The sequence below is a fragment of the Hibiscus syriacus genome, unplaced genomic scaffold (assembly GCF_006381635.1).
Source record: "Hibiscus syriacus cultivar Baekdansim isolate YM2019G1 unplaced genomic scaffold, ASM638163v2 tig00110387_pilon, whole genome shotgun sequence".
In the NCBI taxonomy this organism is placed as follows: Eukaryota; Viridiplantae; Streptophyta; class Magnoliopsida; order Malvales; family Malvaceae; genus Hibiscus; species Hibiscus syriacus.
The window spans coordinates 2,754,000-2,826,088 of NW_024062717.1; the positions used below are offsets into that span (position 1 = coordinate 2,754,000).

At 33.1% G+C, this 72,089-nt stretch overlaps 3 protein-coding genes and 1 pseudogene across 4 annotated transcripts; 2 read left to right on the top strand and 2 right to left on the bottom strand.

Annotated features, from left to right (window-relative positions):
• Positions 1–14,415: 14,415 nt before the first annotated feature.
• LOC120122674 (zinc-finger homeodomain protein 2-like) lies at positions 14,416–15,905 on the bottom strand. 2 transcript variants are annotated; one of them, XM_039141795.1, is made up of 2 exons: positions 15,112–15,905; positions 14,416–14,829 (listed from the first exon to the last, which is right to left on the bottom strand). In XM_039141795.1, exons 1-2 carry the CDS (start codon positions 15,779–15,781, stop codon positions 14,759–14,761), a joined length of 741 nt encoding a protein of 246 aa, XP_038997726.1. In that variant the 5' UTR covers positions 15,782–15,905; the 3' UTR covers positions 14,416–14,758. The 2 variants fall into 2 exon arrangements, with proteins under 2 accessions (XP_038997726.1, XP_038997727.1); XM_039141796.1 differs by having other exon boundaries at positions 14,716–14,857.
• Positions 15,906–24,372: 8,467 nt separating this feature from the next.
• Positions 24,373–27,444, bottom strand: LOC120122614 (annotated as a pseudogene).
• A 30,594-nt stretch (positions 27,445–58,038) lies between these two features.
• LOC120122644 (histone H3.2) lies at positions 58,039–58,613 on the top strand. Its single transcript, XM_039141766.1, has one exon. The coding sequence runs from the start codon at positions 58,085–58,087 to the stop codon at positions 58,493–58,495; it is 411 nt and encodes a 136-aa protein (XP_038997697.1). The 5' UTR covers positions 58,039–58,084; the 3' UTR covers positions 58,496–58,613.
• Positions 58,614–66,231: 7,618 nt separating this feature from the next.
• Positions 66,232–67,225, top strand: LOC120122590. The gene is made up of 2 exons (XM_039141719.1): positions 66,232–66,957; positions 67,081–67,225. Exons 1-2 carry the CDS (start codon positions 66,404–66,406, stop codon positions 67,208–67,210), a joined length of 684 nt encoding a protein of 227 aa, XP_038997650.1. The 5' UTR covers positions 66,232–66,403; the 3' UTR covers positions 67,211–67,225.
• Positions 67,226–72,089: the final 4,864 nt, after the last annotated feature.

A 72,089-nucleotide genomic window follows, 5' to 3' on the forward strand; every position in this document is an offset into this window, starting at 1 on the left:
CTAAGAGGCCTACTATCCCTCTGTCTTCGGGCGCTGTTAGTCGTTCCAAGGCAAAAATGAGGAGGTGAGTCAAATCAGTCTTAAAGCATCGTTGAGGATAATTTTTTGGAGGATGAATTTCCATGTCTGAATAGAGCGGGTTCGTGGGCCAAAGAATAGTAGTAGTCGTAATCTTTTTGGAGACAGAGATTGAGTGCTATATGAGGGAGTTTAAGGTGATTCTATTGAAGAGGATATGGCTTTAGCGGCTGCCGTTGCTTTGGGGTAGAGTTTGCAATGCTGAAAAACGATCCGTTGCATAGGTTGTAATCCGTTGTTGTATCCATTGTAGGCGGGAGGTTGGGCAAATTTTTTGGTTGCTGTTATTTTCAGTTTGGTTTCATTTTGTGGTTACTTTGTAGTTCTTGTTCTTCCTTGGTGTTAGTGGATATGTTCCTATAAGGGTTTCTCAGTCCTTTGCTCTGGAGCTTAGTTTAATCGGGTTAGTTGAATAGTCTTCAGAATTTTTTATTCTATGGTAGAATGTGTTGATTCTTGGCAGAAGTTTTTGTCAACCTGTGGAATCTGAGACTTGTGTTTGGTTTATTTGTGCTGTTGGGGGGATTGTTGTAGGGCTGAATTGGTTTGTGTGTTGTAAGCTTTTTGTGTATACAGTTTCTTACCATTTTAAGGTACACTCTTTTTCCTCCAATTAGGATTAGGGAGTTTTTTTAATGAGGTCCTTGATGTGGTTACTTTGTTAATCTTAATACAAAGTATCATCTTTAAAAAAAAGTTAAAGTCATTAGATGATAATGAGTTGAAAGAATGTTGTGCTCATTTTCATTCTACCTTTTCTCATGGCAATTCATTGGATGTTGACTTAGATGATCTTTTCTCTGAATTGAAAGTCTTACAACTTTGCCGACAGAATCGTTATCCGCCACTGAAATTCTTAAGTTTGTCAAATTTGCAGATTGTTATCCGAATGCTTCAATAGCTTATAGGATTTTATTAACTGTGCATGTGACCGTAGCTTCAGTCGAAAGAAGTTTCTCAAAGCTTAAATTAATAAAAACGTACTTGAGGTCATCAATGTTACAAGAAAGGTTGAATGGTTCAACAACATTAGTTATTGAGAAGGAGATGATAGGAAACATTGATGTTGATGTTATTATCAATGACTTTGCATCTCAAAATACTAGAAGAAACCGTTTCTTATGAGAATTTGTGTATGCTGTTTTGTAGGTGAGAGGCGTCAATTTTCGATTGAGAGAAACGATTCTAAGAGATGATTGAAGACATAATAGGAGTAAATTGAGTGAAAAATTGTGATGTCTCTTTATATATTTGGTAAAATAATGTTGGTTAATGTAATAGAATCTACTCGTATAATTTTTAATGAAAAATTTTGTTTGACGTTTACCGAAATTTATTCTTGAATTTTAATTTATTTTTAAGGGCGCTTATCTCTTATTTTGTCTAGGGCCCTTAAAATGTCAGGATCGGCCCTGTCTAAGATCAGATTTTATCATATCCAACTAACATGTTAACATCCAGCTCAAACGACCATTTGTGTAGTACCCATTTTATAAATGTATGATTCCCGAAAAGAAAAAGAAATATTTCATGAATCAATTGTTAGTGTGATGATATAGAATAATTGAAGGACATATATGGCTTTCCTTATGTTGGGTGGAATTTGACGTATGTGAACCAACCATTTCGGTGCCTAGTGTGGTAAAAAGCACATGCCGATCAAGTTTGGCGAAGAAAATGATAGAAAAATCGGTTAAACATTTAATGTTTTCGAGTAAACTACACGTTTAGTATTCTGACTATCATTTTTGTTCTTTTTTGTCACCATTTTTTTGTTTCAAAATCATGCCTAATGTTACGTTTTGGTTTCATTTTGGTCACCACCGTTAAAAACTAAACGATGATGTTGATGTGTCACCATAATGTAATGTCATGTCATCATCGAATTTTTTTTAAAAAATATCACGTCAACAATTATGTTACTTTCTTAACATATCAGGTGACTAAAATGAGACCAAAACATAACGTTAAGTGTGATTTTGAAACTAAAAATAGTTAGGTGAATAAAACAGAGTAAAAGTGATAATTTAGGTACTAAAAAAATGTACTTTACCCAAATCTTTTTTTATTAATGTAATGTATTTTTTTTAAAATCAATTAAATTTTTTATAGATAATTAATTAATAGTTGTATAATTAAGAAATAAGAGAAAAAAACGTTGATGGCTTGTTTTAATTGTATGCTTCTTTATTAATATAAATTATTTTTTTTAAAATCAATTAGATTTTTTATATATAATTAATTAATAGTTGTATAATTAAGAAATAAGAGAAAAAAACGTTGATGGCTTGTTTTAATTGTATGCTTTTTTTAATCTTAATTTATAATTTTATTTTGGGGTGCTAGTTTACTCAATAATATTATTTATTTATATAATTTTTTTAAATATTTGCAAAATGTGAAAAATGTTATTAAAATAAAATTTAAATTGAAAGTTGTATGGCATTATAAATAAGAAGATTATGAATCACAATTTAAAATTCTTTTATTTTATTTATATTGATAATATAAAAATGTTATTTTATATACATTGATAAAAATTCATTCAGTGAATGATATTTATATATTCACTAATGGTGTGATCCATCGGTAAATAATGAAAAAAAAAAATAGTAAAAAATGTCTTAATATTTATTTTTATTTTTTATTTTTTTAAAGATTATCATGTCACGTCAATAAAAATATTAGTTGTTAATTAACTAATAATTAATTATCTTAAAAATTATTTAAAAAATTATTGAAAATTATATAAATTAAACTTACAAATCAAAAAGTACAATTGAAAAATGAAAAAAAATAAAGATATTTTTGCCATTATGCCAATGATAAACAACACCATATGAGTCACCATTCCATGATATAATATAATCAATTATCAAATATACCACGCCTCTTTGTTTTATTCTTTTGATTGCAATTGATGTAGCCTCTCATTTAGCAATAATCAAATCCACCATGTCATTGTATAGTTGTTGATTTCTTTTATTAAAAATCATGCTCGGATTCGAATTGAATCATTACTAGATTCATAGGAAAGCTCATTTCATTGTTCAAAATAAATTTAAAATTTGTTACTTTCATTTCATGTACAGTTGTTGATTTCATTGTTCCATAATATAATATAACCAATTGGACATATGTTTTTGAAGATTATGTCACATAATTTTAGGGGTGATAAAAACTCGACTCGACTCGAAAAATTAATTTTTTGAGTCGATTCAACTAAAAAAACTCGACTCGAATTGACTTCGAGTTCAAATTTCATAAACTCGACTCGACTCGAAAGAGTTTCAAATTCAAATTGAGTTGTAAAATACAACTTGAATAACTCAAATTTTTTAGTAATTAGTAGATTGATTTTCAAGTTTGAGTCAAGTCCCTCAGCTCTGTATGATATATATATATATATATATATATATGGGAAAAATGTGAAAAGATGTATATGTATTATATACGATTATAAAAAATATTTAAATTTAAATAAAATAATATCATAATTTTATAAATATTTACAATTAAATTTAAACAGAAACTAAAAAAACCGACTCAAATTTTATAAAATCGACTCGAAAAAATTTCAAGTCAAATTCAAGTTATTAAATAAGACTCGTCAACTCGAATAATTCAAAAAAAATTATTCAGCTTGACTCGATTAGAGAATAACCTAGACACAATTTTCAAAATTAGATGCATCAGACACTAGTGGACTGTTAGCTGCAATGACTGATGATGTACATCATTTCATTGGCGTCTATACATTTGATAACTTTGATGTAACGGGGAGTAGTCCAAGGAAACACAAGATTTTGATCGAAAATCAAACTTGTGTTTATTGGAAACATTTTGCAGCCAAATACACGGAGGAACTTGTAGTTAGGGGCATGTCCAGTGACCATTACATTTGAAAAGGAGGAACCTGTTAATAAGAATCACAAAGCTCAACACAACATAAGAGCAATATTTTAGAGGCATGCTCGCCTGAGCGGGGAGGAGCGGTCATGAAAATCTGAAGAATAACAAGTATTTATACGAGGCTCAACATCGTCTCGTGAGTGATTAGATGATACTCCTTTGAATGTTTCATCAAACAGAAACCAACACATGTCTACCACATGCCCAACTCGTCCACATAACTAGCATTGAGGCTGATTCCTACCCCTGTTTCCAGTTGAAACTTGTCTTTATTTGGATCATGTTCTGGCGGCTGAAGCTGCTTGCAACCTTGTTTGATCCTCGCCAGAGGCTTCCTCACTGGACTTTGAGTTGTAGCGTGTAACATTGACCCTAACAGGTAGTCACATTTGGTCTGTGATGCGAGATTCTACATCGATTGGATATCTGTGACAGATTTGTTGCTGCTATCAAGTTAGTTTTGGTTGTTGAGATTAGTAGCTTTCCTCACTGGTAAATCGGTTTTATATTGGTATCTTATTAATTTTCTGCAGATCATACCATACAGTTTTTTTTTATATATCTGAATTCCCAACTTTGATTAACATTTACTGGTGTCATGGCAGACATATCTGTTATTTATAAAAGGTAAATATGTATTGCAAAGGTTTAACCATATTTGAGTATTTGGTGCCCCAACAGAGGGCACGTGGCATCCCACTTTGCCAAAATACTGATTGGACAAGGAAATATTGCAGTGGGGAGGTTGGAGAGAGATGGGTTTGTGACAGACCATTTAAACTATAAAAAGCTTCTAAAAGAAAAAGGGGATCTCTCACATGTCCATGTTAAGGTGAAAAAGCCAAAACTTCTTCCTTTAACTTTTTTGACCTTTCGGATTCTCTATTTATCTCTCTGTGTTTTTACTTTGAAAACAATCCAAACGAATCCTAAGAGGACCCTCTCCCTCTTTCTCTCCCTCTCCCTCTCCCTCTCTCTCTCCCTCTCCCTCTCCCTCCCTCTCTCTCTCCCTCTCCCTCTCTCTCTCTCTCCCTCTCTTCTCTTGTTGTGTCTCACATATATGGAATCATCTAGGAACCTATCTTGGTCAAGTTTTACACTTGAGATTTTGAGTTCGAGTACTATAAATATTAAGAGTATGAGCAGTTAATATTAAATGATTAAGAGTTATTTTTAAACATATATTACCTTCTATTTATCTTAAATTAACAAAAAAATAATCATAAAATCTAACCATAAACGATAAATAAATATATTATTATTTCATAGTTTAAAATAATTTCAAAATAAAATATGTTTTAAAAGTTTTTTAACCTATTAATATACACATACCCTACATATATAATTACATGAACTCAAATCTTCCTTAAATAATAATATTCTCTTATATAACTAAAAACATTCATTTCATATAATAATTATATTTAATATTTAATTTCTTCCCACTAAAATGTAGCCTGCAGATTAATACCAGAAAGCCAGCAGTCTTTCACGGAGTAGGGTTCCATTAAATGTAACATACTAAATAAATAAAATTACAACTTACCTTATTGATTAAAAGAATTGTTTTTATTCCTAGAGATCATAGGTTTAAGTACTTGCAACTGTAAAAATGATTGAACATTCATTGTAATCACTTTTTTAGCTTAGTCAAAAACAATTACCAAGTATAATAATATGTCATCTTAAATGTGGTACTGCTTAATATATTAAATGTTTGTTGAGTTTTTAAATTAAGAGTTAACTACATGAAATAAATGTTAAAGATATAAACGTTAAATATCAAATAATTGAAAATTATTTTTGAACCTATATTATTGTATACTTATTTCAGATTAATAAAAAAATTAAGAGTTGACTATAACCATATGAGATATCCCCAAACAATATCTAAATTTTATATTAGTCCCTAAATTTTAATATATTTTAAATTAGTCGCCAAACTATCGACACTATTTTAAACATTTCCTTTTGTTAGTTTAACAAACTATTTGAGTATTAAATGACAACTCCGATCTAACATGGACAAAATTTAAAAATTTTGGATTAGAATTTATACACATATGTACATGTTGAATGGACAGTTTAAATTTGTTACGTAAAAAATTGATTCATTAAAATTTAATAGGTTATATTTATAGCACATCAGATCTAAATTGTCCATAAAATGATGCACAATGGTTAAAATTTGATACACATTTTTTTTAATATCTAAATTGTCTATAAAGTGATACACGTATTTTAAATATGCTTCGTTGTGTATCTAAGTTCGTATTTAATGTTCAAATAGTTTGCTAAATTAATATAGAATGTGAGTGGTTGGCGTTCGTCCCCAATTTGGTGATCGTTTTATTCGGGTTCTCTTCTTAGTTGGTGAGATCGTTTCGTTCTCTTTAGATGTGCTATTCCTTTCTGCTATTGTTTGTTGCTGTTTTGTGCCGGATTCTTCTTTTGAAAGTCGTTTCAAATTTGCGAGTCACACTGCTCCCTTTTGTTGATATCCTTGATGAATTAGTTTGGTTCTGAAGTCAAACTGTGATATCCATTAATGCATGCTAGATGTTTGTGAAATTTCCTTAGTCAACCTGGTTTTATCGGGGGTTGATGATGAAAGGCGAGGTTTGGTTCAGAGCCTGATTGTATTGTACGTGACTCAAAAGTCTTGAAATAAATTTTTCAAAAAAAAAAACAAAAGAGGAAGAATTTGTACGCAGTTTGAAGTATGGCAGGGAGGTGAGGCGGGGAAAGCAGTTCAGTCGTCTAAGTTCTACACTGTCTTTGTCAATAATGTGAGTAAAAGGATTCATCCGCTAACGCTAAAGGAAACATTCTAGGAGTATGGAACAGTTAATGATATATTCATTGCGCTCAGAAGCAGAAAGAGACTTTCAGCTGGGTCTACATTTGCCTTTGTCAGGTTCAGTAGTAAGAATGAAGCCATCTCAGCAGTTCGGAGGGCCGATGGGAGGCTAATGGATGGATACAGGATCAGAGTTTTTCATAATAGAGCATTGGAAATTAATAACAAGAGGTCTGAGCCTGGAAAATTAGTCAAAAAGGTGTGGAAACCTTCCTTAAGGGATACAAGGTCTTTCAAGGACGTGTTGAGTGTTCGGAATAAAGAGGACGGGTTGTCACATGGAAACGTTCTAGAGAATCAGGCGTATAGAAGAGTGGAGTCAGATGTTGTTGTTCATGTTAGCTTTTCAGAGGATTGTTCTCCAAATCGAGTTCCGAATAGTCATATAGGGAGCACGAGCATTGTTGTTCCTAAAAATGAGGTTCGGTGGAGAGAGAAATGCTTGGTTGGTAAAATCAAAAGAATGTACAACAAAGACATTATTCAAACAGCCTTTGTAGCAGAAGGGCTCGATGTGAGGGTCAACTTATGGCACGAGCTGCTGGTGGTCATCCAATTCAAGGGGGAAACGGAGCGCCAGGCATATTGGAATAGAAGAAATGAATGGATCCGAAAATGGTTTGATGAACTGGAATTTTTATAAGGATATGAACAGAAAATTAAAGTTAAAACTTGTGTTGTTCTGAAAGATGTTCTATTGCTAGTATGGAGTAAGAAGTTTTTTCCAGGATTTAAGGAGCTTGTGGGGTTCAGTAGTTTTGATACATGAAGAAACCAGAAAGAGAGAGATTCGATGAAGCTAGGATCCTTCTTGAAGTTCAGTATGTTTCTGATATTCCTAAGAAATGTCGTATTATTATTAATGGTCGGGTTTACACTATCAAAATTCTAACAGAGACTCATGAAGAGCAAAGATTGTTTATCGATGGATCTTTGGCCTGAGGAGGAGCGCGACTAACAGACATTGTAGGAGAGGAGATAGTTCCAAGGTTGCAGGAGGATTGTGTCGGTGGTGATGGTTTCGTTGAAGGCATTAATGTAGATAGGTCTTATGAATCGCTAAGCCAGAGGAGTGAGAATGGATTTCTGACAGATAGAAATCTGCATGCAGTCCCTAACATGGAAAATTTGTCTGGTGTTGGCAATGGTTTACACGAAGTTCCCATACGTTCTATTGATGGGCCTGTTATTATGGTGGAAGATCAAAGTATTGTCTTTGTGGATATTAACAGAGAATCAACGCATTTGGGATTGACCCAATCTATTTCTAATAGCTTCAAATTATTAGAAGTGCCTATTGAAGAAATCTCTTCATTTTAATTTAGAGAAGTGGGTGTTCGTTAGCAGCATCTGTGGCTAACAATGGAAATATTTTAGTTGATTTTGAAGGTAATCCTAATGCAGTTGAGGGAAATCTGGTCTTTAGTGATAATAAGGGTACCAATTTGGTGAATGGTAGGAAATCTCAGTCAAAAAGTATTTCTTTAAGGAAGAAGAAGAGTGTGAAAAGGAACAGTGTGAGGTTTCAAGCTGAAAAAGATCAATTTGGGGGCGTTTTGTCCAGTGGGGTCAATTTCGGGAAGTCGTTGGGGGAAGGTAATGACGTGGCGGATACATTAGCGGTGGCAGATTCTTTGGGTGTGCAGTTTGCAGCCTCAAGAGAGAAGGTTCTTGATCAATTGGAGTATCTTCAGTCATTAGGTAAGACTTAAACTGCTTTTGTGTTAAGGGTGTGGGTCGTGTGTGGGTTCTAGTATTTCTTTATGGAATTCGGATTTTCTATATTGACATAGAACATTAGAGGGCTGGGCAAAAAGGAAAAAGTAAAAGCGGTTAGTCGGTTAATTGAGTCAAATAGAGCCAGCATGGTTTTGTTACAGGAATCTAAAACTGTGGTTATTCCTGTTTCTGTTGAGAGAATGATAAAGAGCATATTAGATAGGGAGATAGTTGTTGCTCCCGCTGAAGGTTTTTCAGGAGGCTTAATTTCTTTGTGGGATCGAAACATTTTCATTGCTAATAGCCATACTGTTTCCAGGAGATTTATAATGCTAGAAGGCTTGCTTGTTTTGCATAAGGTGAAAATAGGCATCATAAATGTCTATGGGCCGAATTTTTATGGAGAACGTGTCAGCTTCTTCGATCAGTTGAACAACATTATCGATTCTCTGAAGCTGCCGGTTGTAGTGGGAGGGGACTTTAACATTGTTAGGAAGAATTCTGAAAGAACTGGAAATCACGACAATTTGGCTTCAATGTTGTTTGAAAACTTTATTTCTAAATGGGATTTGGTAGATGTTCCTATCTCTGGTAGTGTGTTTATATGGTTTAGGGGTGGATTGAGTTTAGCAGCTAGTAGGCACGATCAGTTCTTAATTTCACCCGATATTGTGTGTTTATAGTCGAATCTGTTGCAAACTACTTTACTTAGAAGTTTATCCGATCACAATCCAATTTTGTTACGTGAAAAGAAATTAAAAAAGTCGTGTAGGCCGTTCAACTGGTTCAACCATTGGGCAGAAGATCCAATTGTTGCCGATAAAATTAGGGTAGTTTGTCGAGTTAACAAAGGCAGAGGAATTAGCGATGTGCTGCTGTCAGCGAAGTCAATGATTAAGGAATGAGACAAGTTAAGAAAGGAGTTGAAGATCGATTCGATTGAGGACTTGGAGTTAAAAATCGACGCTTTAGAAAAATTGTATCTCTCGAATCAAAGTAACTCGGGATCTTACTCCGAACTTTCGTTTGCGAAGGTTAAATTATGGGCAGCGTATAGAAAGGAAGAAAGAGATTGGCTGCAAAAATCGAGATTAAGGTGGTTCAAAGAAGGCGATAAGAATACTAAATTTTTTTCACCTTATTGCTGCGATTAGAGGTAGTACGAACTAGATTTCGAAACTGAAGGTTCAAAATTCGGTTTATAAAAATCAGTCATGGATTCATCAAGCGATTCGATATACCGATGAAGAGAATCAGTGCTGCCACTAGAAGGATGATTGAAAGCCCGTTTTCATATGAGTAGATATAGCTAACAATTAATTCTTCGGACGGTTCAAGAGTGCTAGTCCGGATGGATTTAGTTTGGACTTTTTCAAGAAATTTGGAAGGATATTAAAGCTGATGTGTTGAAGTTTATGGACGATTTCTATTGAAATATAATTACTGATTTTTCATTCAATAAATCTTTTATCACTCTCATTCCGAAGAAAAATCTAGTTGTTTATCCTGAAGACTTTAGACCTATTTCTCTTATGGGCAGTATGTATAAAATTATGGCGAGCGTCTTGGCGAAAAGAATGGCTTCCTGCATTAATGAAGTAATTGGCAAGAATCATTTTGCGTTTATGGCTAGCAAATAGATTTTAGATTGTTCCCTGATTACGAATGAAGTTATTGACGACCTGAATAAAAGCAAGAGTGAAGCAATACTGGTCAAGGCATATTTCAGCAAAGCATACAACACAGTCGACTGTGGGTTTTTGAATCTGATATTAAGAAAAATGGGATTTGGTAAAAGATGGAGGACTTGGATCAATATGTGTATTTCGAGTCCCATGATTGTGGTTCTAGTCAATGGATGTCCTTCCAAATGGTTTTCTATAAAAAGGGGTCTTCGACAAGGCTGCATGTTGTCGTCGTTTTTATTTAATGTAGTGGGAGAGGCGCTTAGTGGAATGCTAAAGAAAGCGGCTGCATATGGTTTGTGTGGAGGGGTTAACATTGGGTTAAGAAGAACGAGTGTTCTTCATATCCAATTTGCTGACGATATAATCTTATTTTCGACGGCAAAGGAATATATGATCAAAAACCTATTTTGGGTCCTCAAAATTTTTTAAACTTGCGGAAGACTAAACTATATGGCATCAGTGTGGTGGACAGCAGAGTGCAGGAGTGGGCAGATATGGTTTTTTGTGACTGGGCTAAACTTCCTTCGACGTATTTGGGGCTAGCGTTAGGTTACAAAAAAATAATAAAACGATGTGGCAACCGATCGTGGATAAAGTCAGATCGCGACTTTAAAGTTGGAAAGGTAAACTTCTATCTTTTGGGGGCGTATTACTTTGATTAAATCTGTTTTGGTGAACCTTCTGGTGTATTACATGTCCCTTTTCTCTATTCCTAACGCCATAGCAAAGATTTTAAACAAATGTATAGCTAGTTTTCTTTGGAACGTTAAGGATGGTAGAGGTATTCATTGGATTAAGTGGGATATGGTGTGTGGTATGAAATCTCATGGTGGTCTGGAATCTATGATGTTAAGCTTAGGAATTGTGCTTTGTTGAATAAATGGTTTTGGCGGTTTAGTGAGGATAAAGAAAGTCTATGGAAAAATATTATTGTTGCCAAGTACAATTATGTTTCGGATGAGATTATGCCAAAAGGAGTTAGTCCACGATATTCGATAGGGGTGTGGCACAATATAGTGAATCAAGCTACGATGAATGCTGATGGTTTTTTTCAGATGTGAGGTGCGTCATGGGAACTGGTCACAGAATTGACTTCTGGAATGATCATTGGACAGATTTTCAGTCCTTAAAAGCAGTTTTTCCTAGAATTTATGGGATTACAATGAAAAAGTTTTGCTCTATTAGTGAGTTTGGGTATTCGGCGAATGGAAAATGGGTTTGGAATATTGAATTGAGGCATGGATTCTTTGAATGGGAAAATGTTATTTGGAACAATTTTTGTCAAGTTCTAAAAAGTGGTGTTAGTTCAAATCCAGGTGTTGATAGATTGAAGTGGATAGGTTCTCCCAATGGCATTTATTATCCTAAAGATTTCTGCATTAAATTGGCAACGATAGGTAAGATTAAAGACCCAATTTGGAAAAAGGTTTGGAATAAGTTTGTCCCTCCTAAAGTGGATGCGTTTGTCTGGAAAGTTGTATAACAAAGGCTGCCAGTTGCGATGGAATTGGTTAAGAGGGGCATCAATTGCAATGTCCAACTCTTGTGCTTGTTTTGCAAAAGTCATCCGGATGATGTCAATCATGTGTTATGCCATTGTAATTTCGTATGGCAAGTGTGGCAACGGTGGTGTTTTCCATGGAAAGTCTGGTTTATTTTTCCTAAGAATGTCAAAGATTTATTAGAGATATGAGCTTCTCAGAAAATTAGAAGAAAAGCAATGAATCTTTGGCAGCTTGGGTTTTTTGTTTTGATTTGGCAGATCTGGTTGTGTAGAAACAAGTTAAGGTTCAGTGATGTGTCTTATAATGTGGATCAAATATATTTCAACGTTTTACTGCATATAGGGCTTTGGGCTAATATATTATGGCCATCGCTAGTTCCACATGTTGAAGACTTTGTTCGAAGCCCAGAATCTATCATTTTTATTGATCATTGAAATAATGTAAGGATCAAGGGGAGTGTATTTCAGTGGAATAAATTTTTATTATAGTCATGAACTAGATAGGGGTGTGGGCGAACGTTTTATGGCAGACGTTGAGTCCGGTTGTTCAAGAGTTTGAGCGAAGTACTCAGTACATCATTCTTGGAGTGAGTTGACAGTGATTTTATGGTGTTTTGCTTTAATTCACTGCTGAGTTATAATTGTTTTAATCAACCCGGATACTGGTGCTGATCTGATGCATTCCATTGTTATTGTCCTTGAGTTAGATCATTATTATTGTCCATTCTGAATGAATTATTTGTAGCTGCTTTGATTGTATTGGCTACTGCTTTTCTGATATATTCCATTGCTAGTGTGCTTGGGCTGTGGATTGATGTAGGATTGGGATGCAGAATGGTGATTTTAAGGTGTTGTACAGTGTTATAAGATGTGTTATAGCAGGTTTGGAAAATCTGGTTTATGATGTTGTTCTGATGCTTCCCATTGATGATGTATTTGTGTTAGTTCAATATTGCCTTCTGTTTTCTGGTTTTTAATAACATATGCTTGATCTGTATTGGGGTTATAATGAGTTTGGGTTGTGGATTCCGGTATGTTTAGCAAGATGTAATAGCATTACTTGTTTGAGATTCTTTTCACCTCAAGGTACACTCTTTTTCCTTTATTTAGGGTTAGGAAGGTTTTTTAATAAGGTCCTTGAGGTGTTGTACTTTGTATTTCTTAATAATACAAAGTACCCTCTTTCAAAAAATATAGAATGTGAGTAATGATGGATGTAGAATTTTATATTAGAATAGTAAACTTATAATATTTTAGGAGATACGAATTCATAAAATTTTAGGAGATAAAAACAAATTATCAAAAGAAATAAAAAAAATATCTAAAATATATAAAAATTTAAAATTTTGAAGAGTGTGAACTGATCTATCACCGAGTTCACTCAAGCTTTTAATTACACCACAGGAGGAAGCTCGGTCAAATTGAAATTGGTAGGAAACAAGGAAATTAAGAGAGTGGGTAATTAGTTGTTTATAGCTTAGTTATAAACTCACCTCCTACATATATAACTAAGCCAAACCAAAGCAAAAATAATAATAATAATAATAATAATAATAATAATAAAGGCAGTGGTGCCATATCAAGTAATAAAGTTAATGAAGAAGATGATCCATCGCTATCAGATGAGATTAAGCTTGGAACAAGATTCCCAAGAGGACCACCAACACATGCATTTCCCCATGCAGCTTTACCTGCTGCCATTGTGATTTAAATTTCCCGAATCAAGCAAAGTATCCTCCACAACAACTGCACATATGTTGCTGCTCATACTTTGAACACTACAGCAAGCAAATTATCCCACAATGCTACCATAAGGCTCCAACATTTTGCAGATTACCCTTCACAAAGTCTTACCCTACAGAGGGAAACAGGTCCCTCTTTTTCCAGCAGTGTAGTTGAATTCTAACTTCATTCACTCCTGCTATTAATTACAGTCCCAACAATGAATAATTTTTATTTATTTATTATAAGACATGGAAGTTTTATTACAACCTAAGACCTAAGACTTGGAAGTTTACTTCTCATATATCCCAATAAGAATTAGAATATAGTTATGAAATTCAAGTGCTGTGCTTAATTGAGACCGGAGAGTTGCAGACAGAAACTTGAAGAGAGGCCCGCATGTTTCCCTTGGAAGCATTAAAGAAGAAAATAGCTTTGGATCTATCCGCTTTCTCCGACATCAATTCACACCCCACCCATGGGTGCATGGATGGACCGAAGGGGCATTTGAATTTTATAAGTTCGTCCATCCTGTACAAGTCATGTAAAAACAAAAATTGAAACCCCCCCCCCCCCACACACACACACACTCAACTTACATGAACATCTGGCTCAACCATAATATCCATAAATATATATATATATTTATTTGAACAAGTTTGAGAATCTCATTATTTATACAGTAGGACAATAATCAGTACTGAAAAAGTAAATGCGCTACCAGGAAAAACAAGAGGAGGCCCCCATGAATATAAACCTTTGTTTGCTCACAACATTAAAGGTAAAATGCCTTAGAAAAAAGGAAACTGCAGTGAAGGATGTGAAGACTGAAGAACAAGTGCAACAAGGAAGCCATAGCACTGTGAAAAGAAAAGGCCTTGCAAAGCATCTACATTCAATGGAAGAAGAAGGACCAATTATTGAAACGGCAAGAAAAAAAAGCTACATTCATTAAATGCCATGACGCCATCCATAATAGCTCAAACTCTAAGCTCCACCGCCCCCATTGATCTCTCCTTCCTTTCTCACACTTTTCTCAAGCGCATAAATCAATGGTGGCTGAGGATTTTAAGTAGAAAAAGACTGATAGAAAAGAACATTAACTCAAAATAAAATGCAGAGAGACGCACGTAAAGGAAATCAAACAATCTTTTGTGTGTATATATATATATATATAGAAACCCCAGTCTCCAAATGGAAATCATGCTTCATCCTTAGTTCCATTGCCTGTCATCTGAAGTAACTTAAAAGTTTCTTAGTTGAAAAAACCAGTGTTTAGAGCTCTTCCATTTTCAGGCCACTTGCATTGCATTGCATGTCTCCACTTTGCCTCAATGCGCCATTATCTAAACCTATTTCATCGTTAAAATAGAGCTTTCCAAATGCAACAAAAAGAATATAGATTTAGAGCTAAAACTCAAGTTCCCATTAACATTACGTAATAACCTAATCTAAACCAGACTTGATAATACTGTTATTAATCCATCTCCAACATCATAATCACTATCAAAGTACCCCAGATGTCAACCCTAATATATATATATAATATTTAAAATCCCCATAAAATTAGTCTCCTGAACTTAGCCAACCAACTTTTTATTCTTTTTGCTGTTTCTAGGGTTTCTTACCAAGAGTGTGCTTGTTATTATGCATCCAAACTTTCAAAACGTGCCTTTTCACCCCAGTTTCGTTGCAGAACTGTTGAACAATCTCTTCATCGTGTTTTTGAAGACGCCACCCTAACCTCTCAGCCAAGGCCAACATCTTATCCTTTTGTTCCTGCGTAAACTTTGTTCTGAATCTCTTCCTTGAGATCCCTTGGTTGGAAACATCCTCTTGATCTTCCTTGCTGTGTTCTCCTGAGATTGACGGTAAAGCTAATGGCCATTGATGTCCAGCTACGTGGACGTATCCTGTTGGTGCTCTAAAGTAAGGCGTGAATTGCGGTGGCTGGTGGTGGTGGTGGTGGGGGAAGTAGAGGTCCGTGGTGGGAAGCTCCGACTCCTTACGGTGGAAGTTACGATGACAGTTACAAGCCGCGCATTTGAGAGCATCGATGGTACCTTCAGTTCCAGCCGGCATGAACTCACCGCAACCATCGACAGCCTGACCGCCAATCCCCACGGCATGATTTTTCAAGCACTCCCTATACCTAGGCTTCCTCTGCGGGTGCTGCTGTTGACCTGTTGGAGTTATTGAACCCGGTTCAACACCTGACATTCTGACTCTGGATGAGTTACCCAGCGAGTCGTAACTCGGGGCCAAATCCATCTCCTCTTCTTTATCCTCAAACTCCATTTCCCCTTCCCAAAAAGCCAATTATATATTTTTAACAATAAATTAAAACTTTTTTCCTGATTAATAAAGAAGAAGACAAAGATAAGAGGAGTAGGAGAGAGTGGACATAGTTTTTTTTTTTTTTTGGTTTCAAAGAGGGCGTTCGATCCTTCTTGATATAAGACTTCCCCGTTCCTCTGAAGTCAAGTTTGCTTATTACTTTTGTCTGTCTTTATTTTTACCGCACTGTGAATATGAATTTACCTTTTTATTTCCACTGTCGAGTGAATGAATAATAGTGGCTATCGTGAAAATAGCAGGGGTTGTCCAGTATTGGCTACAGTCTGCAGAGCAAAAAGGATTCCAACCCTTCACGCGCCTCACTTGCGAGGATGAAATTTTGGGTTTTGTATTGTTCTAACACTAGTAATAATATATTATTTTTTAGTATGTAATTATAAGATAATATTTATCTTTAATTATATTAAATAATAAAGAGGCTTCGTAGTTAGTTTTTTTCTCTAATGACCACACTAATTTTAGTGCTAGTGGGTTACCGTCGGTATTTTTTTTTTCTTTTTTAGTTTATTTTATCTTATCTTTATTTTTATTTTTATTAATTTTTATTAATTTTACTTTTACGACACGTTTTTATATCTTTATGATAAATTCTTATGTCTTTTGGTGCATTTTCGGTTGTTCGGTTGTTATTTTTATTTTTTTTCTCAATAATGAATTTGACATCGTCATTAATGATTTATATAACGCTAATTTATTATCATGTTGATATTCCCTACCTTTGATACTTAGATTAGATTTGGATACGACGACGTAATATTTTAAGAACTGACTCGATGGCATAATGCATACAGAGACTTGATCTATAAAATATAACTCAAACAGTTATAGAATCATATTTTTATCACGTCCCAGTAAGCAAGTTAATGTCTAGCTTAGACGATCTCTAGTTTTTAATGTAAATGAAGAATTTGGAATATATAAATAGTTAGATGACTATTTTGTAACTTTTAATAGTTGGAGATTTAATAAAGCAACGACTTATAGTACTATTTTATAACTTTTAATAGTGGCAAAGAGTTATATGGTTTATTCAGATTCAAAACAAGAATAGGTATACCGAAATTACTTGTGAGCATGAAATTAAATAACGATCTATTATCATCGTAACAGTAGAAATCGGAGTTTGCAATGCAATGTCTAAAATGATGAGCACCACAGTTGTTCAGTATTGTATGAGATCTCAATATCATAAAATATTTAAAGAAGAGCAATAAGCAAACTTCTGAACCAATAGTAAATAAATAACAAGTTAAACAACAAAGTAGGGACGATTAGGGTTGAGGCGAGAGAGCGAAGAGGGTCAGGGTTTTGCATGTGATATCAAAAACAGACAGCAAGGCAAAGAAAGACATCTGATGGGACATACTGACAATGCAGAGACAGTACTCCCCAGAAAACACAAACAAAATGAACCCTAAAACCCACAGACAATACATACTTGTAAACAGCAAATCTATAAAGACAAAAACTATAGAGATGCAAGTATAATTGTGCTGCCAGGTGGAGGGAAACCTCTAAGTCAATACAGACAGATTGCAAAGAAACCGACAGAATTTTCATTTCACTGTAAGCTTTTCTCTTCTTCCTCTTTATATTACAGTTATTTGGCTCTCACACGTTTCCCCTCCGTCTCTGTCCGACCAAAACCGAAACAATTGTTAAAAATAAGTGTTTTTTGGATGTTAATAATATGGCATTTATCTACCAACAACATTTGAAACGGAGATTCTCCGGGACAGGGCCGTGACTAGGTTATCGGTCCTGTACAAATTCTTATAAAGGGATCATTATCTTTTAGATATATTCGATTTTGGAGTCTCTATTTTTATACTTTTTAATGACAATAACTGATAAATATATTCGATTTCAGGACCCTTATTTTTATGTTTCTTAATGGCAACAATTGATAAATATATTCGATTTTGAGACCTTTATTTTTATATTTATTAATAACAATAATTGATAGCTATATTCAATTTCGAGACTCTTATTTTATAGAGATCTTACGCGGTCACGCAGCTTACGTCCCCTCAACCACGCCCCTGCTCCGGGAGGAGCAAATAACAATAACGGGACGGAGAAAAAGGGTTTTATGTTTGAGAGAGAAAGAGAGAGGAAATTACGGGGAAAAGGGAAGTGGAAATTGACATGACGAGGAAAGAGTGGGACGACATTCATTTCCATTTTCCATATTCTTTCACACCTTTTCTTTTCCAAAACAAAGTAGAAAAAATATATATATATAATAAATAAATAAATAAATAAGACAGTGGGCCCCAACTTTGGTTCTTAGTTTCTTACATGCCCACTATTTCCCAACTACAAGAATCCTTTTCAATTATATTGTTTTATTAGTAAATGTCACGATTTGAAATTTTAATATTATTTAAAAAAATTAATATTTTATTTCGTTAAATTAATTAATTGTTGATGGGTGAATATCATATTTATAATTATTGTTTTAATTGCTTAATATCATATTTATAATTTTTAAAAAATTATTATTTTTTTGAATATATATATATATAATTTTAAAATATTATTTTAATTACATTTTTAAGTTATTTTCATCATTTTAAACTTACGATCATTTATCGTCTAAATATTATATTTTCGATTTATTCAATGTTTTTGCTCACCTCTAAATTTAAGTTTTAATTAAATATTTTATGAAAGTATAAATATCATATTAGAAATTTTAAAAATATAAAACATTATTAAACATCTTGTTAAAATATAGATAGTACATTAGACATTATCCCTATGGTCATTTCTTTCGGTTTCTCGGATAGTTAGGCTTCATGCATGACCAACATTTTAAGTTTTGATTCGAGTAGGTGCATCTGCAGTGTGTATGAGTGTTGTCAATTGTTTAAATTTTTTTTAAACATATATTACCTTATAATCACATCAAATTATTCAAAAACATCCAACATGGAAACAATACCAGCCGTGACTGTCTGATGTATGTTTTAATAGCCAATTCAAACACAGTCTACTGGTCCGACCCTTGGAATCTTTCTTGTTTTTAAAGCTTGGAACAGTAAAATTAGCACTTCAATGTCTGCTATAAATGCGGGAATAGTGTGGTTTGAACAATTTAAAACATTCAACTTCATGTTTGTCTCTATCTCAAGTTTGAATTCAGATATCTACTCCCAACAGGATCTTTGTCGAGTCAATTTTTCAATTCAATGTATCTTTTAAATGTCTGAACTTTGTTGGATATTTTATGGTTTCTCCAGCCGTGCTGGATAATTTGTGGTACCCCTTAGCTATATCAACCTCAACTTTATCTTTGTCCTTCAAAAATACACTTGAATTCAAATACTTCTCAATGATATTTTATTTGGGGTTTAAGTGATATTATTGCTTGTGATTTTCAAACCAATAACATTATCACCTACCATCATCTCCACCTTGTATCAACAACGGACATATCACCTTTTTTTATAAATAAAAAAACTAGGGTATGAGAGGAATGAATCACCTACTAATTTTGTGCTGACAATCTCAAATGGGTTTACTCCACTAGCGTCCCAGCCTTCACCTAAATGGAAAAATTATCTTTTGAGAGTCCAGTATTTTGCATGATCTATGAATAACTCACGTGATTATTTAAATTTTTTATATAACAATCAGATCTATTTAACATGACAATCTACAAATAACCATTAGTATTCTAATTATGACACTAAAATTAAGGGTCAGTATATAAGTTGATATACAAAACTAGAGAAGGGAACTCTCTCTTCTAGGGTCAACTATCTATTATTTATCATCTTCTTAGTCCACTAAATTAATATATGTGCCTCTATCCAAACTAAAAAAAAATTGAATCTCCCATGGTTACCACACACACACTCATTTTTCTCACCAACAGTGTTGAAGGTCGAATAGTGTCCTACTTTCCAGTGCATTTGTTCGCAATATTCCTATGAAAGAGGCTTTTTACGTAGCGTATTCAAGAGTCTCTCATGCAAACTATTTAGGTCAATCACTAAATTATTCAATTCTCTAGATAATGCGTCACAGATAAAAAAAAAATCTGATTTCTATGTAAATGGTCAAACCTAAATTTACACTTGGAATGGGCTCCAATCCGAACAATTGTCTCGAAATTCACACTTGTTTTAAATTTGCACGCTTCTTCCTATTTCATAAAGGCAAAAACATTTCTTCCTGTTTCACCCTACAAATAAAGAAAAATATTTGACCTTGAAATAGTAAAAGGGTGGCTACAAGAGTGAACAATTGATATAATTAATCTTGCTTGTAGGTATTATTATTATTATCATTATTATTATGCTTGTATTTGCAACATACAAGTTAGTTCATCAACTACCCTTTTTTAAAATTAAAAAAAAACCTCGTTAAAAACTTCCTTTGTATTCAAGTATCGAGTTGAAATTTTAACCCGAACAGCGGAAGGAGGAAATGATTGGGAGTCTGAAAAAAAGCAATCAATTGATATGAGAAAAAAGAGGAGAAACTTGGATTGTTGGGAGCTGAAAGGATGAGTAAAACAAACATTTTGATTAATAGCTACGTAGAATTCGGAAATGATTGGGAGTTTGTAAAAAGCAATCAATTGATATGAGAAATAGGCTAATTAGTGATCCATTTCAATTTCAAATGGCTAACCAACACTGGGTTTAGTGATGGTTTGCAAGTAGACATCTATACTTACAAGTGATTCATGTTTGATTTGGAAAAAAAAAATCAACTCGTTTATTAAACCTAGGATAAACTATACGTTTAGTACCCTAACTATCATATTTGTTATGTTTTGATCATCCAACTATTTTTTCCCCAAAATCATATCTAATGTTGCGTTCTAATTTCATTTTGGTAAGATTGTTAGAAAATTAATAGAACTGTTAGCGTGAAATTTTTATTTTTTTAATGATGATATGACATTAACTTATGGTAACACATCAACATTATTATTAATCTTTTAATAGCGTGTGACCAAAATGAAACATTAAATATAATTTTAAAAGTTATAATGAGATGATCCAAACTAAATAAAAGTGATAGCTGGAGATACTAAACTTATAATCGTCCCTAATTTTAATGAACTTTACAAGATGGGGCCAAAGAAAGAAGGTAACCGGCATCTTAAAAATGATTAAGAGTCTAAAATTATGGATGATGGTCATCATGATACCAAAAGAATAAGAATTATTTGGTTCAACAGTCAATTGCCAATGCTTTGTCAACCTAATTTCTTGAGAACCATGTTTTTTTATTAATATGAGAGTAATTACAAATAAATATCTGTTCAAATATAATTCTTAATCTCTAAACATTGAACACTCATATTTCTGACATTTATGGTACTCGAACCCAAATACTCAAAGAATAACGACAATTACTTTATCATAGAGGTCACTTGGTTCGTGCAATTTATTTTTTAATGTAATTTACTGTTTAGTTGAAATAAGCTTCACCCAAAATGATTAGCATCAAAACAATCTAAAAACCTTTGTACATTGTAAATACGTCTTGAAATTTGTGGTGTTAAGTTTCTTCTCAAATTTCTCTTTCCAGAATAAGATTCAATATCTTAGTGAAATGACATCCAACCTAATTAATCAACCTTTTTCCATCTTTTCTTACACGTTGAATTTGGCACTATTATAGTGCAATAACTAAGATTAATCATGCCGACAAGGAAATTTATATTTTTAAACAAAGAAAAAAATGCCAATATATATTGTTTTTTTAATATTTTAGGATAAATATAAAATAATATATATTTAAAACTATCTTAATTTATTGGTAACACAATATCTTAAAGACACAATTAATTGAACCCTTAAATTCTAGAGAGAATAACTTTCGTTTTTATCACTGAGAGCAGTTATCATTTATTAATAGATTAATGCCTATATATTTTATGACCACTTCATATTGTCAATACAATGAATTTTAGGCAACACTCATTGTCCAACACTAAACCAACAATTAGTTTAGTTAATATAGTATAATAAAATATTATTTTTTAAATAAAATTAGAAGATTGAATCTTGGTGTTTATAAATAGAATACGTTGGATTGAGAATATCGTATCGATATTAGATTTCCATAGTATTTGATCTAGATTAATAGATAAATATAATCAATAAATAAAAGAAACTATAGGTAATTTTAATTATTTGGATAACTACAATCAATTAGTTTACGAACGTCATTATAATTTTGAATACTCTCTTTTTAATAAAGTTAGTGACTCTATTTATATAAAAAAAAATTAGAACTCAATTATACTTGGAAGGATTTCACCAACCCTGAACCTTTCCCAAATTTTAGGACAGAGACTCATCCTCGATCCAATGGAATAGGATCTAATTTATTTTTTCCTCCATGGTGAGAACAAAAAACAATGACAAATAATGGTTTGAACAAAAGAAATACGAAAAAGTTAAAGTTAGATGATATTTTTATTTTCAGAACCAAAAATAAAATGAAAAAAACCTAAAATATTAAGGATAAATTATATGTTTAGTACTTAAATTATTACTTTTGTTCTGTTTTAGTACCTAAATTTTATTTTTTTCAAAATTATACCTAACGTTTAGTTTAAGTTTCAATTTAGTATATATCGTTAAAAACTTATCAACAGTGGAATTATTTTTCTTTTTTCGAAATTCCATGCGTGTTTCCATTATCCATATCACTATTACACATGGAAATGGGGAAAATAAAGGGCCGACCTTCATCAACATCTCATATTTCTCCTTCTATTATCGGTGGCTTGCTCGTCGCTACTATAAGTAATGGATATCTGGCACTCACAAATGTTACCAAAGCATGCAAACGATCGGCCACCGTTGGAATGTATTCTTCGTTTGGAGGTCGGAATGCTAGACCCAGACTAAGCACTAGAACTATCGTTGCTCTAGTCGTGAACCAGCGTCAGTTCAGTTCAACATTCCAGCTTTGATCAAAACCCTTTGATGCTTTCATCGTCTAAACTCCACCCAAATATGAAACTCTCACAATCATTGAATCTGTTATGGTGCGCATGTTTTTTGTCAACGATGTCGCCAGTTCCAACGGAGATGGACCTATTTCTAAATTTGTCCAAGCTTTTTCCCCACACTTTTACTGGAGCCCGATGTATTACCTATTTGGTGATTAAGTTTCCCGATAAGGTAATTTACCAAGGAGCCTCCCTCGGAAATCACCTTGCAATTGCTCTTTTCAGGTTCAAACCCGTTAATGATGGACCCATCGTCATCGTCACCGTCATTAAGGACTGACACACCATTGAAAATTTGTGAACCCGTTGTGGGTATCTTAGGCTGCTAACCGGAAGGGAAAATTGGATTCGGGTCACTCTTGGCTCGTCGGAGCTTCGATTTATCAAATGAACCAGGCAAAGGATTAGGGTTTTCATCGTCGTTACTTTTTGTCATGCTAGAAATCGGGTACTCATCTTCGCCCATTAAATGCTTGTACCCAATCGTTGATAACCCCATTAAAGACACAATGGCTTGATCCTCTTCGAGCTATCGGTCAATGTTAGCCCAATGCTCAATACCCCTTACGATTGACCCAATGGTCTTCAAACGTAAAGCTAAGGGGCCGACCCCTTAATATTCCATATTTCCACGTGTAATGGTGATGTGGATAATGAAACACGCATGGAATTTTGGAAAAGAGTAATTTTACGTCATCAGTACCGTTAAAATTTTAACAGTAAGATACCAAATTGAAACATAAATTAAATATTAGGTATAACTTTAAAAAAGAAATAAAATTTGATATTAAAACAGAACTAAAGTAATAATTTAAGTACTAAATGTGTACTTTACCCAAATATAAAACACAATTCAACTCTACAGACAATGACAATAAATCACGACAAAAGACAAATTCAAAGTGAAAATTATTTCTCAGACTGAATATCCAATATTCCAAACCAATATCTATCACACCAAATTGTACTCAAGATCTAACATTTTTTGAACGAATATATTTAAATTGAAAAACTAAAGAAGAATGAATTTAAAATTTTCGTTAATCAAAATACATTCAATATTAATATGTAATCTTAATAATGAAAAACAAAAGAAATGAAAAGAGACAAAATGAAAACAGAAAAAATATGTATAAAGAAAGGATAGAGGCGGCTGCAGAGGCAAAAGGAAAAAATAAATAAATAAAAGATATGAAAAAATTGAACTAATATATAAGAACATTTTTCTAAATATTATAAAAAATTATACAAGTATTTCGGGTCGGGTCAGATTTAAAACTCAACCCCTATCTAGTTATAGAAAGGATTATTGCAAGTCAAACTACAACCAGACGAGTTTGAAACAGCACAGATTCATTGTAGTATTTTCTTCCAACTTCCATATGATTTCTAGATACAACTCTACCATTACCTAATCTTTCATGGGCATAGAATATTGAAGAGCTTCCGAAGGAGCATTTTCTATCAAATGCCTCCAAGCAGTGAAGCAAATGCTCACATGACAATTTACGACCGGGTGAAGGTTATGCTGGTAGAAACAGTATCACACAGATTGTAAGCTATGTTGTTGCAATGCATAACTGTAAGCATGTAACCGCACCTTCGTAATTTAAGAAGCCCATGAACCAAAATTCAAGACTATCGACCGAGATAACTTGGATGTACTTTTCAGAAGGATTGACACGGCTTGTTGAAGGATTAATTGCTTTAAGTTGATGTAATGGGATAACTACCTGTTTAAGCCAACCGAAGTAATGTCAAGAATCATAACAGGAACATGCAACCAAATGCTTTGATGCAAAAGGTTATCGATGTGATACTTCGTCATCATGAAGTGGAGAGTAAATATGATCTCAGTTCTACCAGTCTTTATAAATGGAAGCATGTAAGGTTAATGTAACAAACCTTGTAGTAGCTCCATTCCGTCTTGCTACTGCCGTTTTGATAGGAAAGTGGACTGTCACTGCAATATGCTAGCTTTTCCGTAGAAACATATAAAACTCCCATGACAGGACCAGCTGATGTGGATAAGTAACATGCAAATGAATTTTGAAGCTGCTCTTCTGGAACTGTCTCAAAAGTTTGTCTGAAAATCTTCTCATAGCCACCTTCTGCTAGAACCTTTGTTCCCTGAGCAATTCTTCCCATGGCAGCCTCAGGAAAACTAGGGCTTGTTTTTACTGATAAAGAGAGAAAAACACATGTTCAGTAATTTTGTATATGAAACTGCTTGATAAGCGAGAATACAGGAGACAGGGTGAGAGTAAGGCTCATGAACAAAAGAAAAAAATTTCCATAAAAAATAGCATATGATTTTAATTCAAAACTGTAGACATAATTTCCATATATCTTTCTTTTATAAAATTGAATATTTGACAGTGTACTTCTTATGTCCAAACAAAAGCAGCAATGCAATCTAAAGGAAACCACCATACATGATCAACAGAAAAGAGACCAGACAAGATTAAGGATACATAAGATCAGTATTTTGTGGTCATCCAATGTGTGAATAAGTTGAGGTAATATAATATGTAATGACCTAAAAAAGTGTCAGTAATGTAATGAAAGGTCAAAGGAGATACAGACGGACATAAGTACAAAGGGAATGTACAATTGGGCTACAGAGTGCTCAATATCCACATTAAGAAAAGGTGATGTACAATTACATGATGGTAGTATGCACTCAAACAAAGTAATTGGGTGGGTGAAGTAGAATTCTAATATTAAAGAACAGAAGGTGAAAAGTAAATAAAATATAAAAAGAGACCTCAAAGCCCTCAGATGGATAATATTTAGTGGATATTCCTAGTGCAAGAGTTGTCATCAACAAATGTACACGAGACCTGAACAATGATATAGAATACACCGTTTGGGTGATAATAATCCTATTCATTAACATAAACAATAATGTATCATGTGATATATTTAACATATGGATAGGTTTGAGTATCACTAAGGGTGAATCACATGATCATATATGATTTAAAAATAGTAATAAGAATAGGGTTAAACTTAAAATAATTAGTTATATGACTAGATGCAGAATAAAAAGGTACATCTAGCTCGCTTCTAAGTTCTAGTTCAAGGTCAAACACGAGATTGGAGACGATGAGAAAACAAACCAACTATTGGGACCTAAGGAATGCAATCTCATGAATCTATAGCTGTCTCACCAGTCTGAGAAGAGAGACTAGATAGCTCTTCCAAACCAATGGGACATATGGAAGCAGTAACAACAAAATCTCAAAAACTAGAGCTTGTGATGCCCTACTTTTACCGACCCTTTCATAACACTACCTCTATGTTTGGATACCTCCCTAGGTTAGGTTGTGAAATGGATCACATTTTTCTTTGTCAAATATTTCATCAGCTTTCCCTTTGTTTGATTGGAGACAAGAGCATAATTAATCTCTTAAGCATAATTTATAACTAAACATGCCATTTAAGTAAACCGTGGTACCCTGACCTTAAATCTTACATAAAATTCTATTCTTTCACAAATAGTTAAGACAAATTGTTAACTACAACCAACATTTGACTAAATCGATAATTGCATTTCCATAAAACACCTGCTGAAAACATGTTTAAAAAAAGCAATGAAGATTATCACTTCCTCTACCTTTCCTTAATCACAATATCTAAAATTGTCCGACCATTTGAAAAAAATGATGCTTACCTAATATCCTATATTCCTCCTAGAACTAACAACAACCCAGCAAAAGAAACAATTGTGTACCCTAGCCTTAATCCAGATAGTAATCCCTAATTCAATATCTGAGATTTCAATTTTCAAAAGCTGAATGTCAATAGCAACAATCCAAAAAATCACATAGTTATATCTCATTGCAAACTAAAACAAATCAAATTACCAAGCCCTCATTATCAATTCTAACTTAAAAGCCCATAGATTGCAATCTAATTCAAACCAGATATAATCACACAAATCCAATCAAGAAGGAAAACACTAAAAAATATTAAAATAATAGAAAGCATTAGGAGTTTTAAAACAAAAATACAGTGCTGCCACGTGTTCCCGGCCAGATCCTCCGCTTTCTTCGTCGCTTCTGCCACTTTCTTCCCCCATCTCCCCAAGACATCCTTAACTACATCCATTTTCTCTGTTTCCAGATTCAAAAATAAATAATCTAATCATCAAAATTATCAAATAAAAGATCAAGTTAGAAATAAAATGTGTAATGGCTTGCCTTTGAAGGAAGCCGAAGAAGATTCTGGAGGCGGAGCACGAGCAACGTAAGGATTGGATCCGTAAGGAGCTGACATGGTCACGCTGTGATCCACAGCAGGCGATTCACTAATCAGTTCCGGGCTCCAGTGAACTGATTTTCTCGACCCGGATGGTGACTGGACCGGTGATTGCGGGCTTTGAATCTGACCCGCTTTCAGATCCCGAGTCTCTTTCTCTTCCTTTTCCTATGGCTCTGATGTAGGCACCATAACGAAGCCCTCCGCGTCCATTGCGGGATCCGAATCTCTCGGGTTCAGTTCTCGGGACGGAGAGTGGGTTGAGCTGGATTTTGGTTGGGTTTCCATCTTCGATTGTTCCATTCTTCTGGAACGTTCGAGAAAAAAAAAAAAAGTTGCGCGTTAAGTGGCAAGTATGGTTGAATTTAGCAGGGACTGTGATTTCTAAACTTCAACAACAACAACAAAACCCAATTTAGAAAAGTTGTCTGTCCTAATGTTGAGATCAATTTCTGTGAATACATCCGATAATCAAAAAATTAATAAAAATATATAAAATACAATATATATATAAATAAATAAATACATAATTAAATAATCTTCATATAATTTTTAAACTTTAATTTGTTTAAAAAAGAGGGTAAAGTATACGACATAACACTTAACTTTGTTCGTTACTAATATATACCAACAAACTTTCATTTTTATCGATTATAATAACACTGAATGTTAGTTTTATATTCAATTATTTCATTCAACCGTTAAGTCAGTTAAGTTTATACTTAATGGGTGTTGGTGTGGCTTCCACACCATCATAAAGCCAAGAAACCAAGAGAAGAAAACTTACTGAAAATTGAAGTTCTTCTACTGTTAAGTGTTGCTCACTTATTGTTGTTGACTACCCAACACTGACTGTCAAAAACAAAAATTGAATATTGATGCTGTTGAAGAAGGATTAAGGTTTTTGATGACAGGATTAATTAAATTGTGAAAGATTGAATCTTGAACGAGAAATGGGTGAGACTTCAAGAGGAAATTGAAAACTAATTAGTACTTCATGCTGCAACCTAACAGTTGAAGCAATATCAGATATCGAGGCTGTTTGAAATTTGATTAGTGAGTATAATTTTCAATTTAAAATACAATTTGATGATGTAAGGTTAAAGAATTAAATAATTAGATGTACCTGAAAATGTTATTAATATTATAAATTTTTAAATTAGACAAAATAATATTTTAGTTAAACCGAAAATATTATATTTTTTTAACCACTACGATGTAATAATATTTTCTCTCGTATTTGGACCATTTGATTGTTGGAATCTATCCTCGAGATCTCTTCAGATTTTAGCAGCATATGAATAGTACAAAAGGCTGACAGCAGTATCTTCAGAAAACCTAATTCAAGATCAAAGAATTTACAAGATCATGGTCCTTGTCAATGCATTAAACAACTCGGTAGAAGTTGGATTGGGTATTGAAATTAAAACATCAATGAACCCTAACTTATTCTTGGTTAATAAAGCCATTGCCATTGAACTTTTGCTACCCTTGAAATGGTCAATGGTGAGAGTTTGTGTAACCGAAGTCATACCAGAATTATCGGACTAATGAAGATAGAATGGGTTGCTTCCATGATCAAATAGATCGTTCAAACGAATTGTCATATTAGAATCAAGAAGAAGAAAAGAAAAAATACGAGAGAAAATGATTGTTTGGTGTGTAAGAAAATCACGAATAATAACCGGTATACAAACAATAAAAAATAGTAAGAAAAAATTGTTTAATTTCATCTCTGATAACATAATACAGTAAAGAATAGAGAAATGAATCATTATCATTCATCAAAAGTTAATTCAATGATACATAGTTCAATCAATTTATAGCTCAATAATACCAAATAATGCCATTGCTGGTAAAATGATAATAATACAAATATTTTTTTGTATCTCACATTAGTCGGCTATAATTTGATGAAATATTTATATATTAAATTTTGTCTTTGTTCATATTGAATAATAAGGGATGAGGTCCATACAGACTTCTACCATCTCCCCTAGTTCGGTTTTTGTTTGTGTTAAGACGTGTCTTTCTTTCTTTTCTTGAATTAATCATGGATGTCCGATCTATTGATCAATTAATCCAGATCGGATATTACAAAGACGACCCTCTAATCCAATTTGCTCCATTTACAAACGCCAGAGTTCGAACCTCTTACCTCACTTCAAGAATCTAGTGCCTCATCCCACTAGACCAACTAGTTATTGGTTGTTAAGACATATTTTTAATACGTTCGTCTGCGTATCATTTTACATATCTTTAATACGTTCGTCTGCGTATCATTTTAGGCTTCACATGCATTATTTTTTTCCAAATAAATACCTGAATTTATTTCTTTTATTCCATATTTTATCCTTCAAATATTTATTTTGATTTTTTTTAATAGAAGTTATTAGTCTTATTAAAAAAAATGAAAATATACAAAATTACAATAAGAGTTTACAATTATTATCGTTAATCAAATACATAATTTAGACATTTTTGTATAACATTGAAACTAGCCAATTTATATGATATAACGACCAAACATGGAAAATGTTAAAAACTCAATCAAAATACTCGAGAATAAAAAATAGATACAAACAAATCTTATTGCATCGATAAACGAACCACGAAAGATGATTAAGCTATTGAAAGATCACCTAAAACCGTAAATCAGAGTCGAACGTCATGAGAAACTATCCATGAACGTAAAATTGCGTATCCAAATTCAATTCGAAGATCCATAGCAAGGAATATCAACAAGATTACAAATAAGCGCCATCTTGATCGATGTGACATCATCAAATCCAACCCTAAGAAAACATAAAATAAAAAGAACGGTCAAATGACCGAGAAAAAAAAGAAGAAAAACATGTCATAAAGGTAGAGAAAAACGTGTCACAAAGGTAGAGAAAAACGGGCCACAAATGCAGAATTATTCTTGTCATAACGTCTCCCTCGAGGATTCGTTAGACTAAAAAAACCAATTCGAGGAAAGACGATGAAATTTAGGTTTGAAGCAATTTGATTTTGGAGTCGTCATCAACCTTTGAGTTAGGTAGGTTGACTACCTGAAATATCATTTTAATGAATTCAGAAAAATCATTAAAAGACGAAAAATAGTATGTGCTTTACCAAAAATTCATTTTTAAAAGTTCGGAAGTCGATTACGTGTGGGGAAGGGTGAGCAACCCACAACGCCCAAGTTTGATACCTAAACGATTATATGTTGTTTAAATGTTGGGAAATTACAAACTCAAAAATATATTTAAACTACGATCCTTCTATTCATTCGAATTTTTTTAAAAAGATGTCAATTTTCAAAAAAACTAAAACAACGTTGCTTTTGCAAATAAGGAAATAAGAATTTGATGACAAATGATAAATGCAGTAGGTATAAAAAATTAAAGAGACAAAAATATATTTTTATAGAATAAAGCTGTTTATTTAACCCCAAAAAATTATAATTATTTTTATAAGAGAAATCACATCATTTTGTACGAACAATTATTGAAAATGCATTTCCTTTATAATTAGGAGATTTTTTCATCGATTCCCCTCACAAAATGGTGTTTCTTTAATTTTATGGATGATATAGTTTAAAAGAGTATAATATTATATTAATTTTTTTAAAAATGCTCAGATAAAAGAATGTTTTTAGTGCGAACAATCCTCGGGAATGCACTTCCTTTGTAGTTAGAAGACTTTTCCATAGATTCCCCTCACAAAAAGACATTGCCTTATATATATATATTAAAGATAAAAATAAAAATAAAATAAAAATAGAATGAGATAAAATAAAATAATAAGATAAAAATAAAGCAAAAAAAAGGAAGACTATCGAATACAAAAAAATAACCTCTTGCGCGAAAAATCTTCGAAAGACACTTTCCCTTATAGTCAGGAAATGCCTTCATAGATTTCCCTCTCAACAAAATTTATCTTTTCTCTATATAAAAAATGATGACTTATATAAATAAAAAAGTTTGAATAATAATATAGATACGAAGATATATGCAAGAAAGGGTAGCAATAACAAAGATAACCAAGTTCGATTTTGAATTTAAAATACGTGTCAAACATCGGTAGTCTATTAGCATAAACAAGGGACCAACATGAAAAATTTATAAACCAACAGCCAAGATTAAAATACCAGCCAAATAAGATGATAAATAAATAAGGTTGAAATGTAAATACTGAAAAGTATAGGCATTAGGGATAGATATATCACAAGCAATATCAGTGACTAAAATAAAATGAGGTGTAAGTTAAGATGCTTAAATGAAAATATAGAAAATTAAATGTTGGAAATTAAAAGGACGGGAATAAAAATACATGAAATTTGAGAGGCAAAAAAATAAAATACTGAAATTTAAAGTGATGGAAAAATAAAGAAAAACAAAAAACAAAAATAAATTGCATAAATTTAAAAGTTATAAGGTTGTTTTTAACCGTTTAACCCGAACCATAAATAATGCGGGTCATACGCCAGGGCGGGTCAACGCAATGTCGTTGAATATTCGAATGTTATGGAATTAGCAGGTTAGTTTGTGCAATAAAATAAAATGTTAGTAAGTTAGTAAGAACAATAAAAATAAAAAAGTTAGTATGTTAGTATGAACAATAAAATAAAAGGTAGAATATTAGTTCGAAAGATAAAATAAATGTTAGAATGTTAGTTCGAACAATAAAATAAAGGTTAAAATGTTAGTAAGTTAGTGACTAAATTAAAAGAAACGAAAATAAAGGGAAAAATCAAAATAAACAAAACATGAAATATAACATATTGATGACTAAATTGAAAGTAATGAAAATAAAGTGACAAAAATGAAATAAATGAAAAAATGTAGAGATTTAGGGACTATTTTGTAAAATGCAACAATATTATAGGGGCTTTAACGTGATTTGTCCATTTTTCGATTTATAAATACCCTATTTTAGGCATTTGGGTAAAAATCAAACCCTAGCCACTTTAACAAAATATCCTCTTTTTGTTTTCTCTCAACCCATTTTCTTCATTTCTCATCGGTTGACCCCTTTCAAAGCAAAAAAAAAAAAAAGCGGTCGACCACCGTATCTCAGTGGCCGAACCTCACTCCGACGATCCTAAAGCCTTTATCTTCTCTAGCCTAACCATAATCGAACCCAAAGACCCCAAAAGAAAACAAAATCCCTATTATTTTCCTTGATCAAACCCCAAAACCTAACATCACCATAGATCGGTGACTTTTTGCTTCTCGGCCACCACCACCGGTGGACGATCTAACCGAAACTAACCTAAAAAAACCACAAAGCTCGCACCTTTCATTGTTTCTTAAAGCAAATCTACCGAAAAAACGAAATAAAACCCCCTTACTTGACCAACTACCTAACTTCTCGATGGTTTACGACCCTAAAGGTTGCATTTTTTTTCTACAGTGGCTTTTATTCCGGCGAGGAAAACCCACTGCTAAGGTAAAATTCTAACTTTATTAGGCTTTTGGGTACTCTTTTTTTTCTAATAGTAAAAATAACACGAAAAAATAAGGAAAATACATTGGTTGGTTCTTAGTTTGAATCTGACATTTTTTGGGTTTTCTATTGATTTTTGAATGCTTTTTTTTATCCCCTTTACACTATTTTGATGAGATTTTTATAACCCCATTCGGTTTACATGAAAAAAAGAAAGGAAAATAATATCTTTTCTTGCTTTTTGTTGTATGACCGAAAGATTAAAGAGGAAGGATATAACTTTTCCTGTTGATTTATTCGACGAGCTTCATCCGAGGGCAAGAAGGAAATCTTCCCTTTTCGTACGAGGGAAGCCCTCTGCCATTGTCACGGCAGAGGGGATAATGATCAAGCATGCACGACGTGGCACCATGGACTAAGTTTGGGGACCGGTTGGAACGTTGGAAGGCTCGGATGAACGTGTGGGCACCAAACATGGCGGATTCGATGGTTGGGGATCACCTTGAGGTGACGATGTCTTATCCCTTTTAGGGTAGAAACCCTAAATATTCTTTTTCTCACGTGAGACTTTGTAATCATCGGGTTTTAGTTGGGCTTGATTGGATCTGATTTGTATTTTTGTTTAGCATTTGTAATGGACCTAAAAAACAAAATAAGTTTATATTTAGTTTAATTATAATTAATAGGCATAATGCAAACAAATACCCCTAACATTTGACACTATATGCATTTGTGCCCAAATCATTTTTTTGGAGCAGTTCTACTCACAACGTTTGATTATGAGGCATAAGTCCCACCCGTTGGATGGAATCCGCTAGTCTACTGACGGTCGACTAGTCCATCTGATGTGGCATGCACATGTGGTTATCGATGATGATGTGGCATGCACATGTGGTCATTGATGATGATGTGGTATTTCCACGTCATTATTTTTTTTGCTGATGTGGAATTACACGTAGACCAGATGTTGATGTGACATATACAAATCATCATAAATGATGATGTGGCACCACCACGTCAATGTTTTAAATAAAAATTAAAATATTATTCCTAATATTTATACATTTTTATTTAATATTTTATATCCAATAAGATGATATGACACGTGTCAACACCATATTGATTTATATTTAATCCAAACAAAACTTGCTTTTGGGGGGAATTGAACTTGGGCCAAAAGCTTGAAACCCCGTCACCAAACCACCAGGCCAAATCTTTCATTTGGTTATCTTTTGCATTACAAAACATTTAACATATACGTTATGTCTCTCACACATTTTATCAAACACTTGGTGCACTTGGTGAATGCCTAAAAATTGCCATAAATTGTTTCACGATCAGCATGTAGTCTCTACCACCAAATCTTCACCGGATGAGCTTTTTCTATGTGAAACCCGTAATAAAGCAAGGAAATTGGAGTCCAACAATGGCGTTATCATAAGAGGAAACGCAACTCTTCTCAGCGTTAACGATACCTTCGAGCTGGGTTTCTTCAGCACAAATGGTGAATCCAATTGGTATTTAGGAACCTTGTACTCTTCCATTCCAACCCAAACGCGCGTTTGGATAGCAAATCGTAAAAAACCCATCAAGAACATCACCCAATCTTCACTTGAAATCACCGAAACAGGGCGATTAGCAGTGAAGGAGTCACTGGATTCAGTCGTTTGGGAGAGCACAAACAGTTAAAAACCGAAAAGGTTCAGCCTTTTAGAGAGTGTGAATCTGGTGTTATATTCATCGGAAGGTTCAAAAATATGGCAAAGCTTCGATAATCCGATGGATATGTGGCTGCCGGGGATGAACATCAGCTCTCAACGATCTTTAACCTATTGGAAGAGCTTGTTTGACCCATCGCCGGGACATTTCTCTTTAAGGCTAAACCCCCAAGAATTCAACGAGTTTCAGCTCGTTAACAATTCAACCAATGTGTATTGGTCCACTGGAAACTGGACAGAAACTGCTTTCGCCAATGTGCCACAAATGACAATCTGTTACATTTTCAATTTCCATTTCTTCGATCCGTACTTGCCGACGACGTCGTTTTGGTGCAATTTTTCTGTAGGCATTCACCAAGTGTTTGATAAAATATGTGAGAGACATAACGTATATGTCAAATGTTTTGTAATGCAAAAGATAACCAAATGAAAGATTTGTCTTGGTGGTTTGGTGATGGGGTTTTAAGCTTTTGGCCCAGGTTCAATTCCCCTAAAAGTAAGTTTTATTTGGATTAAATATAAACCAATATGGTATTGACACATGTCATCATCTTATTGGACAGAAAATATTAAATAAAAATATATAAATATTAGGAATAATATTTTAATTTTTATTTAAAAATCTAAAGTCGTAGTGCCACGTCATCATCTATGATGATTTGTATATGCCACATCAGCATCTAGGTCCATGTGTAATTTCACGTCAGCAAAAAAAATAATGACGTGGAAATGCCACATCATCATCAATGACCACATGTGCATGCCACGTCAGATAGACCCGTCAACCGTCAGTTGACTGACGGATTCCATCCAACGGGGGGACTTATGCCTCATAATCAAATGTTGTAGGTAGAACTGCTAAAAAAATGATTTGGGCACAAATGCATATAGTGCCAAACGTTAGGGGTATTTGTTTGCATTATGCCTAATTAATATCTATATATAGATATTAATAATTATACCCCATGTGTACACATATACAACAAACTAAAAATTGGACTCAGATAAAATAGTGTCTATAGCTGCCCCTCTTTGCTTATTATCGTGTAACGGGAATAGGGAAAAGATCAAAGAAACTAATTTTGTCTGGTCTCTCTGATTGTTTTGATTGTGAGGATCAAACCCTTTGCCATTTTAAAAAAAAACGTCATTCTTCCTTTATGTTGAGGAGTTTGGTAGTATTTTGACGATTCGATCCCTTATATGAGGATATCAGATTTGTTAACGACATGGTTCCTTCGTGATGAAAACGTCTAGTCGCGGTTCAATGATTTGACCCCTCATACGAGGACATCAAGTTAGTTGACGATGTTGTTCCTTCGTGTTGAGGACAACTAGTCGTGTTTGGATAGTTGTGATCATGAAGACAACATTATTCATTCGCGATGAGGAAATCTAATTATCTGCAGGCGATTGCCTTTTGAACTACGTTACTCCTTCGTACTGAGGAGATATGTTCGCAAATCTAGTCGTGACCATGTTTTATTATTAAAAGGTTACCAAATTATTTGAGACGGAATCTTTTAAAAATCATATTTTAAAAACTTAAATTTATTTTTTTAAGAAAAATTACTTCGCCAACTTTTAATGGAAATGCATATGAGGATTTCATTCCACAGTAAGGTCTTTTCATTGCCACTAGCCTTTCCTTGGGACGAGAGTGGACAACACCTCATCAAAGTTTTTGTATGTCTTCTTGTTTCTTTCGACAAGTTCTAATTTCTCAATATGCGAAAAGAACTTTGAAGTCTCCATAAAGAAAAGCCTAATATGAAGAGCAAATCAGTTTTTACTATATCTTTCTTTACAGAACATAGGTCGGCCACTAGGTGGGACAAGGACAGGGCATACAAGATAATGATCGAAATAAAATATAGGATTTTTATATAGAACATATTTAATTTTACACATTAATTCACTTTTTTAAATACAAGAATTTCGTGAAATAGGGTGAATGTTACAATGAACCCTAAAGACGCATTAGAGTCCAAGCGACTTACCCGAAACCCCTTGAAGTCATATTGGAGTCCAAACGTCTTACCGTTTCCCATGAAAACGTATCCCCCTCCATGAGACCAGCCAGCCCATCGGCGGAGCCCCTCGAAGTCGCATGGATTGCCATGCGTCTTCCCCGTGCAACGCTCGTGGCCAATGTAGCATTCCCCGCGTTTTCCTCACGTTGCATGGTTCATGGACGGAAGATGAATACCCAACGTAAACCTCTCGAAGGTGCATGGTTTTCCATGTGTCTTCCCCATCCCATGCATACACCCTAATTGGCGAAGAGAACCCCTCGAAGATACATGGCTTTCCATGCGTCTTCCAACCCCATTGTCATGTATCTTCCCCCTCGTTGAACACTTGTGGCCCCCCTGCATGGTACGCCCGTGAAGCCTTTGCATGTATGGCAACAATAATCGCGTGTAATACCACGTGAATTTGCATGCATGACAACAATAATATTGCAACTATTGTTGCAATAATGAAGTAATAATTGTGGGAGTAAGAAGGGACGATTGGGGGTTGTGTTGGAGGCATTGGAGTTGGGTTTTAAATATATATATGAGGTGTAAGGAGGGAGTGAGGGTTACACTGGGAGTGAAAAAAAGAAAAGGAGAAGAAAGAAGAGTCAAGAGGAAGAAAAAAGAGAAAAGAGAAATAAACAATAAAAAGAGAATCTCGGTTCGTGCTACATTATTCGACAAATTTAACTTGGTTAATTAGTTAATTTTGTTTTTAAAATCTATATTATTTATAAAATAATATGAATAATATAGATTTTAAATTTTAATTTGTTCAATTTATTAAATTAATTAATATTGTTGAGTTCGAATGAAATTTAGTTTTAAAAAATAAATTATCTTGAATTTAACTTAAAATATAATAGGTTAGGTTTAAAGGACAATATTCAAACAAGGTAATTTTTTTTGTTGTTATTGTTGTTTTTTACGAATTTTTGCATGTTTAAATTAAATTAGTTAGTTAGTAGATTATTTTTAGAATAAATTAATGTTTATATTAAATGTAATCTTTAAATTGAATTTGTTATAATATTGACATTATTAAACATTTAATCTAGTAAACCAATTTGTTTCAATTAGTTGTATGTGTTTCTTATTTTTGTTGAATACTTAGATGTAGTTAGTAGTATTTAATTTTTTTTATTCAGTATTTCCCTCCAAGCAGCAACAACTTTATGTGTTATTAAATTCTTAATGTTATAAATTTTGTTGTATAGATTCGTTGAAATGGCATAACAGAATCAAATACTTCATCTTGATGCTATACATATTTCTAGTTATTTGGGAGCGATGGTGTTATTATTATTTAATAAATAATTATAATTTTTTATTAAATATTATAAATATTAATGTTTATTTTATGATTAATTGATATTAATTTCATGAATATTATAATTGTAAGAAGACGAGCAGCGAGTCCTCCGTCATCGAATTAATATTCCCGCCAAGCCACACCCTTTGATTGAAGATAACCTGGAAGAGGCTGGATTTTATTATGTTACATTTGTATGGGAGTATAAGTTGGTCTCGGGTTTGATAGGTGCATTGATTGAACGTTGGAGGCAAAAAACACATATATTTCATTTGCCGTGCGGAGAATGCACGATAACCCTAGAAGATGTGGCCTTACAACTCGGGTTCCAACAAATGGGATGGCAGTGGTGATGAGAAATGATTATAAAAATGTGGAAACACTTTTCAATGAGTTTATTGGGCAGAAGACAGTAAGCTCAGATTTAAAAGGGTGGCGTTTAAGGCTGTCGTGGTTGAAGAATCAATTTGAACTCCAAGAAAATAATACTGAAGAAGAAAGAGAAAATAACTTCAGTGACCGAAAATACCTTATAATATACGATTTTAACCAACTTTTTTTGGATTTGCAAAAATGACCAACAAATTCGCAACGCGAACTCCAATTTCGCAACTCAGTTTCCAAATTCGCAACACAGAAGTCAAATTCGCAACACAGTAGTCAAATTCGCAAAGCGCGTTTATTTTCGAATTCGAAACACAATATTAATTTCACAACACAAATGTAAACAGTATAATCGCAAATCATAACCTAAAACCCTAAATCCTAAATCACAACTCAGCCCCATCTCTATTTCTCACTCTCTACGACGACATCTGTCCCCATCTCTGACGAAATCCATCCCCATCTCCGACGAAATCCATCTATTTCCATCTCTCAGAGCCACGCTCACAACCATTCACGGTCAGAAATGGAAAATCAACCAACGAGGGTTAGTTTTTTTTTTTTTAATTTTTGTATTATTATTAGATTTTTCATATTTAAATTGATGATAAATTTACTGGTAATTTCAATAATAGATTAACCATTTCACTTAGATTGCTTAGTAAATTCATTCGGTTGCTGCCAATACTGCTAAACTGTTTATCTTTAACCGTTTCAGAATAAATTACTACTCTTTATGTGTCATTGAACCTGCACTAAACCTATATGTTGTCCTTTTAAATTTTCATATAAGTGCTTACTTCTGGAATGTTATCTGATGCATTTTGTGAACTATGATATAATAATGACTTGGGTGAATACCATGCAAGTTTGAAACATATTTGGCTTTGTTTTCACTGTTTAATATCATGTATGTTTATAGTGTATAATTTGTACTTTTTGGTATATCTAACTTGGTATGTTTATTGTTTTTGTAGAAATTTTTTTATGCTTCATTAACTTTAAGGAATAAATTAAGCCTAGCCACTACAATTGCGTCGACGCTTACACCTGTACACAAAGAAATTGTTTGAGGATACTTACTTCGGGCCATGGCTGAAGTACACATCCAAGTGGAGATGCTATGTTGACCCATTTGTTTCTTCAGACCATGACTAACGATCTACCCGAGAGGATACAACGTGGTGTTGATTTGATATTGTTTCATTTTCCTCCGGCGTATACTTGTTTTGGGCGGGAGGAGTTTTGCTTAATCACTGGTCTACGTTTCGGACACGATGATGTAGGTTGGTACACTATCATATCGCCGCCCGCATGGTTATCTCGGGTTTTTCCTGAGCTGGCAAAGGCGAAGCCGAGTTTACACGTCGATGACTTGAAAAGATTATTTGTTAAAGATGGTTTTACTCGGATGTATGACCTCGATGTTGTCCGAGTATGCCATTTATTACTTTTGCATGCCGACTTTTTAGGCAAAGAGGCCAGACAACCTATTTCTGAGGACCTAATATTATTGGTAGAGGACCTAAATGCATGGAACCTATTTCCGTGGGGTTCATATCTATGGAAAACTACCTGGAAAAAGTTGTCGTCTGCCTTTGAGGACCGAAAAAGTTTGCGTGGCCATGTTTCCAAATATACTTTGGCAGGCTTTATTTGGGCCTTTAAGGTAAGAATTTCTATAATGTTTCCAAATATAATTAATTATTTACAATTACTAATGTTTGGATAATGCATGGAATATTTCCTTGGGGTTCAATCTATGAAAACTACCTGGAAAAAGTTGTCGTTGCCTTTGAGGACCGAAAAAGTTTGCGTGGCCATGTTTCCAATATACTTTGGCAGCTTTATTTGGGCCTTTAAGGTAAGATTTCTATATAATGTTTCCAAAATTATAATTAATTATTAACAATTACTAATGTTTGTGTATTATATTGTTTGTAGATTTGGATATTGAGGCTTTCCTAGTATGCGAACATATGCAATCAAAAATTCAAATGATATTCCTAGGCTATTTCCTGGAGGAGGATCCGATGTTGGATGGGAAGAGTTACTACCATATATGATGATGATGTAAGTTAACACAAATACTACCATATGTAAACAAGTTATTACTAGTAGACGTTTAACTTTGTTTAAGCTTTTATATTGTTAGGAGGCCAACTATCCATTACAGAGGCTGACACCCACAGAGGCTGAGCTTGCCATTGATTGGTGGCAAGCTAGTAAGCATTTTTTTGATGGCACGGATGATGAGCAACCCCCACTTTGAGAGCCATCACCTCACCCAGAGCCATCACCTGATCAAGCCAATTATACACCTCCACAATGAGAGCCATCACCTATTCTGTTACATCATCGAGCCTCTTCTCCACCATCACCTCATGATAGGCGACTAGAAAAGATGCCACGACATTTATCTCCCTGTTCTCCACCTCCACGGGATGAGTTAGGGGAGTTACGTGATGAGGTCAATGCTTTGCGTGAGGAGGCCGGTACTTTACGTGAAGACAATGGTGCATGGCATGATGAGGTACGGTCTTTACGTGGTGAGGTAGAGGTTTTACGCGATGAAAATGATGCTTTACGTGGTGAGGTATCTACTTTACATGATAAGGTAGCCGCTCTACGTGAGATTATTGCATCGTTGCAGAATGAGGTAAGTTTGTTTAATATTATATGCAAATAACCTTTTTTTGGCATTATTTATTTGTTTATTTACTGATTTATGTATTAATTTATTTTTAGCGGCCCGATAAGGTAGATGCTTTATGTCAGATTTTTCTTGCACGACGGGGTTCACGCATCAGACGTCGTGCACGTGCCATTACATCTTCGTTCACCCCAATAGTGCCAAGACTCTATAAGAAGAAGCCCGATTCACCTATCATCATTCAAGAGGCCCCTATCATCCTTCAAGAGGCCCCTCCCACCGTTCAAGAGGTCTCTGTCATCGTTCAAGAGGTCCCTCCCACCTTTCGAGAGCCCGATTCACATGGCATAATATATTGACATATTGATAAACCTCCTCAAGTGCCCGACATGATAGATGAGAGTTGGCTTTCGTATGAGTTATCGGTCAGTACTATTCCGGTATCTGAAGTGGAGAGGAGAACACTACCAGACACAATTTTGGATAATACCCTTTGGGCTAAGATCGCAGTTGATTTTTATCTACATGAGCGGAGCCAGGGGTGTTACGCTGACATATGAAAAATCGATGATGATATGCATTTGTTTCTTGATCGGTCTTGGTGGGGTGTGTTATTAGGGGTTCAAGAAAATGGTTATTTCGACGGGGGGTAAGTCTTATATTCTTCTTATATTGCATTTTGATTATTTTTTTTAAATTTATGAAATTCACTAATATATGTATTTTTTTTATAAAACAGCATATTGATGCATGGGTGTCACGTCTTCTGATAATAAGGAAATTGAAGAAAAAAAATATGCGATGTACTATTATGCCGACGTCTTTTCACGTAGCTCACTTGAAGGATCAGAGAGACACTTCATATGTGTTGGGTAATGGAAAAGCTAAACTTTATCCTGCGTGGTGGGAGGTCGATAAGGTTAGTATTTATTTTTGAATATTTTAAAGGTGTTCATAAATAAAAATTTGATGTGCGCAATTGAATTATTATTTATGATTGTAGGTGTTTATCCCTGTTTTGGAACGTCGTCATTGGCTTCTCATCGAGCTTCAGCTCCCATCCCTGAAGACAATGGTATATGACACCATGTTGAATTACATACCATTGTCTGATTTGAGAGATATTATTTGTAAGGGATGGAGCGCTCATTTTGCTAAATACTTGGATGCGATTGATTATTGGACTAATTCTGGAAACAAGAAGCCAAAGAAGTTCAAAGTTACAATGATCAGAGATGAGACTGTGCCACAACAAACGCAGGGAGCCAGAGGGGATTATGGTCCTCTCGTATGCATGTGCTTGGAACGTTTGACGACAGGAAGTAAACAGTTTCTACCTCCCACATATAGAGATAGAAGTGTAGTAGGCTTGTGGTTTCGGCATTTTATGGCTAGAGCGATATATGTGAGACGCTGCCTACCTGCATCCGCGTGCTGAAAGTGTGCATAAACAATTGGTAAGTTTGAGCAAGTGTTGTTAACATATATACTCTTTTTTTGTTTGAAGATGTGTAGAAAGTGTTGTTTGAGCAAATGTTTGGTTTCTGTAGGTTAATCCTGAAGTGAGCTGTGTGAAATTGATGTATTTGTGCATAAACAATTGTCTGCGTGAAATTGATGTATTTGTAAAAGTTGATTTGTTTAATTGATGAGAAATAAGAATTATTTTTGCTTGTTTAATTGATTTGTAAAAGTTGATTTGTTTAATTGATGTGTAAATAATTCTTATTTTTTGCTTGTTTAATTGATTTGTAAAAGTTGATTTGTTGTTTTAAATTTCAATCTGCATTATGTTGAAGGCAAAAAAGACCTGTTGAAAGTACACTTTCGCAATGATTTGTTGTTTTAAATTTCAATATGCATTATGTTGAAGGCAAAAAAGACCTGTTGAAAGTACACTTTCTTAACGCAAAAGTCAAATTCGCAACGCGAAAGTCAAATTCGCGTTGCGATTTTCACGTTACGATTTCACGTTTCGAATTTGACTTTCGCAACGCGAATTTGACTTTCGCGTTGCGAATTGGACTTTCTCAACAATTGCAACAAAAAATCTGATAAGTGATAACAACTGAACAGATCATAGCAATATTCAAACTCAAGTTACTAATGAATGTCTAACTGAAATGTATGCATTCACACATAAAATACACATAATACAACGTTTGCATTTAAAAATCACCTAAGTTAATAAGTCCCAAAAGGTGAAGCCGGTTGTGATTGGGATTTTGATTGCGATTTCGATTTCCTTTTTCTTGGCACCATATGAACATTCTCCCATGACCCTCCAAAACACAAATCTATCCAAACATGATCAACATTAGATGATTTCATTCTACAAATTTTAAATTAATTTACTAAACAAACGAGCTATAAACTATTTATCATCACTAACTTAGAGAAGAACATACATTTATTAAGTTGATAGTTGATAATTTGGGAGAGAAATCATTGAAATTATATAGAAATAAAATTATGTAAAAAAATACCTTCCGAATATTATCCATTTCATCCAGCTCATGAAGATAGGATAACCGTTAACTGAAACAGTCTGAGAGAAACATAGCTGATATAGAAGCAGCTGCATATTTAAAATCTCGAAGGCGATCCATTTGGTTCTCAAATATTTAAAGAATCTGAAGCATTTCGGACTTATTATTTGGGTGGTACACGGGTAAAACATCCAAAAATTATCGAGAATTAAACGCTAGATCTTTTAATAATAATGTTAAAATAATGGGAGATACACACGTAAAGCATAAGTACCGGTACAATTAACAATGTAAATAGATAAAAGTTCTCCGATATAATAAAAATAGTCGTAAATGACAAGTTGAGACGCTTGTCATGTACGCCTATTACCATTGCACCAGTATAATTTTACCGTTTACATTGTTAATTTAGAAAAGCATCGATAGTTTATACACGTGTACCCTTCAATTATTTTTGTTATTATTATAAGTTGTAGACCTCAATTATCGGGATTTTTAGTTGTCATTTGTTGCATTTCCCGTATACCACCTAGATCATACGTCCGAAACGTTTCTGACGCTTTAACTATTTGAGAACCAAATGCATCACCATTGAGATTTTAAATCTGTAGCTGCTTCTACATCAAGTATGTTTGGCTAAGACATTTTTGGTTTAGGGTTAACCTACCTCAGTGAGCTGACTGAAATTGATAGTATCCGAAAGACATTCTTCGGATATCCAATATTCCTGCTTGTTAACCAAAAATTACGATGGTCGGGATTTCCCTCGCGTTTAAAGTTGGGAAAAAACAATGGAAATTAGGAATAATAAATGATAACATGCATATTGGAAGTTATTCCATTGAGTAAGTTGTTGTTTGGATGGAACAAAGGCTCGGGCTAATATTTATAGTGGAGTCGAAATTTATATTGAAATTCAAACTCAAATTGAAATTTAAATTCAAACTCCAATTACATATGAAATGAATTTGAAATGCAGTGTTAAATTGAACATGGAAATTGCATAATTGATTCATACTGTTCAAGTAACATGCTTTATGAACCATCAAGCTAAAAGACAATATTGATTGAGTTCAAAGCTGAGTTGTGAGTTGATGAGGTTGTCACACTTGTCACATGGTGGGAATAAAGTACTCACATGGAAGAGATATATTATTTTGTTATGCACAGTCCATCCCATCTGAATGAAAATATACATACAATATAATCAAACCAAAACATACATACACAACAAATTTATACATAACAATGTTCAAATAATGTGGCCACAACGAAATTAATCCGATGAAAAAGGGTTATTTCTAACAAAGTCCATAACATTATTTTCCAAATAATATACCCATAACAATGTTCAAATAATGTACCCACAACAATGTTTAATTGATCTGTTGTTTAATTTTCAATCTGTATTATGTTGAAGGTAAAAAAGACATGTTGAAGGTACACTTTCGCAACGCGAAAGTCAAATTCGCAAATCGAAAGTCAAATTCGCGTTACGATTTTCTCGTTTCGATTGTTGCGATAGTCAAATTCGCAACGCAAAAGTAAAATTCGCGTTGCGATTGTTGCGAAACTCAAATTCGCATTGTGATTTTTGCGTTGCGAATTTGATTTTCACGTTACATATTTGACTACATAAAATACAACTGAAAAAGATAAAAGACAACAATCTGATAAGTGATAACAACTGAACAGATCATAGCAATGTTCAAACTCAAGTTACTAATGCATGTCTAATTGAAAATGTATGCATTCACATATAAAATACACATAATACAACGTTTGCATTTAAAAATCACCTAAGTTAATAAGTCCCAAAAGGTGAAGTTGGTTGTGATTGATATTTTGATTGCAATTTTGATTTGTTTTTGCTTGGCACCATATGAGCTTTGGATTTTGATGAGGATCCATATTTTGGTAGAGGAAAAGATGATTGTGATGGCACTGGTGATCCACAGGTCAACCTTGTATGACCACTTTCCTTGCACTGACTACATGTTGATATCCTCTTCTCTTCACCCTTAGACGGTATACGATCGTGATTTTTTGGTCGGCCAGGTAGCCTACTATCCATGACTGGTGGCAAAACTGTTTGTAAGTCATCTGGTATGTCCCACTCAGAAGGATGTGGAATAGGGTAGACAATCTCGACATAAGTATGTCGATATACTTCTGTAGTGTAGCAATCCATAGTGTATGCGCTTGAATCATCTTGGTTTAGATGAAGAGCAACTTTTATAACATGGCTATATGGATAACCAAATATTTGCCATTTCATACAACTACACATCTTTGCATTTAGATCGACAAGCCCATTTAAGTTATTATCCAATACTTCAAACAAAGTGTTTGAACATGGTTCAACTCTCCATGACGTTGATTTCACAACACGTTTCGTTATCTTTTTTTCAGTCCATGGTGTAACACGACGTTCCAATGTTCCTGTAAATTTAAATAAATAATACTTAGTAAAATATATATTAAATATGATAAGTTACGAATTTAAAGAAATAATACTTGCATGGTTTCTTTTCTTGTAGTACCACTGTTGAATAGAGGCTCGAAAAAACTTCATTAACATAGTAATGGGTAATTTTCGGGAATGACGACTTAGAGCGTTGATTGATTCTGCACTATTAGACGTCATGAAACCATATCTTGCTCCAAGATGATGTACTCTTGACCATCTTTGAAACCCGACATCTTCTAGTGTTTGAGCACATTGAGGCAAAACACGTCTTAAAAAATTTATATGCTTATTAAAATCCACTTCCCGATAAGCTTTTACATCCTTCCAGTATGTCCATTTGTGATTTTTTATACCAGCAGACCTTGATTTTAGATTTATGTACAAATGAACACCATAAAGTCCATGAAAAGCATATGGGAAACGCCTTCTAACAACGTTGTCAATTGAGTTTGCCCTATTAGATATGATTGTCAGATTGCTAATAGGACCTATGCAATCCCTAAGATGCCCCATAAACCATGTCCATAAAATAGAGGTTTCAGATTTGCCAACCCCGTAAGCTATTGGCAGTATCCTATTGTTAGCATCCATGGTTACTGCTAATAAGTTTACTCCAAGGTATCGACCTTTCAAATGTGCTCCATCAACTATAATAATTGGGCGCATGCAAGTAATAAACGAACGAATCTATAAAATAATATACACAAGAAATATAATCATTTAAATGTGAAATGCATGTAACTAACAAAAATGAGTCAACAAAATTATATTGATTTACTAACCGTAGCACAAATGGCGATAAACAGCAACTCAAAGCGTCCATCTCTATTTGTTTTGATATGAGTTACCGACCCAGGATTTTTCAGCTTTAAATTATGACAATAAGCCGGCAGTTGGGAAAACGATGCTTCTAGTGACCCCTCAACAATTCCAAGGCATAACATTTGGCTCTCCAAGCTTGAGAATATGAGATACTAATCTTGACCGAGCATTCATGCCAGTCATAATTTCATGTCCCCGATATACCCTGCCATTCAAAAACATTAACTCAGCTAGAAAACCACCCAACACCTTTTTGTTTGCCTGTCTATGGTGAGGAAAAACTTGGGTTCTTGAACATGTATGTTTATCAATAAAAGTCCTAACTTGAAACATTTCACAATCTTTTATCCTCTTTGCAATCATACGCCACGTACAGTTTTTGTCAATCATACACCTTGTTTCGAAACGATATTTGCTTATTTTTTTAACTTTTAGTTGATAGCCATCTTCTACACATTTCGTATACAAAGCTATTTTCAAGTCTTCATTTGTATCAAAACAATCATCTTTCTTGATACGAATAACTTTTGTGTAACAATCAACTACTATCTTTACCAACTATTCTTCCGGTATATGAAGTAATTCTGGCATATTCCAGTTATACTCCCGTGGTATTTTCTTCTTTTTCTTTTCTTTGGGAACTTCTTCTTCTTCAGGGTTATATGAATTACAGAATGGATGTTCAACATGTTCATTCACAGTCGTAACTTCCTCCTCATTATCATCAACAACATCTTCCTCGGCAGCGGCTGTTTCATCATCAAAATTTGGGTATTGACCAATATCAAAATCATTACACGCAGGGTCTGTTTCTTCTTCTGAAACATCATCAAAATCCGAGTATTGACCAAGATCAAAGTCCAGGTATTGACCAAGATCAAATTTCGAATACTGACTAGTACTCACAATTTTTTCTGTTGGCTCATCATCGTCTAACTGGTCAATACAAAAATCGAAATTTGGTGCTGAAAGTTGATTGGGATTTGGATTAGGACAAGGTTTTGGGTTTTGAGATTGTGTTTGATATTGTGTTTGGTATTGGAAATGTGGTGAAACAAAAAAATTTTGGTGATGAAATTGTGGTGGAACCATTAAATTTTGAGGTTGATAATAATGTTGTACATTGTGAGCACCATAAACTGGGGTTGAAGAACTTAGTTGATTACTACCCGCTACTGACCCAACTTCACTACTTCTAGGTTTAACAACATACAATGTAACATCATCTTCTTGCGAAACACTAATGTAAGCAATGAATCGTTCAACATCTTCATTGTCGGTTAACAAATAAACTTTACCTTTTCTTTGATAAGATAGCCTAAATCCACTTAGAGGCTCTAAATTCAATTTCTTTGCAACACGTAACATTAGAGTTTCATAAGTTAACTTTTTTAATAACAGTTTTAGTTGAAGATTCATGGGTAAAGGCATATATCGTAAAACACCATGAACATTCTCTCATGACCCTCCAAAACACAAATCTATCCAAACATGATCAACATTAGATGATTTCATTCTACAAATTGTAAATTAATTTACTAAACAAACGAGCTATAAACTACATATCATCACTAACTTAGAGAAAAACATATATTTATTAAGTTGATAGTTGATAATTTGGGAGAGAAATCATTGAAAAATTATATAGAAATAAAATTATGTAAAAAAATTAGAGATGGGGAAGGATGTCGTTGGATATAGGAACGGATATCGCCGGAGAGAGTGATTGATGGGGATGGAATGAGTTGTGATTTAGGGATTTAGGTTATGAGTTGATGCTACTGCGTAGTTATATACCAAAAGAATTTGTGTTGCGAAAATAAAACCTGATGCAAAATTAAAATTCTTGTTGTGAATTCAAAAATCGAGTTACGAATTTGAAATTCAGTGTTGCGAATTTGTAAATCGCATTGCGAATTTTTAAATCACGTTGCGAATTTGGAAATCGCATTGCGAATTTGGAAATCGCGTTGTGAATTTGACTTATGTGTTGCGATTTACAGATTCACGTTGCGATTTACAGATTCACTTTGCGAATTTGGAAACTGAGTTGCGAAATTGGAGTCCGCGTTGCGAATTTGTTGGTCATTTTCGCAAATCCAAAAAAAGTTGGTTAAAATCGTATATTATAAGGCATTTTTGGTCACTAAAGTTATTTTCTCAAGAAGAAATTGTATATGCCACTCGAGCATATAACTCACACGCAATATCTCTCGTTTTTGAGAAATTTTGAGAATACGCGTCAGTACGTTTGGGTATCTGTGATATTGGCGTTATTATACCGTGAGATGTGTAAGGCATAAATAATCATCAAGAATATTAATACTGCGGAAATCGGTGGATGTCTGATGTTGCACAATCTTGGGCTTGGCACAGACTTCCATTTTTAACACCGATTAGTCGAACGTCGATTGACTTTCCCCTTGCCAGTAGGTAATATTTCCTTTCAGCATTTTAATTTAAATTCTTAATTAGAATTTATTTATTGTGATTAAAAAGAAGTAACATATATTATTTTATTTACAAATGGAGACATAAAATAGAAAAGATGAGACTAATATATAATAATATCAAAGAGTTTCGGTTAAAGATCAACATTTATAGCAAAAGGAATGTATATTTTAGAATATGTAATATAATATAATAATTATACTATTTAATTTAATTTAATTTAACTTCATTTATTTATTTATATTTATTTCTTTATTTATAATTTTATAATTTTGCGTAATGAAATAATTTCATAAATGTTAATTTTACAGTTTGTTTGGATGTCGTACCTGGAGTAAGAAGTTTTAGCATGTGTGCCGCCACAAGTTTTGTTGGGTTATGAAACATGGGCTGCTGTTACACGATTGATTCATTTTTTGTTGAGATATTGTTTGCGAATCGAGTGTTTTGGCAATTCAAGTGCCACCAACTTATTCCACCCATTCCATGAGATCATTACCCCTTGCACAAATTAGATGGACCGGGTAAGCACAACATGAATTGTGTTGCGAAGCACTTAAACTACATTAATGATTGGAACAACAAAGCTTCATCCGTGCCACCTATTGCTTCAATGGAAGATGATAAATTTAATTTTGAAACTTCAGCTTACCTTCAGTATTATTTCGAGCATGGAAAGTCGTACCAGACGACGTTGGGAGAAAGGCAACAGTTTAAAAAATATAAGAGAAAAATTGGTAGAGCTGAGAAATTTATACAGAGTGAAAGTGGAAGCTCATCTCAACAACATGAAGCGGAAACAGCAGAACCGTTTGATGATTCTTCTATTCCAGCATACATACCGGAGTTGATGCCTCCTCATGCACCCAACTACTCTCCCATGTTTGAATCGACGTATGACTTTGATCAAATGACATCTATGATGTCAAATACAATTATTTGTCAATCTACGTTTCTAGGAGGGATGTAAGAGCAAACTGGTGGAATAGGAGAGCATAGTGGTGGGCATATATTTACAAGACCAACTGATATGCCCCCATTGAATGAGAAGGATTAGTATCATACTCCTAAGCAACCACAACGGCCACAACAAATTAAACGTTTACCCCGACATTATCTTTCGACAACACCCCGACATCGACAACAATTATAAACTCAATTGTTATTTGTTTAAAAAGTAATAATATGAAAAATGTTATATTATTATATGTTAAAATTAAATATTTAAATTATACTAGTATTTTATTTTGTAAACATGAGTAAATATTTTTTTTTTGAAAATTTTTACCTTAACTTAAATATTAATATTATTTTTATTATATTTTAAATGTTATATTATATAAAAGTGACCAAATTGATTAAATTTGAAGATTTATAAATACCAATAAAATATAAATATATATATTTCAATTTACAATATACTTTATTATTATTATAAATAAATTTAATAATTATTATAAAAAATAGAAATTCAAAGATTTAATAATTTAAGATAAAAATATTAAAAAATAAAGTTAAATATTTTGCATAAATTATTATAAAATCAAGTTAATTAAGTTAATTATTATAAAATCAAATATATACATTAAATTATTATGCATAAATTATTATAAAATCAAGTTAATTATTATAAAAAATTTAAATATATACATACATAGAAATACATATATGATTACTACTGATGAGGCCTATATGTTGGTAGATTAGAACATTTCTTTTTTGAATGACCTTCACCCCTACATAATCTGCATCTCTTTGGTTGACCTCTTTCTCTAGCATGAAAATCCATACTGATATGAATACGACTGGACTCAGGTTGACCCTTTGGACTTCTACGAAGCATTAGATTTGGTAGTCATTCGTCATGATCCTTTTTGGGCCAATATGATTTATTTGGGATATGTTTAAATGCATAACTGTAGACATTTAATATCATATGTAGGTGAAAGCACTCATCAACATAATTGTATGCGCTTACATCAACATGCATACATCAGCGAATGCATGAGTACATGGATATCTTCATGCCTGAAAGCGACCACAATCACACCATTTGAGTCATAAATCAACTCTAAATATTTGGCCTTCTCCTCTTTCATTGCGGCGTATGCATGACACAACAACAATATGACCAACTCAGTCGAAATTATGAACAAGCATTGAGGTTTCCAATCGCTCGTTTGCTTTCATTGCTTCCACCATTGTAGGAGCCCAAATTTCACCTCTATTTATGAGATACTCAATCTTCTTGCCTTTATCGGACCAAACCTTAGCCAACCTAAAGTATGTCTCCTTCACCACACTCGCTATTGGGAGATGACATGTACCTTTTAGTACTGAATTAATGGCCTCAGCAAGGTTTTTGATCATATGTTCGTATCGTCGACCCTCGTTATATGCTTGCGGCCGTTTTTCTCGCGGTATTTTTGAAGCCCACTTCCATACACACTGATCATAATAAAATACCTTCAAATTCTCCAATCTCTTGTCAAAATTTGGTCGCCGTAGTTCGTATCATGTTTCATAATATATAAATTGTGTTAAAGCTCAATTAAAAAAATTACATAACTTAATACACAAATGTTGAAAATAAAACTTACTCATGCTTATTATCTCGCTACAAATGTGGGTGTTATGAAACTGATTGATACTATTATTACCAATATGGCGGATACAAAATGTGGGATATGCATGTGGAGGTATCCAACGAACTTCCTGGTCGTTCAATTACCGCCAAAATGTCTGTTCCTTGATCAGATATCAAGCAAATCCCATATTATCGAACGACATATTTACGTAGATTGGTCAAAAAGAAATCATATGCTTCTGTTTTCTTTCTTTCAACAATGGCGAATGCAATTGGGAAGATATTTCATTCACCATCTTGTGCAACTGCCATCAACAATACATGTTTATATTGATCATACAACCACGTACCATCTACTTGAATCATACATTTACAAAATGGAAATCCTTTTATGCATGACTTGAATGCCCAAAATAATCTATGAAATATCCTCTTCCCTAGAACAAGTTGATCGTCTTCGTCATATGCAGGCATAGTTTGAGACTTTATTATGGTTCCCGGGATGAATCGCTTCATTGCTTCATTGCTTGTAACAAATATGGTAGCTCATTGTACGATGTATCCCAATCTCCATATGTCAGCTTCATTGCCTTCATTTCACATTCCAAACCTTGCCATATTTTACTTGGTATCCAAATTGGCTTCGAATAGATACAGCTAACACTAAACAAGGGATTCTTGGATCCTTCTCAACCAACACCTTCACGTAATCACATATTACATCAGAGTCCAATAGTCGGTAGTCTTGTTCGATTGAGTTCCACAAACAAGTGTGAGGACCATTGTACCTTGTGATTAGGGGTGGGAATAGGCCAGGCCAGGCTAGGCTTTAAAAGGCCTGAGCCTGGCCTACGATGAATTTTTTAGGCCTAAGCTTGGCCTGTAGCCTATCACATGCTTTTATTTTTGGCTCGGCCTAGTCTTTTTAAAAGCCTGGCCTGGCCTGATAGCCTATTTAAAAGCCTTCTTATGTTTTTTTTTCCAGGTGGAGTGGGTGTGTTGGAGCAGCTCCTTGGAAAAGTTGAGGCGTGGGCATGAATAGTGGTTGCTTTTAGTATGGGGTATGACCCTAATTAATTAAAAATGGTACTCATAATCATGGCACATGCTTTTGGTTGCCCACCCCGGGACCTGATATCCATTTGGTACAACAATATGCGCGTAAACACATTTAAAAATAAAGGGAAAACACGTTGAGAAATGAGAATGCTTTTGGTTAAACCCGTGCAACTATTAATTTAATAGGATTGTCTTTCAACATTGTCTTTCAGCTTTCATAACTATTAAAGCATTGTCTATATATATATATATATATATATATATTAAAGGATTGTCTATTAATTTAAACATGTTGATAGATAAATGGAAAACAATATGCTTTTGTACTCCAATAATTAAAGCATTGTCTTTCAGCTTTCACAACTATTAAGGGAAAAAATAATATATATATATATCTATATAGGCCAACCTATCAGGCTTATAAGACTTTATAATAAGCCTAAGCCTGGCCTATTTAAGTTAATAGGCTTTTAAAAATACCCGAGCCTGACCTTTTTATTAAATAGGCCAGGCCAGGCCAGACTTTATATAGGCCAGGCCGTAGGCCTTTGTAGGTCGGCCTGGCCTATTCCCACCCCTACTTGTGATGACCCAAGCATCGTGCCTTTGAATTTTGGATACTCTGATCTTCCACTTGCACTCTTTGGCCATATTTAACACACTTAGCATATATGGTTTTTTGGGCGGACTCTACAATATGGACATCAACATGACCTTTAATGTAATACTCTTTAATCATCAGCGTAGCTTCATCTTTTCCTCTAAATTGCATCCCAACCAAAAATTCACCAGAATTTTTGAATGATTCAGCCATGTGGTATGGATGTATAAATGGCATGTCTGGGAATTCTGGTGCCCTCATCGCATCATAATCGATCTTGTACATGTGATGAGTAGGTTAATACGGTGTTGGAACTTCATTAGCGGCCAGGTTAGGTGCACCACCATAGCCAATTTATCATCGTCGGCTAAAACTGGTTTCTCGGTTTCTTCATATTCGCTGGAATCATCATGGATTTCTCCCTATCGATTTTTAGCATCAACATCAACAGTCAATTCTGAGTTATATATGTTTCTCTCCTCATACTCTACTACTGCGGATGTTCCACTGACTTCATTTCCACTTTCCAATAGCGCCATAAAATTGTTTATCGATCTGTATGTCGGGTTCTCAAACTCACTTTCGAAAGCCATTGGAGATGAATTTCCAGCCACATTTCTTGATGACCCATGAACATTAGATATGTTATGCACATAAACAAATAACTCAATAACTGAAATATTTGTTGACTCATGTAATCCAATCATGGTTCCAATATCACCATCTTCTTCAACTGGTACTACAACATATTTAACTGGATTAGGACATACCATGAACTTGTACTTCAAACCATCAACGGTAGCTCGAATTTTATTTTCTTTCCTCTGATTCTTTTCTACAAATATGATGTCCCTTTTGAACATCATATTTATAGGTCTTTCAAACTGGAAAACAACTCCGACCTCATTTTCCATAATATGTCCATTATAATAGACAATCGTGAAAAAAAGTTGTTGCTCGTTTTCTCTACAACATCAAAAAATTTTTATTTAAAATAAAACATAATATATATAACAACAATCATAACATTAACAAATATTTATAAAAATAATAACAAAATACCTCAAATAAAATTTCTTCAAACTTAGTTCACTTTCGTTCTTCCAAAAAAACAAACTATTAGACTAATTTCAGACAAAATAACATAAATTTAAACCAATTTACCATATAAAACATACTCAAATTAGAATAACGAAAGAAAAAACACACCAAATTTTTTGAAATGCTCCCTCTGTTAATCTTCTTTACAATTGCTTCTGCTTCCTGTATCAATTTTCTGAATTGCAATTGATTCTGCTCCCTGTATCAATTTTCTGAATTGCAATTGCCTCGATTTCATTCTTACATATATATAGTAGAAAGAATTTTTTTTAATGTTCAACTTGTTCTTACGGGGTATAGGTTAGGATATGATAGGAGTATGGATTACACTTTTATCATTTGAATGCCAACTACCTACTGCACCTACGTCACTGGCATGCTATGCGACTTTGTCGGCTACGCTATGGGACCCGGAAGACTCATGCGGGAGATGCACTTACATAGGAATCAACCCCCTCCCCCTTCCCTCTCCCCTCGTACTTTGCTACTACTGCCATGCATGCAGAGGCTTCACGGGCATATGACGCCAATTACCATGCAGGGGGCCATGAGCGTTCAGCGAGGGGGAAGACGTATGACAATGGGTGCATACAGAGGGGGGAAGAGGTAATAAAAGCCATGCATCTTCGAGGGGTTCTCTCCACCAATTAGGGTGCATGCAGGGGATGGGGAAGACGCATGGAAAGTCATGCGTCTTCGAGGGGTTTACGTTGGGTATTCATCGTCCGTGCATGACCCATGCAACGTGAGGAAAACGCGGGGAATGTTACAGTTGCCACGAGCGTTGCATGCGAGGGGGAAGACGCATGGCAATCCATGTATCTTCGAGGGGCTCTGTCGATGGGTTGGCTGGTCGTATGGAGGGGGATGCGTCTTCATGGGGAACGGTAAGACGCTTGGACTCCAATGCGTTTTCAAGGGGGTTTCGGGTAAGTCGCTTGGACTCCAATGCATCTTCGGGGTTCACTATAGTATTCGTCCTATTTCACGAAATAATCTCTCAGGTGCATTATTCGAGCAATTATTTTTTTCCATTGCATTATTTGAAAAATCCAGTCAAAAAGTTGACAAAGATCTACAATAGATTTTATAGAAATAAAAAGTTCAAATAATAATATTTTAAACATATTTAAAATTATATTAGGATATCATTCATATCACTGTAAGTAATTTGATATCGTTTAAGTAAGATTTCGAGTTTGAATATTTGTGTATGCAGAAAATCTCTACTGGGAGACCTATTCACTAAAGCCTGGAAAATTATTTATTCTATGTAACTCAAGTTCAAGTAATTTTATTTATAAGTCTGCGTGAGATTAATCAAATTAATCATTAGACAGCAGATATTAATTTATAATCAGATTTTTTTTAAAAAAAAATAGCCTTTAACGAATTAAAAAAGGACCGAAATTCCAATTTTATAACGATTTTCAATACTGCAAATCAGTAGTCTAAATTAATGGCACATTGATGTATGAAAAATACAGTCAAACATTGTTATTGACAGTTTTATAAGATGATAATCACAAAACTCTTCTGCTAGTCTTCGATGTAATTGAGAATGTGGATACGACCCATGCCAATTTTTTCTCAACAACTTATGGACGCATATTGTTAAAAAAATATGACATATACATAATTTCTAATAAAGAAACTGAGATTAAAGCAGAGACGACCGCTTGGGCTGATCTTAGCAACTTCCACATATATTTCACCGCTACTATGTACAGCATATTGCATCACATTATCATATAAAGTATAAAAAAATGATCAATGTCAACTTGTGATATGCACTTGTACTTCTTTTATATATATTTTTTAATATGAATGATCATTGTATTTATTGTTTCTCTATAACGGATTGATATTGAATTACTAGGGTACAAATTGCTTCCATACCGATTTGAGGAGATGCTAGAAGAATTGAAGGAAAAAAAATAAGGACGAGTATGACTACATTGTTCGCATCCCTAAAGATAAATGGGCTTTGATATATGATGGGATCATCGATATGTTCGTATGACTACTAATTTGGTTGAGGCGATCAGTTCATCTTTGAAGGGGAAATAACATTTACCTATAACTTCAATCGCTAAAGTAACATATTACCGATTGTCTAAGTTATTTGTGTTGCTCGAATGAGAAACGGTTTCTTGGATGGCTTATAGAGATATTATCAATACAGATGTGAAATCAGGTAATCGTTCAGGTTTCAGGTCCGGTCATCTCAGGTTAGATCAAATCAGATACAAGTTATGTTAGGTTAATTCAACGGTGAACTCGAATCAAATCAGGTCCAGGTCGACTCAGGTTAGAGTCAGTTTTAGGTTGATTTGAAATTAGATTCAGTTTGGGTTTGTATATGGTTTGGAGTAAAATACAAAAATAGAAATAATTATCAGCTAATTTCAGACAAAAATATACTTTTAAAGATTAAATTAAACAAACATGAAATTACAAGGTAAAATTCAAATAAATTAAACAGCATGGGATCAACTTCAAACAATTGTATAATGTAAAATGTAAAATTAAAATTAAATTGAACTAAATTGCATGTACTATGTAAAACATTCATGTAAAATATGTATCTATAATGTATGCATGTATGTATGATAAATATATTTTATTGTGAATGTTTTCATTATTTGTTATTTGTATTTATATCTTTGAAAATATATTGTCTTAAATTTTTAGATATAAATATTTAATATGAATAATTAAAACAGTGGATATAAATTTCATTAGATAAGTTAAATTACTCTAAATTATTTTATCAAATTTTCTTATTTTTTTAAGAATTTCCATAATTTTTTTATTTATCAATTCATCCCTATTAAATATTTTCATCGATCAAATTACTCACCAATAAGACTCATTAATTTAAATAATTCAAAATATCTTTTTGATAAATTTTAAATCTAATATTAATCTTAGAGAGGATGAGAAGAGAAGAGACTCTAAGAGAAGGAAAAATAGTCCTTCTAGTAGGTAAAACTCATAATCTAAGGATTAAGGAAATATGAGAAAATAAAAATAAACAACTTGATCTACTAGTCATATATTTTTTTAAAAATATGTTTTGATGTAAATTGATTTAAGTCAATTTAATTGAATATTAACTTTTATCTATAAATGTTGATCATATAACTTCGTAAAGGCATAACAATATATTTGAAGACAGAGATGGACACATAATTTCATGTTAAGAAGTCAAACTTGTAAAATGTTTAATATGAGAAAATTTATAAAATTTTAGAGATGAATAAAAATATATTTTCAATAAAAAATATAAAAAATTCTAAAATATATAAAAATTTAAAATTTAAAATTTTTATTCCATCATTGTTTGAATCAGAACCCAAAAGTATGTTTTTGGAGGTGACAAGTACACCATAGACCATTTTTATATTTTTGAAAATATTGTAAAGAAAACACGATTTATATATTAATTTCTAACGCAAAATATATAAAAATATCAATCATGAATCTTAAAATAAATTTCATAAAAATATAAAAGTTCCAAAACGGCAATCTCCCGTACATACACTACACGAAATACGGCATTAGTTTTGAAAATTTCCAGAGATCCAAGGTGTAAAAATAATAAATTTGGCGCCTAAGAGAACAAATCCTATTGGTCCTTTCCACTTCACGCGGATCACTATCCTCGTCAAACTCTCTTTCCACTGTATGATCAAAAAGAAAAGAAAAGAAAAGAACGTTCTTCTCCCTCCACTACAATTTTTCAAAAGTTTCAAATCTCCCACGTTTCTCAACTCCTCTATATAACAAACCCAGATCTCCGCCTCATTCATCATTGAAGTTTTCTTTCATTTTCCGGAGAAACAAACAGGAAAACATTAGATTTCGTTATCATCTTTCGGTAACCAAATGGCTCGAACGAAGCAAACCGCCAGAAAATCAACCGGAGGCAAGGCACCAAGGAAGCAGCTAGCCACGAAAGCCGCTCGGAAATCAGCCCCGGCGACAGGTGGAGTTAAGAAGCCACACAGGTTCAGGCCAGGGACCGTGGCGTTGCGTGAGATCCGGAAGTACCAAAAGAGCACTGAACTCCTGATAAGGAAGCTACCATTCCAAAGGCTGGTAAGAGAAATTGCTCAGGATTTCAAGACTGATCTGAGATTCCAAAGCAGTGCCGTGGCGGCTCTACAGGAGGCGGCTGAAGCTTACTTGGTTGGGCTTTTTGAAGATACCAACTTGTGCGCCATTCACGCTAAGAGGGTTACCATTATGCCTAAGGATATCCAGTTGGCTCGTAGGATCAGGGGCGAGAGGGCTTAGAGTTGTAAATGCTTAGTTTTAGCCCCTTTATTGGGTGTTCTGGTGTAGAGTTGTAGGTCAGACTTGGTTCAAGGGGAAATCTGTTTGTTAGGCTGTTGAAAATTTTCATATTCTTCTCTGAGTTACCTGCGTATACACATGTCAAAATGAAGATAATTGTTGTGGCTGGGCCTACCTGCTCTTATATGTGAATCCATCACTAGGTAGTGGGAATCCATCTCAGCTCGATCAACTTCCGGTGGATCTGTACGTCTAACTCTTTTTCAGATTATCACATAAGCTGGAGAGTATTCGCGCACCACTGCATTAAAGCCTATACAAAATAATAGTAATTGTTATAAAATTCTTGGATTTTTTTTTTGTCTATGGATTTAATATTTAAATTAAATTCTTATTCCTTTTGAATATTACAAGGTAAAAGAGATTTTTAATTTTAATATTAGTAGGATAATTATCTTTGAATATGTCAAATTCAAAGGTATTTGATATTTATTTAATTCTGACTATTAAAGATAGTTATATCTTTTTTGAATATTTAAATTAAAATAATATTTATTTAAGTTTAAATAGAAAATGTGATTTTATCTTGAATATTTTAAATTAAAAGATATTATTATTTGTTTAAATTAAAATATTAAAAGATATTTAATTAAAGTAAATCTTTCTTAAAATTCCCTTAAGTTAACATTAATTACAATTTTGACTAGTTCAAAAGAAGAAAAGTTTTTTATACTAGTTTTTTGATGATTGATGAAGGCAATGATAGTTTGTGATTTTTAAAATTGTGGTTAATGATTTCAAGCATCAAATAAATGGTTGAAAATTTGTGAATTCTATAACGATAGACTTCAACTGTTTTCGATTAAAAGATCAATCAAGAAAAGAATATTTTCTTTCTATTTATTTTATTTAAGAAGTTTAATCTAATTTGTTTATTTTCTCAATTGTAATTATGGTCTCAGACTGTTATAATTTTTACAATCCTAAAACAAATAAGCTCATTTTTTATCATTAATTTTTATAATGATATTTAATTATTATTTATCATTATTTTATTATCTATATTATTCTCAAACTTAATGGTTTTGTCCAACAATTTGTTGATAAAGACTTTTGAATAAACCTTTTTGCTTATTGAAGCCTTCAAGTAATTTGTATGCTTAGAGCATAAAAATATTATGGCCTCTAAACTAATTTCAACATATAGAGAAAACTTCTGACAAATTTATGTCATTTATCAATTTAAATTTTGAAAATTTGACTATTACATTTATTTAGCCTATTGATTTATGAGTAGTCATACTGACTTTATGTCTGACACCGTTAGCTAGAATTACTATAAATCTATTAGTCATGTTTGGAAAAGAGATTTTGGCCACTTCTTGCTGTTAGACTCTCATATTTCCTATCATGTTTTCATCTCTTTCATAGAGAAATATCGACCAACGATCTTTATCTCACCGATCACGACTATTCGTCTAAACTAGAAGGGACGAATCATCAACAAATGATGAGATTAACTTGTTCTTATCAATAATTGACGCAATAAACGTGGATGAACCTTACAATCAAAAGAACCAGTCAAGATCTTTCTCAAAAATAAAAACAATCATCCTTATCTCTAGTTAATCCATGAAGAGTATCACATAAACATATGGTGAGGAAAAGAAAAGAAAAAAAAGAAGACATCGCAAGTAACACCAAATGTCCCTCTCACAAAATCAATCTTTCCATGAGTGTTCCAGTGCTAGTAGAAGATAGTGCTCTGTTGGGGCCCAAAGGTACTTCGGCCTCCGTAAAAATTTTATATATTCGATAAATTTTGGTCTGAGAGTATTTTTGGTTCATGTAAAATTAAGTATTTAAAAAATAAAATATTTTATTAAATATTTAATCAAGTAGGGGTGGAACTAAAGAATGATAATCCCGTGTTCTCAAATTTTTTGGTCTAATAATAATTTATGTCATTGTAAATTTAAATATTAGACAAATTAAAGATTATCTTCTAAATTTTGAGTTTAAATACCTAATAAGTCGTTATATTTTCCTTAAAATGTTTAATATTTTAATCTCTGTCAATGTTTAATCATGGCTCGTCCCTGAACGCTAGCCACACAACCAATGCCCTATCTTGAAAAAAGCATCGTCTAGGAACATTAACATGGTTTGACGCATAAGAATTCATTTGCAAAGATTTATATATTTCATGAGCTTCATCCTATTAATATTTTGAATAACTTGATAAAACTTTTATAGTACTACTCATTGGTATGCGGTTGCACTATAATATTAACTCGTATATCTCACATGCAATCACATTTTCATCATATATTCCTAGACCTAAAAGTGTTTGAATTGATCATTCAAAAATATGATATCCTTATTTCAATACAAAAATTCGTTAAAACCTGATCCCTACAAATAGATCCAACCCCTGAATACTTGGGCCACAACTCCCATAATTTCTATGAATTTAACATTTGGTTTCCTTAATTAGCAGCTGGAAAATTATCACTTCTTTTATAAAACAAAAGGTTTATGTGATCCAATTTCAACTTATCGTTGTAAGAAAATAATGTTAATGATATTTTAGCCCATTACGTTACGTCTTATATATATATTATTTAATTTCTAAATATTTTTTATTCTTTTATTAAATTAAACCAACTGATAAAAAAATAGATTTGACAATTTATTTTAATTATTTTATTTTCTCATAATTCTATTGTTTATATCTTTGTTTTTTTTTGCAAAAACAAAAAAAAAATATAAATATTAAAAAATTGTAAAAATATAAGTATAAATTATTAATATATACAGTATATATATATATATATATATAAATCACTGTAAAAATATAAAATTATTGAAGTGATTCATACCTAACTCATCACTTGGATTCTATTCTAGAGCAATGTATTTGAAAAACTAATTAATGGGAATTAAATGGAAGAAATCGTCATCACAATTAAAATTTTGGGCCATTAATTATAAGGCTAAAGTATATAAATGGTCCATTGACCAAAGATATTATTTTATTGAGGCCCTCAACAATTAAAAGTTACAAAATAGTCCTATGATTATAGAATAATGCTTTGTTGAGTCCCTAAACTATTAAAAGTAACAAAATGATTACCCGGCTATATATAATGTTGCAAAATCGTCCTTTTCCTTTAAAAATTTAATGTTCATCAGAGTTGGACACTAACATGCTGACTAAGATATGATAATCGTTTGAAATTATGAGATCAAATTTTATCATATCACAGTCAGCAAGTTAAAGTTCATCTAAGACTACTGTTAATTGTTTAATGAAAAAGGACGGGTTTGGATCATAATTAATAGTCAAGTGACATTTTCTAACTTTTAATAGTCAAATGATTTAATAAAATAATATTTCATAATCAGAAGATCATTTATGTACTTTTCTCTAATCATATATATATATATATATATATATAATGGGATAGGATACCGTTAGACAATATAAAACTCTTTTAGTTTTACACAGATCTAGGACTGTTGGATAAGTGAAAATAGATGGCTGAGATTAACAGTAGGAAATGAGAAGATATTCACTGGAAAAAAAACAAGAGTCAATCTCAACCATCTATTTTCACTCATCTAACGATCCTAAATTTGTGTAAAACTAAACAGTTTTACATTGTATAAGTGGATCCTAACCCCCCTCTCTCTCTCTATATATATATATATATGAGAATTTTACATGTTGTGGATTGTTCGAGATAGAATCTTTGGACGGTTCTCTAATCTTCGGTTATCCTATAGTAGAGAGAGTGCAAAGATGTTTATCTTACATTTTCCTTTGGATTTTCAAAGGTTCATTAACAATCTAATTATAATTTAATTGTGAAAAACAAGGATCAAGATGGTAAGTTCAACTAATATCAGCCAACGTGATTGAACTTGAAGCTCACTTCCAATTTAACTAAAAGGAAATATTAATCGTTAATCAACAAAGAAAAAAAATATTTTTTAAAATAGTCCAGAGTGATTGTAAACTAGTATATGTTCATAATATTTCTTAGTTATTGACAACGCATACACACTCTACAAACGCATCTGCTTAAACTCAGAATTTCGAGAGAGAATAACACTCCCTTAATCACTAAATTCATTTGATGAATTCTTAACAAAAAGAAATATTAATAATCTAGAATAAACATTGAGACATCACATTTAATAAATATAATACCATATCATATCAACATTATTAATATAATTAACATGACATATTTAAATTTAATATTATAGCTTGTTTAATAATTTATATTATATTAACCAATAATATAAAATATCACATAAAGAATAACCATTATCACATTTAATTATGATTTAATCAATTAATTTAATAAAATAACATATTAAATTTATTAAATAAAATTATAATTTAAAAAAATTCAATATTATGGGTAATTTTATTTGAATAATGGAGTGAGAAAAAATGACACATATAAGGTGTAGTAGAAGTTATTTCCTATATTAGAATCTTTACTACGGTATTCGGTGGAAATCATCAGAATTACACAACAATTTCTGAAAGTTGTCAAGATTATACAACAATTTTTGTCCAAAATCATATTCTTCTGTATCGCCTCCATAAGATAGTCGTATAATCTTAAAAACTTCTATCGAGTACAGTAACAAAAATTCTAATTCAATAAATAATTTCTACTGCACTTTAGATTATCATTTATTCAAACAACTTTACCAGTATTATGAGAATCTTAACATAAATTTAGATTATAACTGTCGAGACGAAATTTGCCTGACGAAAATAAGTATAGTTGCTTTTTAAAATCTCGCCTCGAAAAAATAAGTGTTTTTCTTTTTTGAATCAGATAAAACACAATTAGAAGAGTCACTACCAATCATTAATCGTGGTGTGATTGGTCACCAAAAATAGGCAAAAATGCCATAATAAGGCAGTATGAGAAACGTGGTTCCAACATTATTTCCCTATCTAAGGTATTTTCTACAGTACACGCCAAAGACTCCAGGATATCTCGGCGTCTTCAGGCTAAAATTTTGCTCCATCAGATTACTCGGCATCTTTAGTTAAATTCTTTCTATTACTGTGCATTTTTGGTGATTTTTCCAAAAAATCACTTTTTCCTTAAATATTTACGTGTAAGACACCCTTTGAGATAATATTCCCGATCTAAAACCTTTTAATTCATATATTCTTTATTTAATTGTTTCAGGTTTTTTTGCAGATATAATACTGTCTCCCTTTCAAACTCTTAGAATGTCGCGAATTTCAGCTATTGTTTATTATGATAGAGAAATTCGAGAAGATGAAACGGCGTTGTTTTCGTATCAAATCATTATATTAAAATATCCTTAAAGAGAAACATAACTATTGAGGAGGTGATAATGAAGATTTCAAGGAATGTTCATGTTGGAAGTACTAGAAGAATGTCGTCGCTTCAGTACAGATTTCCAACATCATTGTTTCATTTATACAGATTTCCATCCAAACGAATCAGACCGCCTTCCATTTTATAACTGCAAAAAAAATAATTAAATAAAATACTAAAAAAATTAAATAATACAATAATTAAATAAAATACAAACAAAATATTAAATATAATAAAATATACCTTATAAATAAAATTTGAACGAGATTTGGTTTTTGAGATGATTTTAGAGAATTTGAGAGGATTTGGTGTGGTGAAAATAGTTGAGAGGGGGTATTTATAGGGTGGGATGGAGGGTGTGAACGGTCAATTGGGTCGGTGGGATGCAAGGTGCTTGGGCCACGTCTTCGGTATTTATTCTGCCCCAATATGGGTCACGCCTTACCCCACGTGATGCCACATCAACGTCATGCACCGCTCCTTTCTGCAAAGGGTGTTAGATCGAGAATATTATCTCAAAGGGTGTCTGACACGTAAATATTTAAGGAAAAAGTGATTTTTCAGGAAAATCGCCAAACAATGCACAATAATCAGAGGAAGAATTTAACTAAAGACGCCGAGTAATCCCATGGAACAAAATTTTAGCCTGAAGACGCCGAGATATCCTGGGGTCTTTAGGCGTGTACTGTAGAAAATACCTTAGATGGAAAAATAATGTTGGAACCACGTTATTGTGGGGGAAAATTTCCCATATTGCCTTATTCTGACATTTTTGCCACAAAAAATACTATGTTATTTTAATAAAATTTATAAAAATAATATTAAAATAACACAAAAAGGGTCTGCTTACCAGAAAATGAGTTCGGGAGTCGGTTACGTGTGGGAAAAGATTAGCACCCCCACAACGCACAAAATTAGTACCTTTGTTTATTAATTAATGTCTTTGCAGTAAAATTTATAAATCTAAATTTAATTTAATTTAATTTATAATCCCTTCAAAAAATATTAAGGATATTATTTTATACCAACAAATCATTTAAAATACATTCCTAAAAAGTTAAGGAAATATTTTATTATTCATTGTATAAAATAATATGTCCCGATTACATATAATAATTTTAATGATTAAAACATGAAAATATAAAAGACCAAAACTGTAAATAACTCATATTTGTGTTACTAAAAGTGCAAATAAACTAATAATACTATTAAAAATTAACAGTATTAAAGTTCGATGATTAAATTGTAAAATAACAAAAATAGTGGCCCTAATTCAAAATATTACAAAAGTTAGGTACTATTAGTGTAATTTAACCATAATTAATTATTCAGGACTAAAATAAAAAATTATTAAAATAATAGGGACTAAAATAGATATTTACCCTAAATATATAAACATACAGGTAGTGACTAAAAAAGAAATAAAGTAAAATTTGAAAACAAAATTAAAATACACAGAAACCTGATTTCGGTGACCAAATTGCAAAGTTTACAACATAAAGGGACCACAGACGAGGTTTGTCCATTATCAAAATTACACAAAGGCCCTTACCCAAAACGTCGTAGTTTTGATGAGGGTATAAATACCCATATAACCAGCCATTAAGGCCATCAACCCTTATTTTTTTCATTTTTCTTCTCTCTAAGGAGAGAGAGAAACTCTCACTTCTCTAGGTTGTATTACCAAGACTTGTAATTGGGCTTCCATATTTATTGTATTATTTGTAATAATAATAATATAAATAATAATAGTAATATAATATTTATATAATAATATTATTATAAATAAGTAAGCTCGGACGAAAATGATTGTCGACAATAACCACCAAAATAAAATAAAACCAAAGTCTTGGAAAAGTTTCATGTGCGGCAGCCTTAATATATGGCTAAGAAAATACGATACCGATTTTTTTTAACAAAGCCGGTAAAAAATTACCGAAAACATTATTATTTCTACCGGTTTTGTTTTTAATGGGCGCTTTACCGGTTTTGTTAATATATCCGGTAAAGCGCTACCTAAAACATTATTTTTTAATGGTTTTGTTATTATTGTGCACTTTACCGGAAATATTAAAAAACATTAATGTTTTAGGTAGAAATAATAATATTTTAGGTAATTTTTTTATTGATTTTGTTAAAAAAATAATAATAAAACCAGTAACACCTTTACTTAGCCATATATTAAAGTTGGAGCACGATATAACTTCCCAATAATCCTTTTTTCTTGTAGGCTAAAATATTAAAGTGTAGAAGTATTCCCCAATAATCCCTTTTGTAGTAGTAAATTAAAATGTTGAGAAAGGGTGGAGTGGGGGCTTCAGCAACCATAAATATATTAGAGCTTAAGGCAAGTCTAAGCTCGCAAGAAACGAATTTCAACTATGGAAAAATGCATCTTCCTTGCGCTACTCTCTCTCTTATACCAACCCACCAACTCCTTTTCGTCCTTCTACGCCTAACCCTAACCCAGTCCTTCCAATTTCTGATCCAAGCCAATTGAAGGAAACCATTGATAGAGACATCGGCCATGGCAGCGAACGTTAAGCACAAGTTTAATTGTTCCGTTGCTGGTAAAGATAACGATGTTACCATGTTAGGTGGTCTCGTTTCCAAGAAGTACGGCATTGATTTGATGCAAAACTGTGATCTTCCTCCACCAGTCAAGGTGTTTACCCGGTTGGATAAGGCGATGGAGTTGATGTCGATGAATAGCAGGGCGGTTTACAACATCATGGGACGAGAGGACGATCAAGACGACGATGGGTTTCGTGGTGGGAGCGACGGCGTTGGTGACGATGGTACGAAATTGGAAATTTTCAAGGCGTTGAGATTGTCACAAACGCGTGCGAGGGAAGCGGAAAGGAAGGCGGCGGGCTTGGCGGAGGAAAAGCATCATTTATCGAATGCATTTATGAAAGATTCGTTGCAGCTGTTTGCTTATCGGCAATGGGTGAGACTGCTTGAGATTCAAGTCTGGGTGCTGAAATCGCAAATGGTGGACAAGGAGAAGAAGCGTTGTGATAAAACAGAGGGGGAAAGTTTGGAGGAAGAGAGTGAAAATAATGGGGACAAAATGTCATGGTTAGTTGCTCTGGCGATTTGCCTTGGTTTTGGTTTTGCATTTGGTTGTACATATTTGTTTTGAATTATATATATTACAACTTTGAATCAGTTTTTGATCCAAAACCAAACATCAAAAAACAGGAAATTTGTCTTTGGATCTGTCTCCCTTTTAGGTCTGAGTAATCCCATTCTTGAAAGAGCGTCACTTTCTGCACTCAACTTCCATGATAATAGCATATTAACAGAGATGCAGAGACATGCTAAGAAATAGCAAATGGAAACCAGAGCCGGAGCCGGTGTCAGCTTAGGACTTGGACTGGCAACGGCACCAATCTGTTGATGTATCTATTGTCATTGGATACCGACACTAAATAAAGTTTAGGACAGAATTTTAGATGATGGAGGTGTGAACAGAGCTCTCAAATGGTTATAACAATCGGTCATTGCTACTAAAGAACTCTAAAACAGACCCAGCAATGCTCTCCTGCACCAGCATCACACGGTTTGTAGATCATGTCTAGTTGACCGCGACTTGCATCAAGTAATTGTGTGGTTCACTTCAATTAATTTAAATGGAGAGCCGCGAGAACTGAATCAGTTAAACAACACAATGATTGAATATACGAGATAAATTAGACGCGACTTATAAATTGTATTCTCCTCAATCGAGATATTTCAAGAATCTTTTAAGGATCATGCGACAAAATCTCGAGATCAAAATGGTGTAACATGCTCTTCAGACAAATAGCTTGCTGGGAGTCTCGCGATCAGCAAGATGAAATTAATATTGATTTGACACAAAATTAATTCTACATGAAATTAATCTGAAGAAATAATTTTAAATTAAATATATTCTTAAATTCTACATGCAATTTGCACCTAGAGCAAGATAGTACAATTGTTTTTGAGTATTTTTAAATTTTATGTTTATACTATATGTATTCCCCCCCCCCCAATCCGCCTTGTTCCCTTAAATTCATTAGTGATCTAATGTTAAAAATAAAAATATTATTATCAATAACATAGACATTATTTTTAGGTCTAAAAATAATTTCATAAAAATTATTCGTGTTTTGAGAAAACTAAATCATTATCAATTATTTTGAGATAGTTATAATTGAACACTCATAAAATTATTTTTCTACCAATTTAAAAAAAAATCATTTTTGAAGATAATTATAAGAGTCTGTCTAAAACCATATAAAAAATAGATTTAGAAGTAAGTAACGTATGGAAAAGGTCAGAACACCGCCACGATACTAAAAAACTGAACTATGTTTAAATCAATATATTATTTTGACTTTTTTTTTTGAAAAGGTTTAAACTATAATATTTTTTATTATCATATTGTATGAGATCAGTGATTTGTGTAAAATAGTTATCTACATATTAAATTATAATAATTTATTTATAAAAACTTATGATTCGATTCGAATAATTTTAATTATCAAAATGAAAATATGAGTAGAAATTATAAATATTTTTAAATGTAATTTTATTCGATAAGAATTAATTTTCTCTTTAAATTAAACTCGAATCATTAAACATAAAATGAACATTACTCAAGATGTCCCAATTAGAAAAATCCTGACCCTTATATTTAAATCTGAAATTAACCCCACTCAAAATCGATCTAGAAAAATTAAACCTATATTGACCCTACCCTCCCATTTGACATGTCTACCCGGGAAGTGTTTTGGGGGTTTTCAGGCTTATTCATAATTAACGGGTATCTCAGCCATCTCATTTTACTTCATTGCTAATGCAAAACTGGTTCTTACAGTTTCAACCCTAAACCCATTGTTGCTAATTATACAACAACAAACTATACCAAGGATGATCCACTATGCTATATAGCAAATGATCATAAAACTGCATGATTAGCTTTCAAATGTGCTCCAAAGAAATCAGAGAATATACCACCCACACCATTGGAAGTTGTTCATGGTTTCTCTTCATTCTCCTTACCATTAATGGTCTTTCCAAACATCGTGCAAATCCTTGGCTCTTGTGCTCACACCAACAATTCTCAGTCAGATAAAACCAGCATTTGTTTTACTAGACTTGTGGTACTTTCTTCTCTATGATAACTGATCTATATCCATCAATGATTTTATTTTACCATTTGTCACATTCAACACAACTTTTAGGGTAAACTACACGTTTAATACTCCAACTCAAACTTTTGTTCCATTTTGGCCAATCAACTATTATTTTTTTAAATCATACTTAACGTTATGTTTTGGTTTTATTTTGATCACCCGTTGATAAAAAATTAATAGAATTGTTGATGTGACATTTTAAAAAAATATTCAATGATTATGTGGCATTACCTTATGGTGACATGCAAGCATCATTGTTAATGTTTTGACTGTGGGTGATCAAAATGAAATCAAAACATAACATTAGGTATGATTTTGAAACAAAAAATAATAATTGAATGACCAAAATGAAAGAAAAGTGATAGTTAAGGTATTAAATATGTTGTTTATCTACAATTTTAATTGAAAGATGTATCCCATCGACAAAGACGCAAGGTTTTATACCATGGTGAACTTCTAAAGTTTTAGGGGAATTCAAACTAATTCTACGAACGAAAATAAATTATCATTATAAAATACAAAGAAAAAAATGAAAGATAAAAGTTTTCAAGATTATCATAATCTGAAAATAAAATTTAATTTTAAATTTATCGTAAATATTTTAACAAGAATAATTGAATGAACTAAGTGAACAAAGTTGAAATTCGCTTTCCTATACTTTATAAATTAGCCTTTGGACAGCACTCATAAAACAGCAAAGAAAGCAGAAAAGGTAAAGCTGCCTACCACGAAGGGTACTCCAAAAAGCCCATCCACCAAGTGAAAATTTTTAATTGTTTTCTTCTTTTGAATTTCCTTTTTTCCTTATTAGATTCAGCATAGAGTTGCTCATAGCCCTTTGGTGTTTGTAGCTATCCAAAGAAAAAAAAAGACTTGTCTTTGCCAAGTATGGGGGGGAAAAAAACCTTATGAAAAACCAATATTCAAGTTCCTCTTCCCTGTCACTTTTAAAACACCCCATTCAACTCGGTTATCCATCACAATAAGCCATGTGATCGCCTTTTGCCTTTAAATGGATGACAGGGTTCTGTTTGCTTCTCTATGCAGCAGGAGAAAAGGCTACTGCATGGTCTCTGTTAGTATAAATCGCCATGAACCTTTCTTCTCGGGCCTCAAAATTGACCGAGTGAATCCAGAAACAGATGTAGGATTCACTGTTCCATATAAATTGAGGGAGAAGAGGTTGGCAAAACATGGGGGGTAGATGCCACCATATTCTCATGTGTTCCTGTTTTGGATATGGACTGATGACTCGTATGACTAGACTGCAAGTTATGGTCACTTTGGACGAGTACCATATTGTCTTGTAGGGGGAAAATTAATCATTATCTGCTTTTTGTAACTTTGTTCAAAGGAGTTTTCATTACCCAAATCAATCAGTTATGAGTTGCATGAATCCCTACAAAATTCTATCTGAAGCTTTTGCACCAGTCACAAGTCATCATTTTCTTCTTCCCTTGGGTTTCCCAGAGTATCCAAGAAAACCCCAACTGTCATCAAAGAAATGATTCCTTTGTCCCCCACTGTTTTTTCCCCCATAAATCACCAGCCAATTCTTTTATGGTTTCCCATTGATGATCATCATGGCTTTATGTATCACAGCTTTCTGTAAAATTGACAATACATAAGCTTTGTATGATAAGAACTCATCAGTTGTTCTTCACCACAAGGAGTCAGCTGATGAATCAAAACATTATCCTTTGCTTTGAAGATGCATTGAATGATGAATCCCTTAATTTGCTTTGATTCAGAAACATAGTTTACCATCAACTTTCATTGGACCCCAACTTTTGGCTTCACTTTAACTCAATTAGAGCACAGTGTCATGATTTGATTCCTTTTTGGTGGCCCTGTGTGTTCTTTATCTGTGTTCCATACCATCGGGCACTACTAACACGGTTAAACTTTACTATTAAAGTAAAAAATTTATTGAGAATGATGGAGCATTAATGCAGACAAAATTGATTTCTCATACTGTAGGTCAAAGTATGGAGCCATAACACAATGGTTGATTGGTGGGAGAAAAAACAGGTCCATTAATGCTTGTTTTTGCCATTAAAGTTTGTGAACCATAGACTTTTGGGCACTCTATACATAATGTTATAATATAATATTTTAAATATAGTTAGAAATGAGCGCCATCTATCTACAGGAGTTGGTTCAAGTGGTAAATAACTTGATATCGTTCAAGCAATGTCTCAAGTTCAAGTCCTTTATATATTCAAAAAATCCTTGTTGAGAGACTCGCCCACCAAATCCAGGCGTGCGATGTGGGTCGATCCAGATTAATCAAAGTGAAACCTTAAAATTGGGAGGGCAATAAAAAAAAAGAAATGAGCGCTCTCTTTCTATATATATATATATATATATATGATCGAAGTAGGATTTAAAATTTTAAGGAGAGGACTACCTAAACATCTCCTCTATATCCATCCATGAAGGAATCAAAATGTAAAAGAACTGAAACGCAAATCTTGTGGAATGTGGAGTATCTACAGCTATCGGTTAACCCATACGATTGATGACTTCGTGGAAGTGGGCAAGAAATGAAATATTTAAATAATTGCGATATAAAAATCGGAAAACAATTTGTTTATATCAATTGAAGATGACATTTCAACAAATATACAAGCAAAAATACATTTAAAAAAATTAAATGTTAAATTGCACACTCGTTTCAACCCAAAATTCTAAATATTACTCTCTTGATATAGCATGAATCAAACCTTCTTAATAGTTAAAAGAATAATTATTATTCATAAAAATATCTATTTTAAACATCACCTTAAATTAAGAAAAAAATTCTTCTTATAACTTAGAACCAATATATAAAGTATGATTTTTGTAGCACCATACATAATTTTTACTTTTTACCCACCAAAAATTAATAAATAAATGAAACGGGTAAAGAAAAGAAATTGCATTTGAAATGAATTTGGTGTTAATTTGCATTTAGCCAACCTTGAGTGGTGGTGTGCGTACCAAACCCCAGTAAAATTCTAACCCCAAATGTCACCCTTGTTTACTTTTATTTATAGCCATGGAAAC

What these genes read in the sequence shown, in the direction of transcription:
- LOC120122674 (XM_039141795.1), bottom strand. Translation starts at nt 15,781, where the DNA reads ATGGAGTTTGAGGATAAAGAAGAGGAGATGGATTTGGCCCCGAGTTAC. An exon ending in TAATAACAAGCACACTCTTG is followed by an intron (nt 14,830 to 15,111) that starts GTAAGAAACCCT and finishes AAATAGGTTTAG; the next exon opens with ATAATGGCGCATTGAGGCAA.
- LOC120122644 (XM_039141766.1), top strand. Translation starts at nt 58,085, where the DNA reads ATGGCTCGAACGAAGCAAACCGCCAGAAAATCAACCGGAGGCAAGGCA.
- LOC120122590 (XM_039141719.1), top strand. Translation starts at nt 66,404, where the DNA reads ATGGCAGCGAACGTTAAGCACAAGTTTAATTGTTCCGTTGCTGGTAAA. An exon ending in AATGGGGACAAAATGTCATG is followed by an intron (nt 66,958 to 67,080) that starts GTTAGTTGCTCT and finishes ATCAAAAAACAG; the next exon opens with GAAATTTGTCTTTGGATCTG.